General features: G+C 39.9%; 1 protein-coding gene across 4 annotated transcripts; it reads right to left on the reverse strand.

Annotated features, from left to right (window-relative positions):
- Positions 1-650: 650 nt before the first annotated feature.
- On the reverse strand, positions 651-37,117 carry LOC148867734 (peptidyl-prolyl cis-trans isomerase CYP21-4-like). 4 transcript variants are annotated; one of them, XM_088976942.1, is made up of 9 exons: positions 36,723-37,060; positions 35,546-35,600; positions 34,989-35,177; positions 34,780-34,819; positions 34,517-34,567; positions 22,014-22,099; positions 18,068-18,205; positions 17,829-17,979; positions 651-1,330 (listed from the first exon to the last, which is right to left on the reverse strand). In XM_088976942.1, the coding sequence occupies exons 3-9, from the start codon at positions 35,138-35,140 to the stop codon at positions 1,244-1,246; spliced, it is 705 nt and encodes a 234-aa protein (XP_088833068.1). In that variant the 5' UTR covers positions 35,141-35,177; positions 35,546-35,600; positions 36,723-37,060; the 3' UTR covers positions 651-1,243. The 4 variants fall into 4 exon arrangements, with proteins under 4 accessions (XP_088833068.1, XP_088833069.1, XP_088833070.1 ...); XM_088976943.1 differs by lacking the exon at positions 36,723-37,060 and adding an exon at positions 36,550-36,706; XM_088976944.1 differs by lacking the exon at positions 36,723-37,060 and adding an exon at positions 36,082-36,493.
- Between the last annotated feature and the right edge of the window lie 34,972 nt (positions 37,118-72,089).

Raw genomic sequence — 72,089 nt, forward strand, 5'->3', positions numbered from 1 at the left:
AAATAGAAAACTGTTGCAAGTGATGTAAAGTTAATTATTAATTATTTTAATTTTAATTAATTATGAAATATTTTAATAGTTTTGAATATATTAATTTTCTAATTATTAACTAATTTTTTAATTATTTCATAGACTTTATTACTATTATTATTATTTTAATTCTTACTAATTTACTTTTAATTTATAAATTTATACATACTTAACAATTTTATTCTTATTTTAATGAATTATTTTTTATTGTTGTATAATTTTTATTAATTATTAAATATTTTAATAGTTTTAAAATATTAATTTGCTAATTATTAAATATTTTTATAATTTATTCATATTTTTAATAATATTTTTGAATTTAATAATTTATTTTTTTTATAAAATAATGCAAATTGAACTCAAAATTATCCAACAGTTTGTTTTAGGGGTAAAATAATAAAACCAGAAAATTTCAGATCCCAAAGGTTAAATCCAATACAAACAACCTTATCTATTCAATGCCTCTACAAAGTAGAAAATCATTATGCCTCAGACACTTAAAATATCTTTTTAACTTTCAAGATTTCAGATTTCAGATTTACCAAAACGCCAACTTAACAAACATTATGTATGTTCTTTTAAAATAGTGCACAGCGGATCTAGCATACGGGCGACCCATGTTTGACTCCTTACAGCAAAATATAATTTATATAAGAAATTTGAATGGAAATTAATGAGTTAATAGAAGTTAAACAGGATTTAATACAGGAATTTAAATAAGTTCAACTGATAACAGACTAGTGTAAAGGCCTAACACTCATGCCACATGTCAACCCACTAAAAACCAATAATATATGCCCTGTATGTGATGTATATATAATATTGGTATTTCGAATCTTGATTGCAGTTGCCACATACTTCAAGGCAAACCCAGATTTAATTGCATCCAAAAAGTGGTTTTCTAGTTTACCTAAGTATCGCAAACACCTATACAGGAACTTCTTCGTCACCCACCACATGTTTCCCCAACCATTCCCAGAGATTCAGAGAAAAGAAAGCTTTCACAAGAGACTAATGGTCACCCATCATCCCAAACACATATAAATGTTCATAGCACGCACAAGCTCTCCCCCAAACAGACCATCTGATTTAAAGGCTTTAAAAGCCTGCTCTAACACCTGAAAAGGGTAAAATTGGAGGCACCATGACAAGATTAGTGGGAAAACGTTTCTCAAGCAGGCTCCGTAAAATGCAGAAGTACGTTACAATGCCTTCAGATCTCCCGTTTCAAAGTCACATTGATGATCCCTATAGGTGACTTGGGTCGGTAGTGCTCATCTGTATCCACCTCTTCAATTTCCTGCATAACATATGTAGACAACATTAAAGCATTATTCACTAACCCGAATATATGCACACGTTGCAGTTTTAAAGCTAATTCAGTTTTTTTAATCAAAACCATGTAACAAAATATAAGTAATCAAAGTATGGTGTACCGATGGAATAAAGAAGAAAGAGGGAATACACAAATAATGGAGAAAAAAGAAAAGAGGAATACACAAATAGGACAATAAGGCTCTATTTGGTTTGAAGGAAAAGGTAGGGAAAGGTAATCTTGTAATGGTTTCCTTAACCTTACCTTCCTTTCCCTACTTTTTCCTTCAAACCAAACACAGCCTATGTAAAAGAAAATCTTTTCAGAATTTTTCCTCCAACTGAAATTTGTGTGCACTAAGTACTCTTTTTTTTATCAGCAAAAGTAGAATTTATCAAGTATATAGTTAAACCAGAGGCTACATTGCTGTGAATAAACTACCCACTTCCAACTGATTATCCAAATACAATTAGAACGCAAAACCCTGAACAAGCATTTCAATTTAGCCCAAAAATATTGACTGCCTATTTGTCCCTTGTTTAGCTAAAACATCTACCATGCATTTGCAGATCTTCTCAAGCATTTAAAAGTAGCATTTAATTCCCTTGTTAAGCATTCAATTTCCTGGATCTTGTGCCTGTAAATCCAAGGCATTTGGCTGTGAAATTTTGTACAGGAAATAACCACCCGGGAGTCCCCTTCCACTTACAGCATCTGCAACCCAAACTGTTTTGCAAATTTCAGCCCTTGAAGCAAAAGCCAATAGTTCTGCTTCAATGAATCTCCTGGCTCTACAGGACCCGGAACTTACCTTCTGAATCTCGAAGAACACCCCCTAAACCACAGCCTTTCCTTCACTTCCATCAAAGTTTAGTTTCACAACATTGGTTGTTGGTGGTCTCCATCCCATAATCACTCTCTCCTCTTGAGCCAAAATTGCCACTTCCACAACCGTAAAATATCATTAAAGGAGAAATCATGGAAGGTTTCCAAGGTTTTTACCCAATGTGCAACTTTTATCTTAATGATATCTATGATCTCCAATTCAGACCTGCTCTTTTCATTGAAAGTCCTCCCATTTCTCTTCCCAATTAGTCCAAACCAGTGTTGCTCTCACTGCTTTCCATAAAATTCTTCCTCACTTCTTTAGTTGTCTCGGAAAGTTTGGATCAAAGAAGCCCACCACATCTTTGGGAGGAGTCCGTCTGCATCCAAAAAGAGAACAAAAATGCTCCCAAGCACAACACACAAAAGTACAATGAATAAACAAATGGGAAATACATTCACTAGTAGCTTTGCAAAGGCAACAAAATGAGGGGAAAGACATTTGTTTGGCCTTCTTTTCTACAAGTCACAGGTATTTAACTTTCCAAAAAAGATTTCCCAACAAAGACTTTACTTTTTGTTGGAATCGGCATGCTCCAAATTTCTTTCATTGGGAGGTTTAAACCCAAGGTTGTAGGCTGTATTAGGTTATTGAAGACTGAAGCTCAGGTGAACATACCATCATTAATATTGTCCAAACTAAAATCCCAATACAAACTTTCTGAGAATTGAATTTTTGTTGGAATCGGCATGCTCCAAATTTCTGTTCTTTGGTCCAAGAATACTGAATCTAACTTGGCCAAAAGAAGTATGAGAGTCTCACATTCCATCTCCCTTAGACCCCTTCTGAAACTAAAATCCCAGTTCCACCCAAAAAAATTTTTTTTGAAGAGTAAATAAAAGAAAAAAGGTTACAGAGTAGGAGGTGACAAGAAGGCACCTCAGCAGTACAAAACAACAAAACACCAATACAAACAAGCAGAATACTGAATACAAATCTGCAGAACAAACAAAATCCACCAAGGCTGCCCCAAAACTGGACATCAACTCTATTCAAACTCTGAGGACACTGGAATCCAATCGGAGATGCAATGCCCAACCAAAGCCACCAGAACCTCAAAGGATTTAAAACAACACCTCCTGAAAAACCTCCGGTTCCAACCACTCTTCACTACACCATCCTTGAAAGCTCATCCTTCAGGTACATGTTGAATTGTTTCTCATAAAGAAACTGCCTTTCCTCTCTCTCATAACTTTGTCTTCTGTCCTGGCTTTTCAAACTGTTCTAAAGCCCTCCTTGCAAAATCTTCTCCTCCCACCCACCCAAAAAAAAAACCAACGATTTACCCCGTCACCTCCTTCTCAACCAAAGTATTAATTTCTAGACCACTTTTGCACACCCCCTCCGAAGCCCCTTGTACTCCTCTTCCCCCTACTCCAAACAGAGTCTTTTCTGTACTCCTCTCCTCCCTTCTCTGCGGTACCTGTGTCAAAGCCCCCTGTTTTCCTTTTCCTAATATACACAGTTCCCTTCTCACCTCCCCTACCCGCCTCTTGTATAGCCTTCTTCTTCCTACTACCTCACCCCTCAACACTTCTCTGGCATCTGCAGAATTCCACTGAGGTTGATCTCCTAACCATAGGTCTTCCTAAAACAATACCTCGTTCCCACATCCCACATCAAGTTCAATATGGCTGAGGAAGGAAGGATACACCTCATGAATTGCTTTCTAGGGAGATGGTGGTGATGCATTAGGAGCTACTTTTGCATCCCAGCTATTGTCTGATCGCCTGTGTATTCAATCATCCTGTGCCAAAACCATTTCCTTGATTTTCTTGGAGAGCTGCATTTTTCCAAACTAAGTTTCCCATATCCCAAGCCCCCCTTGTCCTTTGGTTTACACGCTTGTGCACATTTCACCAAATGATCTTTCTTTACATCTTCTAGTTCCCATAAGAAGTCCTCCATCATCTTCTCCAACTTTCTTGCTTTGATTAAAGTCAAGGTTTGGCAATTCTTGGCTTCTTCTATCTACTTTAGAGAAAATACCTTTGAGGTGATCCACAAAAACTTTGATCATCTCCCTTTCACTCCTGATTTCCTGCCCATTCACCTCTACCAAAGTAATAAAGTTTTTCCTTCTCCCATTTGCAAGAGAATGGAAAAAACATCTATTCCCATCCTCTTCTTGAAGCCATTTACATCTTGATTTTTGCCTCAATGATATTTTCCTTCTTTCAAATTTCCTCCAACTCTACCTTCAGCCTCGACCTTCTTCTCTTTCCTCCTCATTCAAAATTATTAGGACTTTTCCCCCAACTCTACCTTCATTCTTTCTTGGGCTTCTTCTAACCTTCCAAAATGAGACTTGTTCCAATCCTTGATTCTTTCTTTTAGATCCTTTAACTTTGTTGTAGTCCATCTGTGCCGATCCTTGATTCTTTCCTAGGCCACTTCTAACCTTCCAAAGTGAGACTTGTTCCAATCCTTGATTCTTTCTTTTGATCTATCTTTGAAGGTAGCATCCCATAGCCACATATTCTCAAACCGGAAAGGTGAAGGGCCACCTATCAAGTTTTCTTGTCTTAAGAAAATGGGCAGTGGTCTAAAGTTACCATAGGCAAAGCCCTTGCAGAATTTTCTCACAACCCTTCCCGATCTACTGAAAAGAGGAACCCGTTGAGCTTGGAGCAGGTTAGGTTGCTTGGAAATTTGACCAAGTGAATTCAGCTTGTAGTGGAGGTGGGTCTTTCAACTCGAAGGCAAGGTTTTAAAAACTGACCCGGAAACGGAACCATTCTGGCCACCGGTTTCCGGGTTAGTGGTTCGACCGTCTGAATCAAACGGTTCGGACGGTTTGAATATTTTAATAGTGATATGTCATCTTACCCATTCGATTGGAATATTAGGGTAAGATGCATATAAATATAAGAGAAAATAAAGATGGAATGAGAGGTACTTGAGAAGTTGTCAGCTGAAATGAGAGGTATTTGAGGAGAAGAAGAAGAAGAAGAAGAAGAAGGAAGAGGAGGAGGGCTTGAAGGCTGCAGCGGCAAGTCGGCAACGGCAACAGCGATGATGAAAAACTGGAGTAGATCTGAGATTTCTAAGTCTCAGATCTCAGTCCCTCTCTCGCAGATCTATCATCTAGAGTCTAAACTTCTCTCCCAGATCTCTAAATGTGAGATCTCTCTCAGTAGATCTCAGATCTCAGATCTGAGAGATCTTCTTCCCTTTTCATTTTGCTATGACAAGTTAATAAACCGCAAACCATTCTTCAGGTTGAATGGTTCAACGGTCAAACTGTCTGGGTCAATGGTTCGTTGACTAATTCAACAATTTTGACCAGACCCCTTTTTGGGGTAAAACGGAACCGGTTGCCTGAACAGTTTCCGGTCCGAACGGTCCGACCGTCCAGGTCAATGACAGTTCGAAAAACATTGCTCGAAGGTATCCACTAGAATGTTAAACTTTCTCATGCTTTGGGTAATTCTTTGGTTTGGATTAATAGTTTCCCTCAAAAATCTTATGACATTGAAATCTCCCCCCAAACACCAAGGTCCCTCCCATAAACCTCTTACTACACTTAACTTCTCCCAAAAGTGGTCCCTCACTCTGTATGGATTAGGGCCATAGAGATTGGTCAGCACCCACTCCTTCCCATCAGCTACCCTTCTTCACTTATTGAAACTGAGTAATTTCCTATGAGTTCTAAAAATTCCAACTCTACATTCTTCCAAATTGTAAGTATACGCCTTGGAGCTCCCCGAGATGGTGCAAAATCCCAACTTAGTCCTCTAGTTTCGCAAATACTTCTAATCCACCTTCTATCTTGTGCAGTCAATTTTGTCTCTTGAATAAAGAATACGTCTGGTTTCATTGATGAAGTTAAATAAAGAGTACAATATCACCACCCAAAGGATGGTTGGAAAAGCCAAAACAATATTAGCCTTACAAACAAGCCCAAAACAAAGCCTCCACATTAACTCATTGCTTAGCTTAAGTTTTAGCAATTCCATTTGTTGACCTTCTTGCCCTTCTAAACTGCACCCGAGCTCCCTTGCTAAGCTCAAAATTTCTCTAAGTGGTTGTCTTAGTGACCACGCTCCCTTGTTTCTAGCTTGCATTCACCCTATTACCAGCTTGGAGTCTCCTTCCACTTCTAAGTGTTGCATTTCCCCATTGTTTTTTCCAATCTCAGGCCTTGGAGTAAGGCCTTGACTTCTGCCCTTAAAGAGTCTCCCACCCCAATCGGGCCTGAGTATAGGGCCAACACTCTTCCTTTCTCATCTCTGAAGACACCCCTACTCCCGAAAGACTTGAATTACTTACGAAGCTTCCATCGAAATTCAATTTAACCCTAAGTTGTAGCCGTGGGGGCCAACCCTCTTGAACGGAGAAGAGGAATGGGATACAACTATAGTGCTCCGACTTCTAATTAAATCAGTCGAGGAAAGTACTTAAAAAGTTGCAAAGCTTTCACAGCAAAAGAACGTTCTCCCGTGCTTCCAGACATGGTGAACTCCACATATTCTTGTACAGTCAAAGGGAGATCGATTCTGTGAAAGATGGGATCAGTAAATGGAAACTCACTGATATTTCATCTTTGTGAGATCGTCAATAGTGTACCGAGGGTGTCTTTAGAATATACCGAATCAGTATAGCTATCCTTCTTCTGACACAGCAACGCAATTTCAATCAGTATCGAAAAGAAGTGGTACATAATTCCTTTTTTCCCTTTTTGTTGCTTGTCGATGCAGAACCATGTGCCATTCAATAGAAAATTCTCAAATTTTGTAGTGTAGGGTTTATTTTATTACTGGCTTCGGGCTAGAAACTGAGGATCTGGTAAAGTTTGAGTCCGATAAGTTGGGTTCTAATAATTTATGAAAGAGATTAGATTATCAATTATCATATTTCCACAATTCAATTAGATGCGCAATTCAATTAGATGCGAAATATAGAAACCCGCTTTTAACTTTTAATGGTTATAGAAAAGGTTTTTTTGTTCGAATCCTTTCATTTCAAAGAATTGGTTGGTCGTACAGTAACAAGTAACAACAAGTAACAAACAAGTAACAGTAGTAGATAGTATTCAATGAAAGAAACAGAACAAATAATATAATAATTGGAACAATCAATATTCGTGATGCACCCATTGTTGCATTAGATCCAAAGGTCCCTTCTTAACCTAGCTAGAAGGGTGGGACTCCATAATATAGAAAGACAGAATGTAAAACTTAAAAAGCTAATAGGAATTAATAGTCTTAGAATCGAGTTGGACCGAAATAAAAGTTTTTTTCTTCGAGCGACCGTACGATATTTTACTTTTTTCTTCTCATTCGAGATCTTATGTGCAATTAATGAACCTACTACTGAATCTAATGAATTAAAGTAAAAGATGTTATAAGATAAGGTCGTTGTTCGTTCCAAAATCGAATTTCTAACAATGTAGAATCTTGATGGTAATGCCCTCAACAAAGAATGGCTGCTCTTGTTTTTCTCCTCATTTACCCTACCCATTTTCTTTGGTCGTTGGAAGAAACTAGAGTAAAAAAGGTTCAGCACATATGAGGAGGGATTCCACCTACAACCAAAGAGAGAGGAAAACCAATCCCATAGGTAAAAAACAAAAGGATAGGGCAGGTTCCAAGTAATGCCATGGAACCGAAGGTTCCACGAGTAGACCCTAGAACCAACCCCAGAACCACCAAGGCCAGAACTGACCTTCATAGGGTAGGTTCCTGTTCCAAAACCTAGAACCGACCCCCATAGGGTAGGTTCCAGGTTCTACCAAGGAACCGAACTGAACCACCCATTCTCACCCCTATTAGCTTGCAACATTGGCAATTTCCTCAATTAAAGGGAATCTACAAAAAAAAAAAAAAAACCTTCGTCATACTTAAAGTGACCCTATGGTTGGGGTTCTTTGTTTCATTAACAAACCTAATGACATTAAAGTCACCTCTCAAGCACCACAGACCCTTCCACAAGCCCCATATAGCAACTAACTCTTCCCATAGCTCCTCCCTTTCCATATACGAATTTGGCCCATAAACATTTGTTAAAGCCCATTCTAGTCCATCATCTCTTCATCTTAATTTAATTGTAAATGTAAAGTTACCAATTAATTCTTTTGTATAGCCCAACTCCGTGTTTTTCTAGATTGTAAGAATTTCCCTCGAGACTTTCCAAGAGTGCAAAAGCCCAACTCAGTCCATCATCCGGTTTCTCATTCCATAGCACACTCCTTATTAGCCTTCTCTTTCTTATACTTCCTAAACCCCTCACATTCCAACTAATAAACTTCATTCTAAAATCTAGATATTGTCCCTTGTAATCTCCTTTTATCTAAATCTCTTTCCTTTTACAAATCTCCTTCTCATAAGTTATTTCAATCACCAATCTCTCTACTTCACTCTTCTTTTTCCTTTTTTTCTACATTCCCCCTTCCTTATCCCTTCTTGAATAAACTTTTACTTCTAGAGAATCCTCCAAGATACTATTTTCCTTCAGGTTCTCATTTCCTTCTTCCAGTACAGGAGCTTCCCTTCCCATAGGGATCACGAACCTACCTCCATCACAACACTTCTTCCAATAAGGTAGATAAATTGTTTATCACTAGATTGAGAATTATACCCTCGTCCTTGACCACCTTACTTTCCTCTCCTAAGATCCCTACCACAATCTATTTAGCACTAAAGTTTTTAGTACACAAGGGCAGTTGTCCTGTAGTTGGATTTGCAAACATAGGAGATATAGAAAATAAGGACTCCAAGTTAGCACTGGTAGAAAAAGGAACTTAAGAAAGAAGAGAAGAAACAAAGGACGAGGACTAGAATGGTTAGATTAGGCCCTTCTTGGTTGCCTTCAAGGTTAGAAAGCACCTTGAGTGCATCTTGTAACTATCCCTCTTTTGCTACCGCACTTAGATCAATGGCCAAATCTATGACCCTCTATTGTAACACCTGCTTCCTAGCTTTGGTTGAGAAGCAACTCTTTGTCCTTCATGGATTCAAAATTCACAGCTTCACATTCCATGGTTAGGATCTTCAACCCCAACTCCCTTTAACTCCAGAGTGTTGTTAGTCGAAACATCTGCAAATAACAATTTTGTTCCCAGACCCTTAACTTCCCATTTCTTACAACTCTTCATTGAATCAACTCTCCCTATATTGGACGCAGTGTTTTAAAAGTGCATGGCGCAAAAAAAGGCACAGGGGCCAATTTGCGCCCAAGGCCCAAGGTGCAAAGTGAGGCACACGCCTTTTTGAAGCAAGGCGCAAAAATACAAAAAAAAAGCTAAAAAAGTCATAAATTTCAAAAAAAAAGCCAAAAAACCAAAAAATATTAAACATAATATTAATAAAAAGTATAAACTTAAATTTTAAAATATTTTTTTAAAAATACCTATTATCTAAAATTAAAATACATAAGCATAACATGTAAAGCATATTCAAATGAGAATTTAAAAATAAAATCGAACATATAAAACATTTTCAAGCATCTAAAACCCACAATCTCTTTTTTTCCCCAATTGTATTACCTCAAGTAGCTAATGTAATGTAAAACATATTCCATTATTCTACAAGACACATTTGTGCCATGCCCCTCAAGGAAAGCCCAGACAAATCCATGTTGGGGTCTTAAATTCTTAGTTATCACACAAAAAATAATGGTTTTATAATTTTATTTGCTTTTTGAGAAGATATTTTATTAGGATGAATGTATGAATGAACATTAGCAAATAGGGGGTTTTTGGAGCCTAGGCGAGCACCTAATGTGCCTTGCGCCTCAGCCCAGGCATGTGCCTTTGAAAATTTAACGCTCCACCCTTGGACCCTGTATCACACCCCTCAAGGCAAGCCCAAACAAGTCCATGTTAGGGTCTAAATTCTTAGTTCTCACACAAAAATGTGCCTTGCTTGTGTGCCTAGGCACGCCTCTTAAATCACTGGTTGGAGGGTTGATTAACTTCCTCTTCCTCTTCAAAGTCAAAATCTTGTAAATCTTCCCAGTCCTTGTCGTCTTCCTTATCTTCATGAATACTTCTACAATACCTCGAGTTTGGCCTATTTGGGGTTGTAGAGTTCTTTGATTGCATTGCCCTCCAAACTAAGGAACGTCTCCACATTTCTCCAAAGGGTTGTATCTCTCTTTGCCTGAGGGTCAAAGCTTGTTGGACCAAACTTCTTCGAGAGGTCTATCATGAGGGCTTCTCCATTGAGCAAAGGGGACACTGATAGACCCCTATTATCATCTTCTAAAGCACTTAAGTGGGGTACATGCTCTCTTAAGTTGTCATGTGCTTTACAAGGCTCGGTTTTATTAAGTTAACATGTCCTGGTTCATCTCCTAATACAAAGGGCTTGACCCGACTTGGTTCACCGACTCCTCAAACTTCTCTTACTTCTTTCATTTCCTTTCCCGATGCAATATGGACACTACCACTACCTCTTACGAAAGATTAGAATTGGACCTTGTGGTTACCAATCAATGGTTCTCCTTGCTATACAAGTATGGTAGTCTGTAGGTTGCCTTCTTTAGCATTCTTTGGCAACAAGCCATTTGTCTTATCCACCCAACACCAAAGCATCATGTGTTCTTCCTAGAGCCATGTCATCACCTTCTTCCTCTGCTTCCTCCCAAAGTTCTGCCTCCATAGCCAAAAGAATCCTGACTTTGTACACCATACCTTTTACCTGAACTTCCACCATTCGGGGAACATTCTTTGGTTTTACTCACAATAGTTTGAGGGAAGTTGCACAAGGTTTGCTAGTATTAAGCTCTTCAAGCACTCCACCACATACAACTATCTGATTTTATCGAATGTCAAGTTTGCCCAGAGATGGAAAGGAAGTCCCACAACTTTCACTTGAGGATTCTCCCAAAGAGCAACTAGGTTTGAGCCAAGGCTCCAATACTGGACATTAATACAACCTTCCGTCGTTTGAATCTGCATCACATGGAAGTCATATGAAGGGAGCAGGAGCTCTAAGATTACCTTGCAGTTTTGAAAGGGGGTTAAGGATACATGGCCCTTAACATTCAACTTTCTCCTGATTCTTCTGGCAACTTCTTCCCAATCCTTTTTTTTTTGGCATCCAAGATCAATCTTTTTGCCCCAGACTTCCTCACATTTGTCCCTAGTAGAAGAGTTGTAAGTCTTCACCCTCCTCTATATCCTGTGCATTTCTTTTACTCACAACCATTTTCCCTCTTCCTTCATTTATTCCTTAATTTGTTTCTTCATAATCAGCACCATTGCATTAATAGTATCCATTTTTTCCCTCTAGTGAAAGCCCTATATTACTTCTAGGATTTTGCACCACTCCAATCTCTGTTTTCCCATTGGAAAGCAGACTATCTGTTTTCTATCATTCCCAAACCATTCAGTCAAAGTATAAATCACCCTTTCTTTCTGTTTCTTGTTTCAGTAGAAATATGTTGAATTAAAAAATATAAAAGAAAAGTATTTTCTTGAAGAGAGAAGGAGAAGAAGAGAAATTGGAAAGAAAAGAGAGTAATAATCTGGCCGCCCCCTTCACTTATTATATATACTAAAATAATAGAACAGTACAAAGATAACTATGCTCTTATAGGGCGGCAAAACATAAAACATCATATATAACACTCAAAAACATAATAAAATTTGGACAAACATAACTACTATGGTCCCCACCTCCTATCTAACAACTAACATAAAACATCTACTCAGAAAAACATCATAAAACTAATTAATCTTCAACACTCCCCCTCAAGTTGGGAGTAAATGTCACACATTCCCAGCTTGCGTAGATCATGCTCAAGCTTGTCCTTTGCCACCCCTTTAGTGAGAACATCAGCCAGTTGCAGCTCTGAAGAGACATAAGAAAAACAAACTTCTCTGGTTGTAACCCCTTCTCTTATTAAGTGTCTATCAACTTCAATGTGTTTTGTCCTATTGGGCAATATTGATTGCAACATGACTGTCATAGTATAACATCAAAGGTTCCTCTGCTTTCACCTCAATCTCACTCAAAAGAGATTTAACCCAAAGAAGTTCTGAGACACCATGAGCCATGGATCTATACTCAGCCTCTGCACTTGACCTTGCCACAACCGCTTGCTTCTTACTCTTCTAGGAGATCAAGTTCCACCTACAAAGGTACATACTCCTAATGTAGACCTCCTCTCATCTAAGCATCATGCCCAGTCTGCATCTGTATAGGATTTTAGCTTCAGATTCTCATGATTTGAGAAAAGAATGCCTCTGCCAGGGTGCTTTTTTAGATATGCAAGTATTCTCTCAATAGCTTCCCAGTGTTGAACCCGAGGTGCATGCATGTACTGCTCACAACATTGACATCATAAGAAATATCTGGTCGTGTCATACACAAATACAGCAGTCGGTCCACCATTCTTTGATATCTCCCCACATCCTTTACCAATTCACCTTCCACACCATTAATTCTATGATTTGGATCAATAGGAGTGTTTGTTGGTTTGGTCTCCAACTTCCCAGTCTCTTGTAGTAGGTCGAGTACATACTTTCTCTGTGAAATGAAGATCACATGGTTGGATCTTGCAGCTTCAATCCCTAAAAAGTATTTGAGCTCACCAAGATCTTTGATCTCAAATTCTTGCTACAATGATTTTTTGAGATCATCAATCTCCTCCAGATCATTTCCTGTAACCACTATATCATCCACATACACAATCAAAATTGACACCAGAGCATCTCTCCTCTTCACAAAGAGGGTGTGATCAGACTGTCTATGTATCCAAAACGGATGAGTGCCCCTCTAAACCTATCAAACCAAGCCCTAAGTGATTGTTTCAATCCATACAAAGATTTTCTTAGTCTGCACACCTTTCCTTTACCAATATTTTCATAAAAGCCTATTGGAATGTCCATATATACCTCCTCCTGTAAATCACCATTAAAGAAAGCATTTTTTACATCAAGCTGGAACAAGGGCCATGAATAGGTGGCTGCTAGAGATAAAAGGTTACGAACTGAACTCATCTTAGCTATTGGTGCAAAGGTTTCCAGATAATCAACACCATAGGTTTGATTATACCCTTTTGCTACCAACCTTGCCTTGTACCTCTCTATCTTGCCATCGGCCATATACTTCACTGTGAATACCCATCTACATCCGACTGTCTCCTTGTCTGGGGGGAGATCAACTATTTCCCAAGTTTGGTTTTTGATCAAAGAATCCATTTCATCTTGCATGGTTGTTTTCCACTCAAGTTTGGAGAGAGCATCGGTAACATTCCTAGGTATAGACACAGAATCCAGAGAAGAAAGAAAAGCACGGTAGGAGGGTGATAAGGCACTATAGGAAAGATGGTGTGAAATGCATTGGGTTGTACACTTTCTCTTCCCCTTACGAAGTGCAATGGGAAGATCAAGGTCAATGGGATAGCTGCAACAATGGTGTTAGGGACAGAAACATTATCATTAGAAAACATAATAGGCTCAGGCTCAGAGGAATACCTGAAACTATATTTGCCGAATCCGGAGTTTCAAAAGGACTGACAGAGAGTGGTGTGGGTTGAGGATGTGTGGAGTCAACCATCATTTGTCGGCGCTGATATTTCTGTGAGGCTGCCTGTAGTGGCTCAGGTAATGAAACTGGAGGTGCAAGTGCGGGCTGAACTGATGGAAGCACCACAGAAACAGGAAGAGGAACAGATTGTGAGTTCTCCTCAAAACTCTCCCCCTAAGGAAACCATTCAAGATGAAGAATGTGGATTCAAAGAAGGTAACATCCATAGTGATAAATCTGCTCCTCGACACTGGATCATAACAGCAATACCTCTTTTGGTTCTGAGCATACCCAAGAAAAGCACATTTCTTGGCCTTAGGATCCAATTTCTTGCAATGAGGGCCAAGAATGTGAACAAAAGAAACACAACCAAAAACCCTCAAAGGTATTTGAAATATCTCTCCATCTGGAAAAAGAAGGTTAAATGGCACCTTAAACCCCAAAGTCCGTGAAGGAACACAGTTAATCAAATGCATGGCTGTAAGAACTGCATCTCCCCAGAACTGCACGGTTAATCAAACCCCAAAGCCCGTGAAGGAACACGGTTAATCAAATGCATGACTGTGTTTGTTTTTCCTCTCAATAACTCCATTCTGTTGCGGTGTATATGCACAACTGCTCTGATGAACTACACCATGTTCTAAGAGATACGTGGTCAGGTTCTTCTCAAAGTACTCTCTGGCATTATATGATCTAAAAGCCTTAGTTCTCACTCCAAATTGTGTGAGAACCATCTGGTGGAACTATCGTACCAAGTTAAGAACCTCATCACGTTATCTCATCAAATATATCCAAGAATATCATGTATAATCATCCACAAACACGAGAAAGTAATGGAATCCTCTCATGGAAGGGATAATGATATGGCCCTCATACATCAATGTGAATAATATTAAAAGCAGTACTTCTTTTATTACTTGGTTTAAAAGACTGTTTACAATGCTTTCCTAACTAACAATTCTCACACTCCAAAGTAGATAATTGAACAGATTCAAGCTTTGGGAAAAGACATTTCAAAGAACTAAAAGAAAGATGTCCCAAGCGATTGTGCCAAAGAATAATCTGGTTCACTGACTCAGACCCACTACTACTATTGTTGCTAACATGATGGCCCTGATGTCTCGAAAAATCATCTAGAAGGTAGACTCCATTCACCTCATGACCACTCCCAATCATCTTCTTTGACTCCATATCCTACAAAACACAATTACCAGGAAGAAAGGTCACGGAACAATTGAAATTTTTTGTCAAAGAACTAACAGACAGTAGGTTGGTATGAAGTCTAGGGACATGTAAAACAAAAGACAGAGTTATGTCATTAGTCACTCTAACTGTCCCCTTCCAAGCAATGGGCATATGTGAACCATCTGCTGTAGAGACTCTGTCTCGAGTCTCTACCAGAGCACAACTTATAGGAACTAAAAATGGTAGGGGCATTAGTCATATGCTCAGATGCTCCTGAGTCTATAATCCAGGGAGGTCCCTCCTTACCTGAAGTGGATGCAAGATTTGTTGTTGCATATAAACTATCTGTATGTGCAAAGGAAGTGGTGTGGTTGACTCCTGCATTCTACTGTCCATCTAGAAGGCTAGAGTTAGGTGAACCTTTCTTACTCATAAGCTGTCCAAACCTCTCCAATTTTGTTCTCACTGTTACTACTGCAATGGATTCCTAATTAGTTTGGGAGAGAGGGGCTGAAGAGTCTCCTGTAGTGGCCACATTTGCATTTTCCTTCTTGTTTTTTATCCGAGTAGGCATAAGATTTGGATTAAGCTTCCAACAAGTGTCCCTGGTATGCTTAGGCTTCTTGCAATAATCACACACCAAGTCCTTCTTATCTTCCCTTCTAGTCTCACTACTCCCCCTGTCTCCATTTGGCTTAAGTTTTGTTGTACCAACCATAGCCGGTTGGTCAATTCCAAGTTGTCTCAGCATTATATTCATCCTACTCTCCTCTCCAGAGACACATAGGCCTGAGAGAGTGTTACACCCTCCCTAGAAAGAACATACTGCCTAGCACTGTCAAATTCAGGGTTCAACCCTGTCAAGAACTCAAAAACTCTATTCCTCTTTACCAGTCTGTGATAAGTTGTTACATTATTTACACTTTCCCATACCACAGTTTCTAAGTGATCCATTTCCTGCCATAGGGTTTTCAGCATAGAGAAATACACAGCAAGAGGTTTTTCTCCCTGTTTCATACTTATCACATGATTTCTTAACTGATAGGCTCTGGCTTCATTTTGCTTCTGAGAGTAGGTTTCAATCAATCCATCCCAAATCTCCTTAGCAGTATTAGCTAATAGGAAATTTTTTACAATATGAGGTAACATAGAATTACATAGCTAGGACATTACCATGTAATTCTCCTGCACCCATCGGGAAGAATCTGTATTAAGTTTCTTCTCCTCCCCAGTGAGATACCCTAATTTTCAGCGGGCACCAATAGCCATCTTAGCTGATTGTGCCCATTCCAAATAATTTGTACCATCAAGTTTTAATGTAGTAATGATCTCAAACCCAAAAATATCACTACTACCTCCAACACCCAGTCCCACAGTACCAATAGATTTCATCTCGGTATTCCAACTCTCCATCTTACTTCAAACAATTCAACAGTAAGAAAAAAAAAAGATTGGAGACCTTCGAAAAATAATTTAATATCACACACAGAAACCAACCCTTCCGCAAGAAGAAAACCCTAGCTAGAGGGAAATCTCTCTCCTCCCCACGCCTACAACAGAGAAAAAAGTGAATCGATCACTCAGGGAGGCCCAGAAAATTCCAGAAACCAAACCGCCCTCTTCAAAAAATCAAACGAAAACTAACAATACCTGAGCGCCCAAGATCAGGTGAAAAACAAAGAGTCCAACTTTTCTAGGACTCTTCCTCGTACTCCAGTTCTTCCTGATTTTGATGCCGAATAATAGATCACCTTCCTAATGACTACATCCCACCAAAAACTCCAAGAACTGGGCAATCTATAGCAGATCGATCAGCCCTTTACTACTTCATGCAGTCGGTTTATCTAGGGCTGCATGAGAATGCTTCAAGAAACCCTAGCCGATGCTCTGATACCAAGTAGAAATCTGCTGAATTAAAAAATATAAAAGAAAAGTAGTTTCTTGAAGAGAGAAGGAGAAAAAGAGAAGAAGAGAAGTTGGAAAGAAAAGAGAGCAATAATCTGGCCGCCCCCTTCCCTTATTATTTATACTAAAATAATAGAACAGTACAAAGACAACTATGCCCTTATAGGGCAGCAAAACATAAAACAACATATATAACACTCAAAACTTTAATAAAATTTGGACTCACATAACTCCTGTGGTCTCCACCTCCTATCTAACAACTAACATAAAACATCTACTCAGAAAAACATGATAAAACTAATTAATCTTCAACATTTTCCACTTCAAAATATTTTCCATAACTCTTTAGACTCCTCCTCCACTCTTGTACTTCAACCAACTTGCAGCCCCTACCAAGAAACACTTGAACCACTATAGGTCTCCTTCTACCAAAAAAAAAAAAAAAACTGTAACCTTTTTCCCTTCTTGCAGCTTTAGTGCCTCCGAACCTCTTGGTCTTATTTCTTCAGCAATTATGTCCTCCGCTAGGTACTCTTTATATTCAACTTCTACCCAATTACTCCTAAAATGGCCTTTCAGACATGCAATAGAATTATTTTGATTGTTATTATTGTTTACGAGAAATTCACCAAAAGTTTAGTTCTTTCTGTTTTTATTTTCCTTCACATTTCTACTTTTTTATGAAAGCTAGAAATATCATTTCTTTTTTATATTTTTATTTAATTAACCATTTAGCTATTTTGGTTTTGGACAGCATATAATTATAAAAAGCAAAGCTTCATTACTAATAACAGGGAGAAAGAATATAAATAAGCATTCCTTTTATTTTTATTCATAATAAATAAAATTCCCAACATAAAAGATGGGATTTATGCTAGATTTAAGATTTGGTAGGCATCAGCTTCAGAAATATGGAAAATTAGTGCAAAGAGCTTGTTGCACTTTCTTTTGTTGGCATAGAAAATTGAAATTGTCATTTTTTAGGTAATTTTCACAAGGAAAAAACAGAGAAAGAGAAGTTACTTTGTACCTGAACAACATCTTCTCCCTTGATGACCCGTCCAAACACAATGAGCTTATCATTTAGATCTGTGATGGGTGCAGTTGTGATAAAAAGCTCAAACCCTTTGCCATCATATTTACCTTTTGAAGTTCCAAGCATAAATGCTTCATGCTTTAGACTGGATGTTTAAAAGTACAAAGTACACCTGTCAGAACTTTGAAAAATAAAAGTGACCTTCAGAAAAATATAAAGTGGTTCATAAAAACCTTGTAGCAAGTTGGCTACTAGATTTTCCTTTCATTGTCCAATCTTCTGCAGCCCCTAGTCTTTGGAAGTCTCCACCTTGAATCACATAGTTTTTTATCACACGATGAAAAGGCATGCCTTTGAAGTGCCCCTTTTGGCTGCAAAAAAAAAGTCAGTTTATCAAATTATATGCAAATATGAAAAGAGAGCCACATATAGAACAAAGAGTAGAATTTTCATCGATATGACAGAATTGATGGAAGAGATTAGGACCATTAGGTTATTCCCCCTTCCAACATTTCAGGACCACAAAGATAATGAAAACCTTTTGTTATTTCTACCATCTTGCTTTCAACTCTAGCATCCCAAATTATCACTAGTTCCTCAAAGATTTTAAATTCGCCCTTCCTTGTTAGTTCCCTGATCCTCCGCATCCCCCACGTTTACCCCTCTATTATGAGCCTCATTCTCCTCCCATTGATCTTTTGCAGTGGGTCTTATCCTATACTTCAACTGTACACTATATGATTAGAATTTTGAAACACAACTCCTATCTCCTTGGTTTCTATTTTGCTTTCTATATTTACAAGACTCACATTTGAGTACCTTGATTTTATAGCTCAGGAATCAGGAATCTCTTCATAAATTTTGAATCTCATCTTCCGACTCCTCAATTTCTTTGTCAATCTTTAAATTTACATGAAGCTCTGAATAGAGCACCTGCTGCACTGTGCTCTCTGCATCCTTCTCGAGCTGACTATGAGAAATAACCCCCACTCCTAGCTGATGATACTGAAGTTTCTTTGCTGTCAATATATTCTCTTTTCCTTTTACCATAACCAACCTTAGATTCTGGATGTCACATGATCACAGATCACCTCATCCCTGATAACAACCACCTTGGCAGCAACCATCGTTTGCTGGAACAAATGACCTATCTCCTAACACTTTTCTTTGACAGGTATTTGGTCACTACCCTCCCTAGTTATCTTTTTTTTTTTTTTTTGATCCATAACAGTAGATTTCATTAACAGATTAGAAGGAATTACATGCCAGACCAGCAATGTCTGGCCCCAAGAGTGTATGTGTTTTTTTATTAATAATTGCAACTTGCATTGATTAAAGAAGAGAAAGTACAAGTACAATTGGAGACAAAACCACTTATCTCCAAAACCAAAGAAAATTACAACTGATCCCAAAATGGTTTATTTCTCCTAACTACTTGTTTTGCCAAAACATCAGCCATGCTGTTAGCCATCCTTTGGACCCATTGATCATTGTCATTGAATCATCCTTTGGACCCATCTAGCTGAAGTCTCTAGAGCTATTTTCAGATTTCTCGGTGGATGACTTGTATAGGAAGTGGTTGGAAATGGCTAACTCATCTTCTTCAAAACTTTGGGTTTGTATGTCTTGGACACCACTAACTGGGAGGGGTACATAAAGCTAAACTTTGACGGCTATGTATACTAAAAACCACTTTGTGCCACAACTTTTCTATTTCCATTGGAAATATCCACAACCACTTCCACAGAAGTGCAGCATTCCTCAACTCAATGTTTCTCATACCCAAATCACCTTGAGATTTGATTTTGCATACCACCTTCCATTTAAGCAAATGATCCTTTTTCATCTCTCCTGGTTCCCATAGAAAGTCCCTTCACTCCCCCTCAAACTGGTACATCGGTGAGATTCTTCACACTCCCCCTCAAACTTGGGGTATATGATATATTTATAGAGTGCCTAATTCGGGTCCAGGAAGACCTCTCTTGCTGAAATCTCAGAACAGAAAGCAAGGATTAGGGTCGATCAGAACAGCCCTATCTTCAGACAAAGCACCCAGAAGAGTAGAAAGATGAGACAACATTCAACTTGTTGATGAGAATAATACTGATGATGATGATTGATTGATATATCTTGATAGATAGTAACTATAATTTTTTTAGGGTAACCAAATAAGATATTGGGTTGCCCCAAAGTTGCCTTTTTTGTTGAACCTTGGAAATGAAGACATAAACATGACGCCATGTAAAGCTCATATTTATATAATTATATGAACATATCAAATAGCAACAAAATCAAAGATATGGTTTTTTTATTGCTTAAAATTGAAGTTGAACTTGATCATACACATGCATCTGCTGAATTATGATTCAAGAAAGTGGTGTAATTGCCAAACTCACTACCCATCTACTACTTACCTATTTATATTATGGTTGTAGGCTGAAAATTAGTACAGTAATTTTTTCCAATTCTTGAGGGGTTAAGGTATTTTTATAGTTTTTTGACAATTTTCAAAAAAATCTGAAACTACTTTTTGATATGGTGCCAAAGAGCGTTGGTAATAAGAACTAACTCTGCTACATTAAAGAAGGGATAGTTTTTTATATGATGCCAAAGAACAATGAACAGAGTGCAGAATGTAGTGCTTCTAATGTGGATGAAAGTGGTTTCTAATGAACCGTGAATAGATGCCCAATGCATAGTATTTCCACATATAAAAATTGCACTCTAGTAGTTTTAAGTAGACAATGGATCCACAAGACTCAAGAAAAGCACAATTCCTGCAATACACCTATTATGTATGTTTGGACATGACCGTCCTACATGAAGGTTTCAGAGGAAGCATGTCCTTGTAAATTCCTCACTGTGAGATCTATTTGGTAATTCTCTAGCAACTCCTCATGAGTTAGATGCATAATTTAATCATAGTTTTCAAGGTGCAAGGGCAAGCCTAGGTGACATGGGGATGCCTTGTTGCCCAGTCACCTGGGCAGGCACCTAGGTATTTACTAGGCGATGGGCTTTTTAAAGTAAAAAATTATATATCCTAGGGTAGTTCCCTAGGTTTCGTAGCAACTAGCAACCATATTTCCTTAATAGTTATTCATAATTTTCATAAGCAAAAACTTCATGTTAAAGTATAGAAAACCAAAGTATTCGTGAGAGGAAAAAAAAGAAAGAAAAGTAAGTTCAGAAAATAAAGGGGCTGAACCCCTATTTTTGTTATAGAGAAACAAGAAAAGAAAAAGGTAGAAGAAGAAGAAAATGTGTTGATTAGACAAAATTTCAAGTTCTTCCTTACTTATTGGTTCAGGTTTTGAAGTCTTTAAGGATTCAAGAGAGCATTTAGCAATGTGTGTACATTAAACCCTAACATAAAAGAAAATAATAAAAAGAAACAAGTATATAAACACATAAAGTGAATATTTTAGTTTAATAATGTCTTTTATAATTATAATTTCAAAAAATTAAGAACATAAAACCATTTCATAACACCATGTTAAAATCTGCTTCTAAGTTTCTATAGTTTTCTCTGTTCTGTTAACTACCAAGAAAAGAGTTTGGTGTTCCTGCAGTGTCTCTATCAAAAATCATAATAATTATAGGTAATAAAAGATCCATGGCAAGTGTTAAAATCACCTCTTGGTGAAAATCACAAATCCATTTGTCTCAATGAAATAAAGCTGTGTTTGGGGGTGCTTCTATGGCTTATTGCATCCAGGAAGCTAAAAGCACTCAAAAAATGCATTTGATAAAAAAGCCACAAATGGACTTATTGGGTCTGAAAAAGCAATAGAAGCCTGTTTCAAAGAAGGGGAAAAAAATATGGCTTCTGCATTACTTGGAAGTGGGTTTTATAAAGACAAAGCTGATTGATAGAATGCAAAGTGATTCTCGAATCAGCACTTTTAGGAAGCACTTCTTGGAAAGCCCGTTTTAGGAGGTAAAGCAACCCTTACCCCCCCCCCCAAAAAAAAATAAATAAATAAATAATGCAGCCTAAATGCAATGGAATGTTTTACATGTGTTGTTTACTAGTTCAGCTAAACTCATATCAGTGCAAACTTTGGAATACTATCAAGGCATACCTACATTATCAAGGAGTAGTCAAAAGTTTTTGAAACCTGAAATAACTAGCAAGTGATGGATGCATAAGTATAGTGACAAATTCCAAATACTCACCATAAGTCAAGGAATTTATCCACAATCTCAGGAGAACCTTCATTGTTTAGCTCCACTGTTATCAAGCCTTTTGAGGTGTTTAGGATCTAATGCAAATAAGGCAGTCTGATAAAAAATGTAAACAACGAGGCATATAGGCATAATGATGTTGATAGATGTAGAAACAAACAAAAAATCAACATAAATAAAAAATTAAAACAAGGAACAAGAGCAAAAACTCACTAACTTTTGATATGATCAACATCTATCTTTTCAACAACCAAGTTAATGCTCTTTGTTGGGAAGTGTTCTATGGGAAGGTAAAACACCTTGGGACAATTTGATAAAGCAAAGATCCTCTCTGTGTTTATCCCCTTGTGCATTCTTTCCAAATCTAGTGGAGAGAATTTTTTTTATTTCTAAAATGTAATTAATAAGACTTGAACCCATGACCTCTTGTTTTTATATATTGCTTAATTACCACTATCCCACCTCTTTACTTGTATGGAGAGGATTGTTGTCACTTGTGTATTTCTTGTTCTTCTACTGCAAAATTGTGGGATTTGTTCTTCTCTTGTTTGGGTGCAGGTGGACTCTCCCTTCATAGATCTAGTTTTTATTTGGCCCATCCACCTTTGTTATCACTTACATATTTCTTTTCTTTGATTTGGTCCATTTGGGAAGAGAGAAATGCAAGAATTTCTCAGGAGAATGAGAGAAGTACACAAGAAATCAAGGTGTGTGATGACCAGGGTGATACACCGGTTAAAAACCGTGAACTGTTTTCACCAGTTTTCCTTTGACGAGGGTGGTGGACAATAGCAGTTCTCAGAAGGATAGAACAGACCTAGCTTGGACACCACCTCCAAAAGAGTACTTAAAGTTGAATTTTAATGGAAGTAGTCAAGGAAATCCAAGATGGTCTGGTGTAGGAGGGGTGGCAAGAGAGAAGGATGGGAATATTTTGGCACTTTACTCAGGCCTGATGGGGGAAGGAGACTCTATTAGGGCTGAACTGCTTGCTGCAAAACAAGGAATCCAGATTGCTCACAAGCTTAGTTTGGTAAATTTAATAATAGAAGGAGATTCTAAGGTAGTCATGCTGTCGTGGGATGGCTGTAAAATCCAGATTCTGTCCTTTGGTGTTATAGAGATGAAATCAAGAAATTTCAATGGTATACAAGGAGTATGAATGTAAGAGTACACTGAGTTAAGAGATCAGAAAATTCTTTGGCTGATTTTCTAGCCAAACAAGACAAATAGGGATACTTTACACTAGGCTCAGCTGTAACTTTCTTTTAATCTGTTATATTTGTTTTTGATTTGGGGGAGGACACAACTCATGCCTCTCCAAGGGATGCTTGTGCTGGTTTAAGCTCTTGATATTAATAAAGTAATCATTAATCATTTATCAAAAAACAACTAAAAAATACAACACAATTGGGAATTGGTCTTTATTCAAGGTAGACAGATCATTGACCAAATGTTAATCGCCAATGAATGTGTGGAGGACTTAAAAAGAAGGAAGAAAGGTTTTGTGTGTAAGTTGGTTGGATCTTGAAAAAGCTTGTGACCTGGTGGATTGGTCTTTCCTTCTTGGGACTTTGAGATGCTATGGGTCTGGGGAGAGATGGTGTGGATGGATTGAAGGCTGCTTGAAGACTTGTCATTACTCAGTAGTGGTTAACAGTGTGGTCAAGGATTTTTTTTCCCACTTTTAACTTTTTTTATTTACCTTGGTTGTAGATGTGTGTAGTAGGCTTCCAAGAAGAGTTGATAGGATGGGTTTCTTTAAAAGCCGGAGGATAGGAAGCTTTGGATTAGTAGTTACACATCTACAGGTTGTAGATGATTACTATCATTTTTTGTGAGGGTGGGGATCCTAGTTGGCAAGATACTTGAAGTGGGTGGTGAAGTTGTTTGAATCTCTCTCCAACTTGACCTTTGGAGTACTTAGGTTTGCCTCTAGGAGACAATCCAAGGGAAAGTAGGTTTTGGAGTCCAGTTATTGATAGTTGTGCTAAGAGGTTGGTTGTGTGGAAGAGAAACTATATCTCTTTAGGGGGATAAATTACATTAATCAAATCTACTCTAGCCAACCCCAACCTACCAGTTTACTACATGTCAACTGTAATCATTCATGGAGAGAGAGAGAGACGAGAGAGAGAAAAAGAAGAGAAGAGAGAAAAGAGGAGAAGAGGAAGATATGATTGAGAGACACGAACAAAAAAACTCTTCTGGCACTCCCTAGTAACAAACTAATAAAAAAGAAAGAAACTAACGGGCTGACAGCATCTTAGGCTAACAGCACACTAACAGCAACTATAAAATAACAATTAAATAATCCTCACAACACTCCCCCTCAAGTTGGGCTGAATATGTCTATCATGCCCACCTTGTCTCAACTCATTGTGTCGTGAGTATGGAAGTCCTTTTGTGAGGACATCAGCGAGTTGTTCCTTGGAGTTGACATAAGGGATGCAAATTTCTCTTTTTTCCAATTTTTCCCTTAAGAAGTGTTTGTCCACCTCAATGTGCTTGGTCCTCTCATGTAGGACAGGGTTGTTGGCGATGTTTCTGGCTGCTTTGTTGTCATAGCAAAGAGACATAGGATTATGAACAACAACTCCAAGCTCCCCTAGAAGATTTTTTAGCCAAAGTACTTCAGCCACCCCATGTGCCATAGCTCTATATTCAGCTTTAGCACTTGACCTTGCTACCACACTTTGTTTCTTGCTTTTCCAGGTCACTAGGTTTCCTCATACAAATGTGCAATAACCACTTGTGGACTTTCTATCATCCACAACACCTGCCCAATCAGCATCTGTAAAGACTTCCACCTTTAGGTGATTATGTTTACTGAATAGTAGACCTATTCCGGGATACTTTTTTAAGTATCTAAGAACTCTCTCTACTACCTCCATGTGTGGTTTCTTAGGAGAGTGCATGAATTGGCTTAGAACCCCAACTGAATAGGCAATGTCTGGACGGGTCATGGACAAACAAATCAACTTTACCACTAACCTTTGGAACTGTTTCACATCTTTCAAAGGTTCACCATCACAGTCACCCAACTTGTGATCAACATCCATGGGAGTATCTGCTGGCCTTGCGCCTAATTTGCCTGTGTCTTGTAATAGATCAATGGTGTATTTCCTTTGAGAAATGAAGATACCTCTTTCTGAGCGGGCGACTTCAATTCCAAGGAAATACTTTAAGGGACCTAAATCTTTCACTTCAAATTTAGATGCAAGGAATTGTTTCAATTTTTGTATTTTTGATCTCCAATTTCTTGTAATGATGATATCATCCACATACACTATCAATACAACAACATGTTCCTAACAGTGTCGGTTGCTCAATGTTTGGCTGCTCCACATCTCTATCATATTGCTGATATCTACAGCGTGTACATTGGAAGACACGAAAGGGAGCAAGGACCGAAATAAAAGGAAGAGAGACTTGGCGGACCTGAACCTACTTCTCTTCCACACTACTACTCTCCCCCTGAGGAGAAGCGGGGAAGAGCGGTTCAGACTCAAATAAAGACGCATCCATAGACACAAAAAACTTGTGACTAACGGGATCAAAGCACCGATACCCTTTTTGAGAGGAGGGATACCCCAGAAAGATACAAGGAATGGACCGAGGGTCTAACTTACCTTGAGACGGAGACAAATCATGGACAAAGGCACAACAACAAAAAAAACTCTCATGAGAATGGAAAATAAAGGGGACTGAGGGAACAACAACTGATGAGGGGCCATGTAGTTCAGCACTCTGAAGGGCATGCAATTGATGACATAAGCAGCTGCAAGTATAGCATCCATCCAAAAACTTTTTGGAACATTCATGTGTAACATCATCCCGCGAGCTACCTCAAAGAGGTGTCTGTTTTTTCTTTCTGCAACACCATTTTGTTGTGGTGTTCTTACGCATGAGCTCCTATGAATAGATTCGTGGGAGGCAAAGAACTCATTGAGCTCACATGGAAATATTCTTTTGCATTGTCTGATTGGAGGATCTGTATTTCAACATGGAATTGCGTAAATACCATCCTCTAGAAGTCTTTCACAATCTTTGGAACTTCGTCTCTACTACGCATAGGGAATACCCATGTATAGCGAGAGAAGTCATCGACCAATGTGATAAAGTACTTATATCCGCCCTCAGAGATTATAGTAGTAGGTCCCCATACATCAGAATACACAACATGAAAATGAACACTTGATCTTTTATTATTTGAGTGAAAAGTTTTTCTACATTGTTTGCTCAACTGACACGTTTGACACTGGAACTCCGGTACTAAACATGACTTAAATAAAACCAGAAACAAAGACTTTACTATTTCAAAAGAAGCATGACCTAACCGACTATGCCACAAAAAAAATTGACTCTTATTTGATTGACTATATGAATCCGAGGATGACACCGAGAGACCAACTTTGTTGTCAAGAATGTAGAGACCATCCACTAGGCTCCCTCTACCAATCGTCCTCCCAGAAGTTAGATCCAAAAAAACACATGAACCAGGAAAAAAAGTTACACTACAGTTTAAAGAGTTTGTGATACTACTGATTGAAAGAAAATTTATAGGAAGTTGAGGGACATGCAATACACGATTCAGGTTAAGGCCATGGGGAAGAGATATTGATCCTTGGCCTACAATGGAGGAGAATGATCCATCTGCAAGCTTCACTTTATCCCTTCCTGACAAAAGGCTATAAGTCTGAAACAAGTTCGGCTTACCGATCATGTGGTTAGAGGCCCCTGAGTCAATGATCCAAGGGGAACTAGTGGTAGTAGTGACATGAAATGCAGAAGCCGCATTACCTGATGTTGACGCAAATGATGTAGGAGTACCAGTGATTGAACTATCCATCTGTCGCAAAGCCCTACCATATGACTCCAAGCGGTCTCTGAAGGAATTCATGATATCTTCCTTGGGGTCAACAACCTAAGTATCTTGGGTTGCCACATGTGTTGCATTATGTGTTGTGTTCGTCTTCTTTTGACCTTGCCCTTTACCCTGTTCTTGGTTCTTAATTGCCCACTTGGGTTTCCCATTAATGTCCCAACATGTGTCGCGTGTATGTCGTGAGCGCCGACAGTGGGTACAAAACAACTTGTCTTTATCATCAGCCTTCTTGGTGTCACTTTTCTTCCCCATGTTGTTATTACTCATTGCAGTCAATGCAACTTGTTGCTCCCCCTCGATTGTAACCATCACACTCCGCCTACTTTCTTCAGATTGAACAAAGGCATATACCTCGTGAACCGACGACAACTCTTTACTTCCTAAGATTTGTACTCTCAAGAGTTCATAGACAGGGTTTTAGTCCCAACAAGAAGGCAAACACACGCTGCTGAGAAACCAGCTTCCTGTAGGTCTTAGCATCATCATCATGTTTCCACTCTATAGCCTGATAATGATTCAATTCTTTCCATACGGAAGTAAGGGCTAAATAATAGGTAGACAAACTACAATTTCCCTGTATACAGGTTGAGGATTCAGGTTGCAACTGGTAAACCTTGGCATAATGCCTTTGCTCAGAATAGGTGGTTTTGGCCTGTCCCCAAATCTCACTAGCGGTGTCTGCCCACATAAAGTTCTTCTTCACATCAGGTTCCATGGCTGCAAAGAGCCAAGACATCACCATATTGTTTTCTTGGTCCCACCTATCATGCTCAGCTGTCTCACTCTTGAGTTCTTTCACCCTTCCATTTATGTAACCAGCTTTTCCCCTTGCTGTTACATAAAGTTTTACACTTTTAGCCCACTCCATGTAATTTAGACCATTTAGAAGGGTAATGGGCATGGGAAACATCATGTTTTCACTACCCATACCAGTTGTGTTGCGGGTTGGTGTAACCCCCGATGAAGTTGAATCATAGTTTGCCATAGAGTACTGCTGAATCAGACCAAATCCCACACAACTACACAACAGCCACAATCAGAATACCAACCCCCAAGAAATTTACTTCTGGAATGTGGAAAAACAAAGAACTACTGAAATCAACTCAGTGATGGTTCAGCCATTAAAACAGCCCAGTAATCAATCTAGCACCAGCCATTAGAATAGTATACTAGTAGTAATTCGACTACAACACATGCAATCTAAAAGTCCAGCATCTAAACGAAGGTATAAAACCAAAAAAGTAAGGCCTTCACACTATTGGCCATAGAAAAACACAAGAACACATACCCTATCCAGCACCTGTATGAAGGTGCCAACCCAGAAATTAACCTCACAACATCGAACGGACAAGGAAGGGAGTCTTTACTGCATCACCCTTCTTCTGCTAGGGTCTCCTTGATGTTACGACCAAGGAAGAACCCAAAGGAAGAGCCGCAAGTGGCCTGCTAGGGTTTCTCTGTCTTCAACGTCCAAGAAATCAAAGAAGAAAGCGAATGAAGCATGTTCAGATGGGAGAATTAGGTTTTTATAGCCCAGAACCTTGCTCTGATACCATGTAATCATTCATGGAGAGAGAGAGACGAGAGAGAGAAAGAGAAGAGAAGAGAAGAGAAGAGAGAAAAGAGGAAAAGAGGAAGATATGATTGAGAGACACGAACAAAAAAACTCCTCTGTCTGCTGCCAATTTAGTTATTTATATTAACTTAATATAAAAGGAATGGGAGATTACACGTATGCCCCTGGTGGCACTCCCTAGTAACAAACTAACAAAAAAGAAAGAAACTAACTGGCTGACAGCATCTTATGCTGACAGCACACTAACAGCAACTGTAAAATAACAATTAAATAATCCTCACAACATCAACCTTTAAGGTGTCACAAAGGGAGGTTTTGAAGGTAGAAAAAAATCATGAGGGACTTCTTGTGGGAGCTTAAGGAGGATAGGAAGGATCACTTGGTTACATGGGAAATTGTTTGCAAGAGCAAGGAGCAAGAGGGGTTCAGGCTAGGGAACCTAGGGGAAAAAATAGCTTTGTTGGGCAAGTGGTTGTGGAGGTGGCCTTTGGAGGGGGAGAGACTCTAGCATGAGGTGATTGAAAGTATTCATGGATGTGTTGGCAATGGTTGGGATGTGGGTGTCTCTCAGTGGGAAACCATGGCTTCTCCCTAGAAAGCCATACATGGCATTCTTCCCCAATTCTTAAGCTTTATAAGGTATGGCGCATGTATTGGGGACAAAGTTTTGTTCTAGGAAGATCTCTGGGTTGGAAACTCTACTCTTAAGGACCTTTTTCCTTCCTTGTACTCTGTTTGTCCTCAAGAATGAACCTATACAACATTTTGCTTCCTTTTCTCCTTCAATTGGTGTCAATTGTAGTGTTTTTAAAATTCTACGATTTACGATCCATATCGAATTGTTAGCAGAACAATACATATCGTATACAATAATCGTATTTTGAAAAAATCGTGCGATTTGTAGTCAAATTGTTAGACTGAATCGTAAATCGTGATTTTTAAACAATTTGAGCAGTTAATCAATTAAAGTGCTTTTAGGAGGAAAGGACTGCAAAGTCCTATTTTAAAGTTTTACTTTTATAAATGAGGGGTAATATTGTCATTTTAATGATTAAGGGTTATTTGTCTCATCAAGCTACCGAACAAGACTTACCTCCAAATGAAAATGCCTGGGCGGGAGAGAAAAGAAACCATTCTCCATTTTGAAGACCACCAATGCTTCACTCTACCACCAAAAACCACCAAAGCCTCTTCTTCTTCTTTGGTAGACTCTTCTTGTTCTTTGACGCCAAAACAGGGGCTCTGCCCTTCTATTTTTTATTCTGTTTCAACACTAAAATAGGGCCTCCGCTCTTCATATTCTTCCTCTTATACAAATATTTTGCCCAAGGTTCAAAATATCGATACGCCTGATATGCCGGTAGGGCCGGTTTAGGGCTCCACCCCCTGAACCGGTCAGACCCCCGATACACCCACTATAGGGGCGTATCGGAGGGGTCCCGGAACGATACGTATCGGCCGATACGTGTCGATACTTTGAGCCTTGATTTTTCCCCTTCATCTTTAGATGCAAAAAAGGAGAACTTTCTTCCTTATTTTCTCACACAAAAACAAGGGCTCTGACCTCTTATTGGTTTCTCTTTTTTTATACAAAAGAGGGGCTACTCCCCATTTTTTCCAATTTTTATTTGACACAAAAGGGGCTATGCCTTGTTTTTACCTATTTTTGTAATGTGAAACAGGAGCTCTACTCTATCGTGTTTTCAGCTATTTTAACATAAAAAACAGGGGCTCAACCCTGTTATTTTCTTCTCTCCTTTCCTTATGCTAAACAGGGTCTGCTCCTCATTTTCTCCCATTTTTTAACACAAAACAGGGGTTCTGCCCTATTGTTTTTTCATCCTCTTTTGTATGCAAAATAGAATCTGTACTCCATGGTTGTTTCGATAAGGCATTTGGCTTATAATTCGTTAACTCCTAATGTGAGTCTTTATAAATGAGTTATTATGTTGAATTATCATGTTCTTAGATGTGTGTCCCCTCCTCTCTCTCTTTCTCTCTCTCGTATTTTTCACGAATTGCATGTTTGACTTAATTATAAAAACTTGAAGTTGAAATTATAGTGAATTAGGGATTAGAAAACATTATGATTCTTTTCCCTTAAAAACTTGGAGATACGATCACAAGATAGGCAAATATTCAATAGTAGATTAGTAAGATCATAGGCTCACTATTACTACCTACATATATTGTGTCTATAGGTTGAAAATTAGTAGTCACTTTTCTATTTTTTTAGAGGTTTGGGTATCTCTTATAGTTATTTTGACAACTTTTAGAAAAATCAGAAAAATTCTTACCACTCACAATACGACTCGATTCAAACCTCTTTACGATTTACGATACAATTATGATTTTCAGAACATTGGTCAGTTGGGACTTAGGTTTGACAAGAGGTCTAAGGGGCCATGAGTTTGATCAAGATGCCTTACTAATAACCACCTTTTTCCCATTTATTAACATAAGTTTATTATTTCATTTATACTGTGCATGTAGTAGTATAATGCTTGTCCTGGTGTGGATAATCAGGTTTTGCAGTTGTTGAGGATACAAAATCTAGAATTATGGGATGGTTTTCCCTCTTGAAAATCTACTTCATCTCTATGTTACAATTCTTGGCTATATATAACAAATAACTATTTATTCACTTAGAACAAGGTGCTTACCAGAAAAAAGAAATTTGTTCATTCAAAATAGCTAATTACCTTATACAATAAGCAACTAGTTGTGTCCTGGCTTCTCAAGGATGATTTTGCCCATCCAATTTATTAAATATAATTATTGATTTTCTCCAATATTTTTGCCCTTAATTGATACATTAAATACACACTATGTTTTAGTAACAATAACTGATTCTACTCATAAGTCTGGGTTACAAATTTGCCCTCAAAGTAAATGTCACATTTAATGGCTTAATGCTATTATTTATTATGTATTTCCATCTTTTTTCTCTTCAGATTCCGAAATCCATCCTTTTGCAGTTTTGCTCCACCTTTATAGTGGACACTTATAATTTGTATAAATTTTTAAAAAATTACAAAAGATTAAGAGGCCCTTCATGCGCTTACCCCTTATTCTATTATTTTTTTTGAAGATAAATAAAAAATGAAGTTTATTAGAGAAAAGGAAAAGGAGAGATTACAGCAGGGTGATAAGGAATCACCCAGCAAGGACAGACCCAAAATACAACAGACCCACCATAACAAAAGCCCCTAAAAACAGAGAATTAATCCTACAGACATACCAAAGCACCTTAAGAAACAAACCCATATACAATTACAAGTATCACAACAAAAATCACAGGGGTCCCTACCACCAACCCCTAAAACAAACAAGAGACTGAAACCCAGAACCTCCAAATCCTGCCAGAAAACACATGAAAAGAGCATCCTGAAACAATCCAACTGATGAAATGCTCGATTTAAACTTTATCCATTTCCTCATCATGTCCACTGCCTAATATAGTAATCTGTTTCTCATCTGGGTAACTTTCTTTATCTTTCTCCCTTTCTTTTTTAATCCTGCTCAATATACTCCCAGCTTCAGTCTGGCAAAAACATTTGAAACTTGTCTCTTTTGACTTGTTTTCTATCTTCTAAATTTTCTTACTGCATTAGGGCATTTCTCCCCCCTTGTAGATCCCTTCATTTGAGCATTAACTCTTCCAACTCAAATATGGCATTCTTCTCAAACAATTGATCTGCACTCAGGTCTCTTCTCTACCCTTCCCCTCCTCTACATCTCCAACTATCTTTAAACTTCCAAACTCCTTAGTTGTCCCTGAACCAGAAATCAGAATCAGCCGCCCCCTTAATCTTCTCTTTCGTCTGGACTCTAGTATTTTCACCTCCCTAAAAGCTTCCTTTGCAAAATCCTCTCCCCCCAAGAAGAATACACCCAACAATTTACTGACCCTCACCCCCGTGTTCAGCACCCTTCCCAGATCCACATATTTCTCAACTTCACGACTCTCATCTATGACTACTTGTTCCTCCTCTGTACCTGTTGCTCCATCCTCTTCACCTGATCCTACATTCTCTAGCAAAGGCCTGGTTCTGCATTTTTGTTTCCTTATGTAGACTCTTGACAAAGACTTTTTCTTTTCCTCATCTTCTTCATCAATGATCTCTACTTCTTCCCTAGAGACCTGGAGGCCACCATTTTCCATCTCAAGCCTGTTTGAACTTTGTCCCTCTCCCCCCCTCCTCCATGTTCATTCAACCCCAAACTGTTCTCCCTTCCACCCTCTTTTTTTTTTTCAAAATCCAGCTCTTCAAATATGTTTAAGTCATCTTCTCCCGCATTGTCATCTTCTTTCATGAAAATTTCTCCTAGCTGAATCCACTCCATGACCTTGGATTCTGATCTTCCAATGCAGAATTTCCTTTCTGATGCCTCCCTTGCATCTAGTTCAATCTCATCGGAGGAAGCCAAAATTCGTAAGCCTAAAAAATTGGAGCACTCACCTGATCTTTCGTTGTTACGAGGAGGTTTCTCAGATTCATCTTTTTCATTTTTATGAGGAGACTCACTGGGATTATTCGGCAAGTTGCTAAAAGACCCCTGAAACCTACCTAGTTCAGACCACTCGCCCCTATGACCTGAACCGCTCTCTTTTCCTGGTTCGAAGTCTAGCTTAATCGGGTCAGATAACAAAACCGACATTAAACTATCCACCCACTTTTGTTTCTCAAGCTCAACATCCCCTTTCTCAAAATCATTTAAACTTTGGAACCTCCCCGATGAGTGGAGATTGTTCAAAACTTCCTTCGTGGCTTCGCCCCTTTATCTTCCATGCCTATCACATTAGCGTCTCTCTTCCGATCTTTGTCTGCCATGTGGTCCACGCCCTACCTCGTCACCTCCGTCTCCAACCTCTCGCCCTTCCCCCCACAGCAACGCTTCGTGCTCAGACACAATCCAGACCGTCGTCCAAGCTCCATCTATGAAGACATCAATTGAACAAGGAATTTCATCTGGCTTCACTCCAGCAATTTTCATCGCCGCATAGCAGAGATTTGTGGTGTTACAAGATATGAATATCCCTCCTATCGCCATTGCTACCTTCTCCAGCACCGGTTTCTTCCACAGATTGAAAGGGAATCCAACCAATCTGATGGCAAAGGCTTCAGTATGAAACACCTTGCTGTTACAGGTGGCAGTCCATTTCTTCACAAGAACGATGCCCAACTCAGTTTCAAGCCTGTCAAAATCCACTGTTTTTTCTTCGAAATGCAATATTGCCCGTCTTCTATCAAATGGGAATATCTTAACTCCTGCCATTTGAATTTTCTTTTTCAGCTTATCCAGAATAACTCCCCAGTCTGTAATCTCCTTTCCTGCTTCCAAGGATCATTCTTCTTTCCCACCCTCTGTGTTTCCTTCCAATGTCAACCTTTGCACTTTGTTAACACAACTTACAATTACTTCTTGTTCTGCCACTATATTTTTGTTGCTTTGGTAGACTTCTCTGGTTAACATACCAACCTTCATCATCAGATATTCTTGCAACATCTGAGAGAACAACCTCCAACCCCTCCCCTGCTTTCCCTCCAGAAAACAAACCATTTGTTTTCTATTATCTCCAAAAAAAACTCTGTTACAGCCACAAACCAACCTTTCTGGTTGTATTTCAAAGCCACCTGATACCTTCTTCTTGAAACTTCCACAGAACCCATCCAACCATTTTTCTTCACCGTGTAGCTTCTCCTGTTAGGAAGATAGTTGCCCTTCCTTTTTCTCTTAATTTCAGCACTGAAAGGTTTTTGCTCTTTCCTTCTTCGAAGACCAATTTCTTCGTTTCAATCAAGGTCTCGAATCTCCAACTTCTCTCTAGATTCCCCATACTCTCCAACTTAGGCACCATACCGTTGTTGGATAATTCACTCATTCACTACACCTTTATGGTGGATAGCTATGATATAGTGTACAAATTTTTCAAAATAATAAAGGATTGTTACATCTAGTCATATTCAGGTTCAGAAAACCAGGGCAGAAACATGTTATTGCCAAACAATACTAGAAAAAACTTACAGCATAACTAGGAAGATCAAACTTATTCAGATCTCCAACTGCATCAGCATCCTATAGAACAAAACAAATAAAATCAGAATGTATAAGGTTTCACTTAAAGGAAAAAACATCAACTTAATGACTTAACCACGTACAACAAAAACGGGAACCAACCTGATCATTAAAAGACACAATAAAAACAGCACACCAAGGAGATACCAACATGTGAAGAAAAAGACAGGAACACAATGAAAAAATAAAGAAGAAGAAAGAAGTAAATGTACCACAAGATTTGGCAAGTCATTCTCTAGTTGGTATCTTGACCTATAAAGTGGTTATGAATTACTTCAGTTACAGAATGTAATTATGATAATAATAACCAATAAAATTATCAACTAAGATCTTCCACTGTAAATTCCATTCAGACATTGTTAATTGATACATTTCAGAACAGGAAAAAAGAACAATAGAAAAGAAAAGAAAACATCACAACCTCTGAGACCAATGCCTGTATGTAGCAACTAAGCACAAAACAATCAAGACAATAATTAGGTTGCAAGTGATAATTGTAGTGGCACTAATTCGAGTTGGACCCTTCTTCTTTTTGCTCTGGAGCAGCAGCGCTTGAGGTTTGATCCTTGCCATCAGGTACAACCTTCACCTGTGAATTTCTGTGAAGTCCCTGCATGTGAATAAAACCTGAGTTAGGAAATAGGAATTTCACCAAGCACTCATGCCAAAATTTGTCACCAGATAAAAACAACACGGAGTTTTAACTAAAAGTCCAGAAGAAATGAAGAGTGTCCAATTCTATATCCATTTCCATTCTAGTTGAAGTTTGATAACTTTGTTGTCAGTGAAATACCCAAATATGATCTTACAGAACACAGACCAACAAACTCGAAAAACAAGGAGAAGAAAGTACAGAGCCTGAAGAATAGCCTGTAGTAATTTAGATTAGAAATACCTAGCTTTTTTCTTTATATTCAAAACTTAACTACTTAGCTGAAAAGAAAATGAAACAAAAGCAGTAGGAATCCTGCAAATAACCTGCTCAATAGCAAATAAACAGGCTCACGCTACTCAAGATGCCAAAAAAATGCACCTATCAAAAAAAGGATACCAAATAAATACATTTTACGGATACAGTTAACAGTATAAAAAGCTTTAATTCTCGTTTTTACTCATAAAATTGCACCAGAAATGAATAAAATAATATTAAGGGCAAAAACCATACAATAGCGTCGCATCATTCAATAAAAAGCGTAGCCCTTAAAAAAGAGAAAGAAGAATGAAAAGAGAGCAGAGCTTCCTTGAAAAAACGAAGAAACTCGGAAATGCTCAAAATGTTCAAAGAAAAAAAAAAAAAAAAAAACGAGAGAGAAGGGGGGGGGGGGGGAGAGAGAGAGAGAGAGAGAGAGATCTGTATATATGATTTCCAGCTTCATTTTCTATTTCAAAACTTTGCAGTTTGCACTGCCTTCACCAACAAATTTACTACTATTACTTAAAAGATAAGCGTTAATAGTTCGAGTCTTTTTTTCAACAAAATGTTTCCTCGAATCCAAAATATTCCCGTGGCAAACCTCGAAAACTCCAAAGGAAATCGTAGACCAATAGAAGTCCATTCCTAAATTTCATCTGATTAGCGACAAAACATGTCTGATAATCAGGAATGCCAATTCGATCAAAATCCAAACAAATCAGACAGATCCTGAGATAATCTCCAATGGTACATCCTTGAATCCAAACTTGCACGAAATAACAAATTTTACAAAAGACTAATATGCAGAATTTCTCCCATTTAAATCCTCATACAGGCATAAAGACACACTAATCGCAGGAGGGAAGGGGGAAAAAAAGAACTCGAAAAGCAAAATAGCTCAAATTCACTGCTCCAAAGCCGGGAAGGATAGTGAGAAAATACGAATCTATCAGACAAATGAAAAAACAGAAAGACTTCCAAGGCTCCAGGTTCAGATCCAAAATAAATGTCCATAAAAGCATTCGGACAATCTAACAAGAAAGCAGGGAAAGAGAGATGGTAAAAAAACCTGGCAATTTATGCAGGAAAAGAATAACGCCGAATTTCAAATAAAAAACGGAACCCTAAAAACAATAAACCAAAATCGAGAGAGAGAGAGAGAGAGAGAGAGAGCGAGAATAAATCTCCACCAAAACAAACAACATTATAAAAATTGATTATACCATAGAGAGAGAAGAGCACCTGAGGTCTGAGGACTGAGGCTGAAAATGGAACGAATCTAGTAGAAGGTAGAAGAGAGAGAAAGGTGATTAAGGCTTTTAGATGCTTTGACAGAGAGACTAGATTATTAGTAGATGACTAATCAAATTCTGTTGTTTTCTTTTCTTTGTTCCTGACTCTTCTCTCTTCCGACCTCCCGATATAGTGGTGAAGAAGAGCGAATGAATTATTGGCAGAGAAGGGTGGCGGAGATACAATACTCTTCAGTCCTTCAGATAAGTTCAAAAATCAGCTACTCCAGCTGGAGCAGCGCTGGGCTACAGCAATGCATCGAAGGCCGTGATTTCACGGTTTTAGCCCCTCGGCGTCCGATTCCTATATTTCGTAGACTTAAGAAAAGATTCCGATACAAGTATGAGATAATTTTGTAGAAAATTGATAATATATAAAAAACAGAAAATAAAGGGCAGGTTGGGAAATTGCAAGAAATAGATTTTTTTTGAAAAATAAACAAATAAAAAAGGAAAATATAGAAAAAACATAAAAATATAAAACTAAAAATTGCAAAAAGAAAATACAACAAGAGATATTGTGTTTTAACATTTCTATTTTATCTTTATGTTTTCTTCTTGTAGCCATCAAGCTCTGAATAAGCATTTTATTAATTTTATTTTTACCATTAAGTACGATGATGAGACTAGCAAAGTGTTGGAATCTAACTGTTGGATTTTTGCGACAAATGGAAGTTTGGCCAAAGCATAGGGTGGCAATTTGTAATTTAACTAGAAAAAACCTTTGCTCGTTTAAAAGAAGGTAATTGCTGAATCCTTGAATTTTAGTAATTGTAATCATCTCTTTTGAATTTTTTAATACATTTGCAAGTAGATTATCTTTCGTAGAATCATCTAGAAAAATGCATGAAAATGTCTAAAAAATCTATGCAATTACTATTAAGGTCGTTTTTTAATGGAGAAAAAACAATACAGACTTTATAAACAACAAAAACAAAGAGAATTCAGAATCCATTTGGTTTGCGAGAATAGGGTCTACAATCAGAATCATAATGGGTTATTTCGATTTCAACTGTTTGGTTGGGTGGAATTAGAATTTTGTTCCCATTCCTGTTGGAATGGCATTCCCCCATTTGAGGGAATGGCCATTCCCTACCCCTCCCTTAGGAATGAAATCTCATTCCTGTTGATTTTAATTTTCATTTTCATTCCTGTCTAAACCAAACAGACTATGAAAATGGACCATTCCGATTCCAATTCCGGATGATATCGATTCCGATTCTAACTATAAACCAAACAGACCCTTAAAGTTTTAGCTTTACCTTTGAGTGATTGATGTGAAGGGAAATTTTGGAAAATAAATCAATTTTAGAAAAGAGATTGGAAGAATTAAGTGTAGTGATTCATATGAAGAGAAAATTTGGAAAACAAAAGTTTTGTTAAAAGTAATTGCATGGGTATTTTGGACAATTTCATGCCTTTTTTAGAAAATTCTACCAAAAGGGGTCTATTTGCAATTATTTCATAAAGTTTAGTGAGGTTATTGCAATTACCAAACTTCAAGGGAAGTTCAGCAACAACCAAAACTTTAGGGGAGGCCTTAGCAAGCTACCCAAAAACAAAGAGGAAATAGTCCTAGTCATGATGGACAATATAGGCCACCACACACCTGCTTGTTCATAAAAATTTCCATACTTTATAGGGAAATTGTCTAAAACTCACCATGAGTTTTCAGTATTTCTCTTAAACTCACCACAACCTTTAAAAATGTCTAAAACTCACCATGTCACTAACTTGACGTTAAACAGACTAACGGGTGTTAATATATTACCATTTTAACCTTCATAGAAAAATATATAATATGTACAAAATAAATTAATGTGTGTTAATATATTACCATTTTAATATTTAGACATGAAAAAAAGGAAAAGTTCAAAAGATATTTTCAAATATAAAATACATAAAAACATAGAAATTGCAAAAAAATATAAAAAATTATTTTCAAATTATAGATGCTATAGAAATTCAAAAAACAAAATAAAAAAATAAAAAATTGTAGAAAAAACACCAAAATTTAGAAAAACACAGAAATTATAAATAATTAACAAAAAATACAGGAAAATCTATAGATTGTAGAAAATAGAAAATGTAAAAAAACATAAATTATTAAAAACATTGGAAATTATAACAAAACACTAAAAATGCAAAAAACAAGAAAATTGAAAACCGAAAAGATCATTTTTCCTCTAACTCACCATTCAAGGGTAATTTGGTCATGAAAACTATTATTTATGCTAACATGGGCACCTCTATTAAGAAGCATTAATGGTGCACTAACAGAATGTGGGTTTTGGAAAATAAAAACTTACTGACATGGTGAGTTTTAGACATTTTGAAAAGTTGTGGTGAGATTAAGGGAAATGTTGAAAAGGCAAATCAATATTCTTAGTTTCACAAATGTCATAGATAAAAGTTACCTTTTAGAGAAAACTACCCCTGATTCTTTAAGGGTAAATTACAAAAACCTTTCCTATAATTTTTGACCATTTTTTAAAACCTCCTTTGAAGTTTGGTGATTGCAATTACATACCCTGAGCTTTATGACACAATTATAAATAGACCCCCTTGTTAGAATCATCTAACAAGAGGCACAAAAATGTCCAAAATACCCATGCAATTACTATTGGGGCCGGTTTCTACAAAAAAAAATAAAAAAAAAATAATACAAACTTTATAAGCAACAAAAAGGAGAATTTAAAGTAGCAGCTTTACCTTTGAAATATTGATATGAAGGGCAAACTTAGCAAATAAATCAATTTCAGAAAGAAAGAAAAAAAGATTGGAAGGGGTTGGACTAACAATTCAAAGGTTATGGGTATTTTGGACATTTTCATACATCTTTTTAGAGAATTCTAACAAAGGGGCACTTACAACTATGTCAAAAAGTTCAGGGGATGTTTCAGAGATTTACCCATTTTTTTAAAGGAACTATAATTTTGTAGAGTTGAATTGGTGAATGATATGTATCGTCACATCACACATAAGAGTTACTTCAATTTGATGTTTTTGCAAACAACCCTCACACATGCATTTTCTAAGGTATGCACATTTCACCATATAATGGCCTTGAATAACAACCTTATGCCAATTTATATTGATCAATCCAAAATGTTTCATGTAGAAACAACAAAGGTAATTGATGGTGCGCAATCTGGCCGGTCCTATCTGTCAACAATTTCATGCACTCACTCCTAAGCTTCTGTCAGGTCGGGTATGATTACCTGCGCTTCTGCCAGTTCGGGTGTCCTCACCTCTGCTGGGGCAGAACTGCCACTGCTCTCTTTGTCGGAGCCGTCTCTGTAACTGGAGATGGCGGTGGCAAGTGGCGGTGGTAGGTGGTCGTTGGAATGCGGCTGTCAAGCGTCAGGACCCAAGTCAATCAGGTGCGCCACCTCTAGATACAGACTCCTTCGTTGTCAGGTATGGTGCGGTTGTTCAGTTCATCGTCCCGGAGGCAAAGTGCTAGAGTGGTGTGCGAGGTGAAGTCTTGAGTTCGGATAGAGATGTGGCCCGAACTGCCATGGGGCGGGTCAGTTCGGGTTGTTGCCTTTTGTGCTTGTAAGGCTTGGGGTCCAAGGGAGAGCTCGGGTTCCTTGTGGGGAGTTCGGACCGCGGGTTCCTCTTTTCGGAGCTCGTGTCTTGGGCGTACTGTTGTGTCGAGCAGCTGTCTTCCCACGTGTTGAGTGGTTACGAGGTCGGGCCAAATCTTCCTTCATCAATTGCCCCCCACTCCTCGCACACGGGGACTTGCCCTGGCGCGGGGAGTTCACGAGGTGGCGGGTGGATTTGACCCATACTTCGGACTGGTTTGACTGATGGTGTGGAGTAAGCGTTCGTCAGGGTTCAAGGTTTCTCGAGCGCCAAAAAGTCGGGAAATGCGCCGATCCATCTATAAATGCTGACAGACGTGACAATGCGCGCTTATTTCAAAATTTAAAAAATACGTCGCTGGGAGACATGATAGCGGGCGTTATTTCAAAATTTTAAAAAATGTGTCGCTGCTCTCTTTAATGCAGGGAGACGTGTGTCGGTGCTCTTTCAGTTTCGAGTGATGTACGGTCAGTCACGTCTCGGTCTCAGGAGACGTGCGGTCAGCGCGACTGCGGTCCATTGGATTGGCCTTGATCAGAGCCGTTGGTTCTCGGCTACTGTGGGTATAAATAGTGGGGGACCACATTTGCTTTTCTTTGCCATTCTCTCGCATTTTGCTTCTTGAGCTCACATCCAAGTTTTTTAGCTCACGTCCAAGTTTCCGTAGTTCGTTTGCCTTTTCTGGGTGAGTCTTCTTTCTTCCTGGTATCCTTTTCCTCCTGATGTCTAGCTCAGACAGCTCAGACAATTCTTCGAGGGGTTCAGATGCAGGTTCTACGAATCGAGTCGCATCCCTCGACAGCCTTAGTGAACCCGAGGTAGAGCTCAAGGAGGAGCTTGAACCTGTAGGCCGAGTCGCCTCTGCTAGTTTGGCGTCCTCCTCCCGTCGAGGTCAGAAGTTAGACAAGTTTGAGCCCTCGACCATGATGCCTAAGGGGCTTCAGTCCCTTATTACCTAGTTCAACTTGCCTAGGGAGTACACCTACTTCATACCCTCGGGCTATTTTCCTTGGGAACATGGTCCTAATGAGATCGTTATATTCCGAGAGCAGCTTGTGGCTGGGTTGCGCCTGCCTTTCCACCCCCTTGTTGTCGAGGTTATGAACCACTTCGGCGTTACTATCGGCCAGCTTCACCCGAATTCTATCCGTAACTTGGTGGGAACAATCTCCCTATTTTGCGAGCAGGTCTTGCCTTTAGACCTGGAGATCTTTTCTTCAATTTTAATGCTTAAGAAGCAAGCGGGTCCCCTTCCCGGGTGAAGGTGGGCGTATTACTTGTCTCCTCGCCTGGGGTTTAAGCTTTTACATGATCTTGCCAATAAGGTCCCGACGTGGAAACGAGACTACTTCGGGGTGTGAAGTGCATTGGGGTGGCCGTTCCAAACTGGGTGGGGGATGACTGCCCCTGATGCATGTGTTACGCTTGATAAGGAGACGACGAAGGGCCTCTGGGAATGGGCACGGCTTGGGCTAAAATGCCACCATTATCTGACGGAGGCCAAGCTCATCGAGGCCGGTCTTAGTTCGGGTAAGTTCCTTACTTAGAGGCTTGCCTTTTGTTTTGTTTTGTTCTTTCGTTTTTCTAATGCCGAGCTCTTTTTTGCAGGTGTGATGGACTCAGAGAAGACTTGTGGTGGGAACCTGTTTCACGCCATGAAGAGGAGGAAGCAAGTCGCCAACCAAACTCGCGCCGAACTGCCCCGAGATGCGGAGCCCGAGGTACCAGACTACCCGTTAGTGGATCCACCCAAGGAGCCCGAGATGGCCCCTCCAATGCAAGAAGCAACAGGGGCCCCTTATGCCGAGGCTACTTACACGGGGGCTCCTGCTTACTCTGAGTCTGCTTATACGCGAGCTAGGCCTTTAGGCTCGGGAGCCCAAGGCGAGTTCAGGAGCGTATTGTCACCGAACCACGCTCTTCAGAAGAGTAGGGAGGCCATTTATCCTAAGGAGGTCGTGGCATGGACCGAGCTCCCTTTGAACCAGGTAGTTTGTCGTGCTGCTACTCACGCCATGGTGGTAAGTCAATGATTTTTTGTCGAGCTCTTTGCTTTTATCTTTCTTGCTATCGTTCTTTTGATCATTTATTTTTCCTTTTGGTAGGTGAATTCTTCTATCCATGCCTTAGCGGCTTAAGTGGAAAGGAGCTCAAGGCAGGCGTGAGCTGCCGAAGAGGCTTCCCATGCTGCCGATGCAGCTTCCCGAGCTGCTGAGGCGGCCTCTCGCGCTGCACAGGCCAGGCTGGCGAGGTCTCGGAGAGATACCGAGGCCATGGGAGTTGTGGTGAAGCACATGGCGGACCTGAGGCTGGACTTGCAGCATCAGGTTGAATACCTTCAAGAGGATATTAGGGAGAGGATGGAGATCTTTTCTTAGGGCATCAATGATGCCAAGAAGAAGGCCGTCGATTAATATATCGCCTCGCCGCGTTTTGACGACATGATGGTGGGCTTGTACAAAAGGGGCCTTAAATTGAGCCGGTGGATGATATGGAATACATACCCCAATCTCGATATTAGCGCCATAACCACTTCGCGCATTACTCAGGAGATGGCCAATGCTGCTGACGATGAGCCGGATTCTGAAGACGAGGAAGGACCTTCGGGCGTCGTTGAAGTGCCTTTTGATGGTGAAGAAGCACCTCTGGGCCTGTGAGCTCACTTTTCTATTTTTTTTTAATGTAAACAAAGTATCTTGCAATGGAATGTCTTCTTTTGGTTAAGTGTTGTTGTCACTCTTTTTTCCGAACTGACCATATGTCGATGCCTCTATTAGTCCGTTGTTGGCACTTTGCTTGAGTTTTTAGTTGGCATTTTTTGCCAATGGAATGTTCATCTTTTGGTTAAGTGTTATTGTCACTCTTTCTTCCGAACTAACCATATTGCCGAACTAACCATATGCCGATGCCCCTATTAGTTCGTTGTTGCCACTTTGCCTGAGTTTTTAGTTGGCATTTTTTGCTTTTGCTTGCCCGTGCTGAGGTCCTTGTTAGCTCGACATCCTAACCCTTTGGCTCTGGTAGCGATTTGGTCCACTTCGCTTGGTGATCTATAGGTAGTATCTTCTTAAGTTAACGACGTTCCAAGCTCGGGGTACTTGTTTGCCCTCTAAGGTTTCGAGCTCGTATGCCCCCCAGAGCGCTCTCTTTACACGGTAGGGCCCTTCCCAATTCGGTCCAAGTTTGCCCATGCCGGATTCGGGTGCAATCTTACGGAGGACCAGGTCGTCGACGAAGAAGTTCTGCTTTTTTACTATGGTGTTGTAGTACCGAATTACTCTTTGCTGGTAAGTTGCGGTCCGGATGTATGCGAGGTCTCTTACCTCGTCCAGTAGATCGAGGTTGGTGCGCAACTCATCTCCGTTTGACTGATCGTCGTATGCTTCTAGTCATAGTGTAGGTATTTCAATCTCCGTCGGGATTACCGCTTCGGTGCCATAGGTGAGGTTAAAGGGGGTTTCTCCCGTGGCGGTTTTTTCCGTAGTTCGGTGAGCCCATAGAACACTTGGTAGCTCGTCCACCCACAACCCTTTAGCTCGGTCTAGTCGCGCTTTCAGTCCGCGGAGGATAGCTCTGTTCATTACTTTTGTTTGACTATTTGCCTACAGGTGCGTGACCGATGTGAAGTTCTATTGAATCCTCATATCTTGGCACCATTCCTGAAACTTGATATCTTCGAACTGCTTGCCATTGTCGGAGATCAGTACCCAAGGTAACCCGAAGCGACATACTATGTTCTTCCAAAAGAAGTTTTATATGTTTTGAGTTGTAACTGTTGTGAGAGTTTCAGCTTCTACCCACTTTGTGAAGTAATCTACTGCCACCACTAGGAACTTCCTCCCACCTATTGCTGGCGGGAATGACCCCAGGAGGTCGATGCCCCATTGCGCAAAGGGCCATGGACTGGTGAGGTACTTGAGGTCGGCGGCAGGCTGATGGTGGATATTGGCATGCTTCTGACACTTACAGCATTTTCTGATGAGCTCAACGGCCTCTGCCTTCATCGTTGGCCAGTAGTATCCTTGTTGAAGTGCCTTTTGGGTGAGGGCCCTGCCTCCCAAGTGTCCGCCGCACAAACCTTCATGAGTGTCACAGAGTACGAGCTCGACCTTGGCAGGTCGCATGCAATGCAGGCAGGGGAGCGTGTAGGACCGTCAATACAACCATTCGTCTATTATGACATATTTGGCTACCTAGCGCTGCACCCTCCTGGCTGCATTGCGATCTGCAGGGAGGGTCCCGTCAAGCAAGAAGCTCGCGAGTGGGTCGATCCAGCTCGGCTCTGCTTCAAGGACGGGAGAGACCTCCTTTGCCCCCCCCCCCCGAGAATGCTATGCCAAGGTAAGTCCTCTATGTACACGGTTCTCATGACGTTGTAACTCATGCTGGCTAACCGGGACAGGGCGTCGGCCTCAGTGTTCTCTGACCTTGGGATTTGCCTGATGAAGTGTGATTGGAAGTTGAGCAGAGCCTCCTTTACTTTTGCCAGGTAGGCGATCATATTTAGCTCACGTTCTTTGTATTCGCTTGTAACATGGTTGACCACAAGCTGAGAATCACTGCAAATGACTATGCGTATTCCAATTTCGTGCCACCCGAGCCATGCAACACTATTCCAGCCCCGCTACCCCGCTGGTTCGAGGAGCCATCTACGTGAAGGATCCAGAGCTCCTCATCCCAGTTCGCGTTTGGCCTAACCAGGAGAGATGCCACCCTGGCTGCTACTTCACAGGGTTCAGACTCTATTGGCTTGGGAGCTCCGGGCTCACCCGAACTGGGGATCTCGGGCTTAACCGGCCTACAGGCTTCGAGGCTAAATGTGCACTCGACAACGAAATCTGCCAAGGCTTGGGCCTTAATAGCAGTTCGTGGCTTATACTGGATGTCGTACTCGCTGAGCTCGATGGCCCACTTTGTCAGTCGATCGGAAACCTCAGGCTTGAGTAAGACTTGCCTCAGAGGTTTGTCTGTCAAGACGATGACAGTGTGAGCCTGGAAATATGGGTGGAGTTTCCGAGCTACAATTTTCAATGCGTATGCCAGCTTTTCTATTTGCGGGTATCTCACCTCTGCTCCCTGCAGAATTTTACTAACATAATAGATGGGTTGTTGGACCCAATCTACTTCTTTTATTAGTACAGAACTGACCACCTCGTCGCTTGCCGAGAGGTACAGTTCTAAGACCTCGCCCTCCTTGGGCCTGATTAAGATTGGCACACCAGCGAGGTAGTTTTTTAGTTTGTCGAATGTGAACTGGCAGTCTCGGGTCCATTCGAATCCTTTGCCTTTGATTGCTTTAAAGAAAGGCAGACAGTGGTCTGCCGATTTGGACATGAAGCGGCTCAGAGCAGCTATGCGGCCGTTTAGCCTTTGAACCTCTTTTACTTTTCGGGGTGGTCTCATATCAAGGATGGCCTTTATCTTGTCCGGGTTGGCCTCAATGCCGCGCCGGTTGACAATGTACCCTCGGAACTTACCTGAGGTGACATCGAAGACACACTTGTTTGGGTTCAGTTTCATGCTAAATTGACGCAGAATTTGGAAGACAGAATCTAAGTCTTGTATTAATTCCTGTGAAAACTGTGTCTTGACGACCATGTCGTCTACATAACATTCTATTTTCGTGCCAATTAAGGGCCGAAAACAGCTTATTCACAAGTCTTTGGAAAGTTGCCCTAGCATTCTTCAGTCTGAAGGGCATGACCTTGTAACAGTACAGGCTGAACTCGGTTATGAAGGTGGTTTTTTCCTCATCGGACTGGTCCATCCTGATTTGGTTGTAACCTGAGTAGGCGTCCAAGAAGCTTAGCGACTCATGTCCCGAGGTCGCATCCACTAGGCGGTCAATTCTAGGGAGGGGGAAGCAATCTTTCGGGTAGGCTCGGTTCAGGTTGGTGTAGTCGACGCACATGCGCCGCTTGCCGTTTGCCTTTTTTACCAGCATTGGGTTGGATACCCAGCTCGGGTAGTGAACTTCCCTTATGAAGTCTGTTGCGAGGAGCTTTTTGACCTCCTCGCCGATCGCCCTCCAGCACTCTAGGGCTAAGTTGCGTTTCTTTTGTCTAATGAGTCTGACTACAGGGTTAGTATTAAGTTTGTGAGTTATAAGGCTGGGGTCAATGCCGGGCATATCAGAAGCATACCATGCAAAAATATCTAAATTTTGAAGTAAGAAACTCACCAGTTCAGTTCGTAGAGGTTCCTGGATGGAAGCACTGATTTGTAGCGTCCGAGCTGGGTCGCTCCAGTTCGAGGTCGTCGACCACCTTGGTTTTTCCTTTCAGGGCGGCAACATAGGACTTGCAAGACTCAAGCTGGTTGCCCCGCGCTACCCCCACACTGAAGTCTATAGGAAACTTCATTGCCAAGTAATAGGTGGAAACCACTGCCCGTAGGACATTGGTGATTGGCCGCCCTATTATAGCATTGTATGGGGAGGGGGTCGTAACCACCAGGAAATGGTGGTTGAGTCTGATCACACAGGGCCATGTGCTGACTTCCACTAGTACTGTTATTTTCCAAGGGGCCTGACTTCCTCTCCGCTGAAGCCTACTAGAGGAGTGTTTGCGGGTTTCAGCTCACTTCTCTACAACTAAAGCTGATCAAATGCTGATTTGAAGAGAATGTCCATCGAGTTGCCTGAATCAACAAGCACGCGCCTGACTTCGAAGTTGCTAATCCTTAGTTTGATGACAAGGGCATCATCATGGGGGTAGTGAACCCCTCACGCATCGCCTTCCATGAAGAAAATTGGTTCCTTAGTCTTCGGCCTCTTTGGAGGGATCCGCTCTTCTCGGGCAGCTTCGTGAACTGATGTCCGGACTGCTACTGAAGTGCAACTCGCGACTATTGAACCTCCCACTCTTACGTGGATGGTTCCCCGAATTGGCCTCTCCTCCGAAGGCTTTTTTTGCAGCGGTTCGGCCGGCCTACCGTTGGACTCAGGAGCATCCTTACCGTGCTCCCCTTGCCGACCTGTCTTATTATTATTATTATTATTGCTCGGCTGTACAAAATTTCTCAAGTACCTGCGATGGATGAGTCCCTCTATCTCGTCCCAGAGATTATTACACTGTTCGGTACTATGACCGTGATCTCTATGGAAACTGCAGTACAAGTTTTTATTTCTCTCGTTTGGGTTCCCTTTTAGGCGAGGTGCCCATTTCACGTATGGGGCGTCTTTGATCGCCATCAAGACCTCGGTCCGCCTCGCGTTCAAGGGTGTGTAGTCCATCCGAGCTGCTAAGGGAGCTCGAAACTATTGGCTCGACTTCGTCTCTCGGGCCGGGTTTTTTCTTCTGTCAACTGGGTTGGAGGGCTCGCCTTCCCTCTTCCTTTTCTCGATCCTCCTTTCGGTCCTTTGGTTGATCTCTTCCTCTGTTCTCATGAACTTATCCGCGAGCTTGAGGAATTCGGCTACGGTCGCGGGCTGGCTAGCTACCATGTGCCATTTGAATTCCTTGTGTGTAACTCCTCTCTTGGCCACCGCGAGCTGCACCGCGGGTCCAGTCGTGGTATTTACAAACATGTGTCATTGAACCACTTGATGTAGCCCCGGATGGATTCTCCTTCCCTCTAGACTACTCCGAAGATGCTTTCCTCGGTTCTGGGGCACCGCTTGCTGGTAACGAAGTGTGCGGTGAAGACCTGCACGAACTGGGTCCAACTTCTTATCGACCCGGGGGCCAGGTTCCTATACCAAGTGCGGGCCACCCCTGAAGGTGGTGGTGAAGGCCACGCACATGCACGATTCACTGGCCCTTGCTAGGTGCATCTGGGACTGGAAGGCATCGACATGGTTGTTGGGGTCGAAGGACCCATCATACTTGTCTAACGGGAGGAGTTTGAAGTCTCTGGGCATGGGGACTGCAAGGAGTTCTGATGAGAGTGGGGAAGGAACTGAGAGAATAGGGGCAACTTTTACCTCGTCCGAGCTTGTCTCTTCTTTACCTCTGAGCTCGGGTAGGACATGGGTGGCAGTTTGGCGACTTCACTGACGTCTTCGTTGCTGAGTGGGCCTGGTACTGACGCTAGTGGCCTCTGTGTTGTCGAGCTCGATGGGCCCGGAATGTTGGTAGTCCACCGCTAGGACGTTGAATCGGTTCTCCGTGGGCGGGAGCTCAGGCTTGGAGTGCTGAGGTGCTAACTTGGCAGGCGAGGTTCCCGATCCGCCGGCGAGCTGCGAGGCGGGGGAGATCCTTCTTTCCCTTCGGTCCGGGGATGAGGCATGGCTCTTGGAGGGGTTCTGAAGTTGGGAGGCTTCTCCTTGGTGAAGGCGCCCACCTTGAGGGGAGGGCTTAACCGGCTTTGGAGCAGGGTGCCGAGGTGGAAGCTGGGGTTGGTTCAGAGGCAGTTGGGGGAACTGCTATTGATAGTGATATTGAGAGAGGTGATGCAGTACTTGGTGCTGCTAGAACTGCTACATTTGGGCTTGCATTGGCCGCATGCATTGTATTAGGTCGTCAAACTGGCTCTGGCTAGTTGCCAGGGGGACAACAGTTGGTTCGGTAGAGGTTGTCTCGAACGGGAGAGGAAGGGGGACGTTCACGGCGGGTAGGTTCACCGGTGCCACTATTCGTGGTGCATTCAGGCTGGGGATTCCATCCACCGGGAGGGGGATGGTGAATTGTCTGATGCACACCACGGGGACTTGAAGTTGTTCCCAGGGGCGCTCATCTCTGTGCTACATCTGGCATTGTTGGAAGAAGCCATGAGTGTTGGGGTTTCTTGGAAAAAGGAGATTATAAGGGTTTTAGAGGGAGGCTTTTAGAAGCTTTCCCACAGACGACGCCAATTGATGGTGCGCAATCCAGCCGGTCCTAGCTGTCAACGATCTCGCCTCTGGCTAGAGCAGAAGGTGCCTGAAACGGGGAAGAAAGCGAGTATCTCCAGGGAGGGACCCGGTGAGAGTGCTCCGAAACTCAAGCTAGTATCCTCAAACGCGAGATGATAAACCAGATGGCGCAAAGTTCACATACCTCGTTCTTGGGGGGTAGAGAGCTTTTTATAACCACTTCGCGCACTCACTCCTAAGTTTCTGTCAGGTCGGGTATGATTACCTGCGCTTCTGCCAGTTCGGGTGTCCTCACCTTTGCTGGGGCAGAACCGCCACTGCTCTCTTTGTTGGAGCCGTCTCTTTAACTGGAGATGGCGGTGGCAGGTGGCGGTGGTAGGTGGCCGTTGGAATGCGGCTATCAAGCGTCAAGCCCCAAGTCAGTCAGGTGCACCGCCTCTAGATACAGACTCCTTCGATGTCAGGTACGGTGCGGTTGTTCAATTCATCGTCTCGAAGGCAAAGTGCTGGAGTGGTGTGCGAGGTGAAGTCTTGAGTTCGGATAGAGATGTGGCCCAAACTGCCATGGGGCGGGCCAGTTCGGGTTGTTGCCTTTTGTGCTTGTAAGGCTCGGGGTCCAAGGGAGAGCTTGGGTTCCTTGTGGAGAGTTCGGACTGCGGGTTCCTCTTTTCGGAGCTCGCGCCTTGGGCATATTGTTGTGCCGAGCTGCTGCCTTTCCACGTATTGAGTGGTTACGAGGTCGGGCCAAATCTTCCTTAAATTCTATTGTTTAACAAAGGATAATGATTGTGATGTGAATTGAAGGGCATATCGACATTTGTAGGAAAAATGCCATACTTGATAATTATAATAAACATGAGAGTTTAGAATGATACCATGGTTTTAAATTGGTTGTAGGTAGCTGTGTTCTTTTTTTCAAAAAATAAACATGGATAAAATGCAAAAACAATATCAATAACACTAAATATGAATAAGGTTTACAAACATAAAAAAACACATGCTTTGATGATTTATATGAAGTGTGAACTATTAATGGAACAATTAATATTCGAATTTGATCAACGGATATTGAAAATTAATATTCGAATTCGATTAAATATTTGAATATTCAATTCGATTCGAATTTGACCAATTAATTATTTTAGGTAATTAATAAATATATAAAAATAAATATTTTATTTATATAATTTAATTTATATATATATATATATTATATAAACCATTTAAATATTTTATATATTATATATAAGAATTAAATAATCGGTCGAATTCAGATATTTATCGAATCGAATAAGATCATTTTTGAATTTGAATCCAATATGAATAGGGTATCCGAATTCGACCGATTAGATATTCAAACTATCCAAAGTCGACTCGATTATGTTGAATCTTGAATTCGAAATACACCCCTAATTACACGAGGTTGCAAATTTTTGCTCTCATTTGAATGCAAACATGTCTATGAATCCATGTAACTATTATTATCAATACACAAGTGAACTCTTACCAAACACTTGCAAAACTGAACCACAATACATATATGCACTGAACCAGCATTTACATTCTTCCCAAACACAGCTCAAGAAATGATAAAGGAACTAAAAATATGAAGATATGTTTTAATTACTAGGAAATCAATACAATTCTTATTAATATCTACAAGTATTGAAATTTAGGCTGTGTTTGGAAACAATGCAAATAAGTGTGAATACAAATATGTAGAGTGTAAAATGGTCCATATAAATTGCAAAGTTATATTAGTTTTGCACTAACAAATTTACCTTCTTACCAAACGGACTTTTAGTTGTAATGGATGCAAACATGAATTCTAATAAAGCATATGCTTTATTTATTTTTTAATCAAAAGCCCACTTGAATGCAAATTTACTTCTTTTTTATTGGTGTGCTTTTACATCTTATTGTCATTGTAAATATGCATTGGAAAATGTGTTTTCTATCATTTGTCAATACATGAATGTAATGTTGTCAAACATAGGCAAAAATTAACCAAAGTGCAAATTTACCCTGAACCAGGATTTACACTTCATTTGCATTGTTTTCAAATACATGAATGAAAGAGCTTTTACCAATCAACCCCCGCCCTCGGTAAATACCATGAAATTGGTTACCACTTTTATGATATGAGTGCATTGATTATAAGTTTTTTCATACGCATTATCTAAAAGAACATGGTCTGTTGGAGGGGGATTGTTTTCTGTTATAGAGGACATTATCCTTGAAGAGAAGAGAGCTAAGGATGTATTGTGAGAGCTGCTTTCTAGAGAGAGAGAGAGAATGGTTTAATCTAGGGAACCAATGATATATGAAGCATGGTTTTTTTTTACTAGCAATTTTTCGACCATAAAAACTATACACAGTCGGGTTTATTATGATACCACTCTTTTTTTTTTTGTGCCAAAAAAAAAAAAACAGAATCAGTGGATGCCACTCCTTTTTTTTTTTTTTCCAAAAAATAAATAAATAACAGAATCAGTGGATCGAATTCAGTGGCATGACATACGATAAGAGGGAGGATATTATGATACTTCTAAGGATGCATTTGATTTGATGGAAATTAGGAGAGAAACTTATGGATGAGGAAAAAATTCTTAACAAATTTCAAGGTGATACTGCTCTGCTCCCACCTCTTTAACGACATAACCTTGTTCTATTCCACTAACAGATGACGACTCAGAGAACCAAGTTGAGGCTGATAAAATAACCCCGGCAGGCTTTCTGCCTTATTGTAGAGCAAGAACCCCACCATTGATATATGGGTCTCACCATGGATATAAATAGATTGATGGGAAGTCAGCTTGGAGCATGATAGCAAATGTGTCTTTGTTTGCAATCATAAAAAAAAAAGTGGAGAAAATAAAGCATAAGACCCACTCCATATCTCCCACCCACAAATTCTTCCCACATCCCTACTAACCACAACACTACATGAGAGATATTCTCAATGCACACACTTGGTTGTAGTGTCCCATGGGCAGGGATATATGACAAGTCATGGTTCTAAGATGCTGCATTTTATTGATTGTACTAAAGGAGTAGAGATGGCAATTTGACCTGTCCCTGTGGGGTCCTGCCCCGGTTAAGGTGGGTTTTTTACTACTGATCGGGGTTCAGGAAAACCCAAAATTCTAGGGATTGAAGATTGGGCAGGGATGGTATTTGTTCACCCGTCCCAACTATACTATATAACATAATATATAAAACTGTTAAAATATGTTATATTATATTACAATATTATATATATTATGTTACATAATAAAAAAAATTCTAGGTAGATTTAAAAAAATAAAAAAAGTTGTAAATATACAAGTAGGAATGGTCAAGGCAGGGTGGGGCAAATTCGGGGATCCATGTTCCCCACGTGGACAAGAATGGGGTTAGGATTTCTAACCCAGTCGAGGTTCAGGGTAGGAGTGGGGCGAGGCATTTAAGTTTGGGGTCAGGGATGGGGCAGGAAAAATCCGATCCTACTCCACCCCATTGCCATTATCTAGTAGGGAGTTCAGATCAAATAGGCACACAGGATGAACAAATTGAATAAGAATTTAGGAACTTTTATGACACCTGTCCAATAAATACCTTCGGCCTACCATTGAAACTGCATGGATATTTATTGAATGCTTACTGAATGTACTCAATGCTGAGGTAGTGCAGTCCAATCCAAGCTTGCCACATGACCTTGAACGGATGGACATTTTGAGAAACTTGTTGATGATGCGTGCTAGACCTGGAATTGAGACTAGTCGGACATCCACTCGGGTTAACCTTAGCCCCATGTCCCTTGTAGGTCGGGGGGGGGGGGGGGAACAGGGTGAGGATGTCCTGCGCGAATTCCTAAGTCTGGTTAAGGAAACTATCTCTATGAATACAAATACACTTTGAAAATGTATAGATATGAAAATACTTGGATATGTTTGAAAAATGCATATAAATCACATAAATACATTAATAACACTAAATCTAGAACTGAATTATCTATGAATAAGGTTTAAACATATGGGAAATGCACACTTATATAAATAATAGCTATTTTTTAAATAATAAATATGACTTCATTTTTAACATATAATTTATATGTAAAATAAAACATACAAATCATTAAGAATAGATAAACATAAATTATTTTTATCATTTTCATTTTTATTAATTTGTTGGAGAAAATTAAATGCTAAATTATTTATTTCAATTTTTATAATTATTCCTCTATTAAAATTTTAATAATTATAGTTTTCATTTTTTTTATTAATGTTAAAAAATAATCCAAATGTGGTCAATATATAAATTCATCAAACCAGACACCGATACGAAAGATATTAGACCATATCCTGATATAACAAGATATGATCAATAGGAAGGTATATTGTGCTGATACGCACGACTCATGAGATATACACCCAATTATTACGTATCCATGGATATGGGTATGATGTACCACGTATCAAGGATATCGATACTTTAATCCGTGACCACTACGGATAACCCCTCTTTTTGCTCCCATGCCTTCAACTTGTCCTTTGCTCCCCTGTGCTTACTTTGGTGACTTAGCAACCTTAGCTTGGCTTGGCATTGGCTTGGCATCACCTCATCTTATTACTGATTTGAGTGTTTGAAGGTTCTCTCTCGGGAACATGCCTCGAAGACTCTGACATCTGTTCGCCTGACTCCCAATCCATCTCTTATAGAAAATTCTAATAGCAAATTGCCATGCTTATGCACCCTATCTCTTATTCAACACACATAGACAAGACAACATACTAAGAATCTACCATTTCACAAATTCTAGGATGCATGCATGCATGCCTCACATACGTTAAACATTTCTCTATGCGTTTCACAAAGAGGGATTTAGGCAAAGTCATCATGCCAAATAAACTATGTGATCCCTAGAATTTGCTTACTTTTCACATGTTTTTTAATTAAGTGTTATTTTGTAAGTATTTTTAAGAAGATCTTTCAAAGGAGATGGCCAAAAAATATAATGAGCTTTTGGGGTTTTGTCTTCAAAGATGTAAGCCGTTTGGTAAGTATCTTAGTCTAACATGATCTAAGAATTGTTAAATGAATGATTTTAGGTGTAGAAAGATAGGAAGCTTCATTTTAAAGCTTCACATTTTTAGCCATTGTAGGCTTCCACGAATTTTTTACGGCATAGGTCTTTCTCTTCCTTCCTGTCTTTTATTGTAAAATGGAGGAAATAAAAAATTGGTCTTCCAAACTTTGAAAAGCCTTGAATACCACACAAAAAGATTTGCCAAACACCCCCTTAATCAGTAATATTCACTTCGCTGGATCATTTCATTACTTAAATTGTCTATTTTGAAACCTAGACAATAGGAGTTTTGATAATGATGAATACATACATGGCTAAATATAAATTGAGGTTCTTTTAGGAAATGGATCATCTTAGGATGAATTAGTTGTAATGTACAATCTATGGTGAAAACTTAGGCTTACAAAGCGTGTTTTTTTTTTTTTTTTAATATTTGAAAATTCCAAATTGTGCTACACAAGATGGGGAGTAACACATCCCCAATAGTCTGTCATACAAACAGAAAGGAGATTAGGAGGGAGTGATGGAATACTCAAGTTTAGTTTATCATTTGGAGAGAGAAGATCTTCATGCGCCAACCAATCCGTCGCCTGATTTGCTTCATGAAACGCGTGCTTGTAAGAGATGTCAAGCTAGAACTCATCCTTCAACTGGAAACATGCAGTGATGATATGCTTCATCTTCCATGGTGGTTCACCAAGTTGGAGTCTACTTCAAGGTTGTTCCCTGAATATGGGCTTCCCATGCCACCCATGTTTCCGCTACATTTATTGTGGCGAGGCCCATTTTAAAAGCTTTGATGTCTAAGACTTTTCCTATATGATCTCTTGCTAAACTAGCCATTGAACACCATCCCTCGCTATTATGGGAGGCGTTGAAATTGATTTTCATGTGCCCAATGTTTGGGGATTTCCAAATAATAGGAAACCACTCTTTGATATTTTGGTCATTTTTATTCTCCAAATAGATTTCATTGTCTTCCCTGAAAGAATTGAGAGCTTTGTCAATTACAAATTGTGGTGGAACAATTATCTTCCTTATTTGTTACAAATATGGGTTTGATTCTTTGCCATATTTTGTTTTGGTATCAATGTAGAATTAATCTTCTATTCATTAAAATACTTTCTTTCTTGGTCTATCACATCCGACACAAGGCTTTTATCATTTTCAATATCATTTCCATTTAGAAGTTCAGTGAGTGGTTTTTCTTCTACCCAAGTATTGTGCCAAAAGCTCACTGACTTACCATTCCATACACACCACTTGGCACCTTATGGAGAAGATCCGTAGCATGGAGTACTCCTCTCCATGCCCATGACATTTCTTTTTTGGGCTTTGCAATCCAAAAAAACTTCATTTTTTAGGAATTTCTCTTTCATCATTCTAACCCAAAGGTTCTTGTCATCCTTTAAAATTTTCCAACCTAATTTTGCCAGATAAGCCTCATTAATCTATTGAAGATTTCCTAAACCTAGACCATCCCATCTCTTTGGGATACAAACTTTCTTCCAGTTCATTAGGGGCATGGGTTATGTATTGCTTGATTTGGACCATAGAAAATCTCTTTGAATTTTATTTAATTTATTTATGGTATTGCCTGGTATTTTGAAAGAACTCATTAGGAATTGAGCCATCATATTTGTCGTAGAATTCAATAAAGTTAGTCTACCAGCCAGTGAGAGAGAGTTTTGTTTCCAGCTCGATAGTTTTTGTATAATTCTTAGGGTTAGCATCCATTGGGATTTTGAGAAATTTGACCAGCATTTTTTGTAATATATTGGATATGCATTCCGAGAACAGTGCAGAGGGTTTCTTAAAATTTGGGCACTGGACAGAGGCGTTATCAAATTATTTAGGATTTCTTTGATTTTTGCACAATCTAGGAATGTGGTTTTTGAAAAAAAAAATCATGTAATATTGGGATTTTGGCTCCCCCTTTAGAGTCTCTAAAACCAATATGGTTTTCGTTGAAGTCCGATTTCCTCTCAAAATTTTAGGCTAGAGCTTCAACATAGAGTACAAAAATGTAAGGAGAAAGAGGGTCTCCTTGTTTTAATCTTCTTTTAGGCTTGAATTCATCAATCGGGCATCCACTGATTAAAACCCTATATGGGGCTGATTTGATACATTCCATAACCTATGCAATCCATTTTTCATGGAAGCCGAACTTTTTTAATACTTTTTCTATAAATATCCACTCAAGTTTGTCATAGGCCTTTTTCATGTCTATTTTATAGGTCATGTAGCTGGAATAACCTTTCTTTTTCTTCATGGTATGGATCATTTCATAGGTAATTAGAATATTATCATTGATTTACCTATTTGGGAATAAAGGCACTTTGATAATGAGAGATGATATTATCCAAAATATGTTTGATACTGTTTACTGGATATTGGATATAATTTTGTAGGTCACATTACATAGGCTAATTGGCTGAAAATCATACATAATTTTCAAGTTCTTATTCTTTGGAATGAGTGTAATAAAAGTTTGGTTTGAAATGGTATACATAAATCCATTATGGAATAATGCTTTTACCACATTGCAAATCGTGTCTCCAATTATATGCCAGAATTAAAAAAAAAAAATAGAGCATTCAGCCCATCCGATCCTAGAGCTTTAAGGTCCATTATTGTCTCAAGAGTCTCCTTTATTTCAGCATTAGTTACTAGTTTGATTAATTGTGCATTTTGCTCTTGAGTGATACAATTGTCAATCCCATCAATGAATTCATCTATCCCACTTGTTTGATTCGATAGATATCTTTCCTTAAAATTAACCGTGAAATGATTTGCAATTTCAGTGGCCTCATTGATCCATACTCCTAAATCATCTTTTAATTTCACAATTTTATTTCTGCATTTTCTAATAGTGACCATTGTGTGAAAGAATGAATTATTTTTGTCTCCGGATTTAATCCAATCTAACCTTGCACTTTGTTTCCAAAAAATCTCTTCCTTTTCCAAGATTTTGTCAAGTTGTATCTGTAGATGCATTATTTGAAGGTTCCAGCAGATGTTTTTCCGGACTTCTTCTAATCTTGCTAATAGTTCTCGCATTTTCTTTTGAAAATGTCTCTATAATGTTTTCTATTCCATTCCTTGATGTTCTTTACTAGATTGTTTCTTTTTTTGATGAATTGGATTGCCTTAGATCCGGTAACATCTATATTCCAGCCCTTGTTCACAACATCCATCACACTTGGATCTAAGCACCACATTACCTCGAATCAAAAGGGCTTTGGACCTCGTCATTGTAGGAAGTATTAAGTGTTAGAGTCATTCCGTGTTTCACGTAATGTGACTCATGCAATGGCTATCTCAGCCATGTACCTTAGGAACCATGTATGGTAAGGATTATCCTCAAATTGTATTGTGCATTTAGAACTCTATCTAACTCTATCTCAAATGATAGAGTCTTATGATCTCTATCCTAATTAACAGTCTTGTATACAAATCCTCTTTAACCCAAGATAATTGATTAAGGAATTTTGTATTACCCTGAACTCAATCTTCTCTCTCTCCCTGTTCTATCTTGGTATCAGAACCATGGCCGGAAACTCTTCCTCTATCTCCTCTCATTTCCCTTCACCCTTTGGTAACCTCGCCAACCTTATCTCAGTCAAACTCGACAAACACAACTATCTCCTATGGAAAGCTCAGTACCAACCCATGCTCGAAGGGCTTGGACTGTTCAGCTATCTTGATGGCTCCAACCCTTGTCCAACATAGTACCTTGATGATTCCATCTCCGGCATCAAAACTATGAACCCTGAGTTCTCTTCTTGGCAAGTCCAGGACAAGCTGCTGCTCAGTTGGGTTCTTGTGACTATAACTGAAAATGTGTTGGCTCAGGTCGTCGATTGTCGCACCTCCCATGAAGCTAGGACAACACTAACTCGAGTATATGCCTCTCCTTCTCGAGCCTGAATCATGTAGCTGAAGAATGACCTTCACCACCTACATAAAGGATCAAAGACCATGATTGAATATCTCCAGCGGATCAAAAGCCTCACCGATGCTCGTGAAGCTGTTGGACACGGCCTTTGCTCTGATGACATCATTCTCCACACCACTGGAGGCTTGGGCCTAGACTATGATCCCCTAGTAACAGATATTACAGCCCGCCATGATCCTCTCTCCATTGAATAACTCCACAGTCTCTTACTCCAGCACGAACGCAGGCTAGATCACCAACATTCAGCTCTTTCGGACTTACCTCTCTCCGCCACCTCAGCAGTACACAAACCAGGAACTTGACCACCAAACTCCTCTTGTGGTGAGCATGGCAGTACTCCACCTTCACGTGGCTGAGGTAAGGGTCGTAGCTATGGCAACACCCAGTCACAACCCAAAGTTACTTGCCAAGTCTACTGCAAAGACGACCATTCTGCCCTTTCTTGTTTCCATCGTTTTGATCTCAATTTTCAAGCTACTGGCACTACCAATCACTCCAAGGCCCTTGTTGAGTCTAACACCACCGACTCCTTAGATGGTGATTGGTATCCAGACAATGGTGCCATGAATCACCTAATAGCAGATCTGGGCAACCTCTCTCTCCGCTCTGACTACACCGACATTGACAAGATTGTTGTGGGTAACAGGGCAGGTTTGGATATTAAACATATCGGTCACACCTCTCTTCATACTCCCTCGCATACTTTGCATTTAAATAATATTCTACATGTGCTTGCCATCACAAGAATTTGTTGTAAGTTCGCCAATTTTGTTGTGATAATAGCGTTATCTTTGAATTTGATGATTCTGGTTTCATTGTGAAGGACAAAAACCAGGGGACTCCTCTTCTTTCAGGATCGACTAAGGATGGTCTTTATCAGCTCTCTGTCTCTTCATCTAGCAGCTCCAATAAGGAACTTGTGTTTCTCTTGGGAGTTCGTACTACAATTGATGGCTGGCACAAGCGTCTTGGTCACCCTCAGCAGTGCGTTGTCCAGCACATTCTCTAGCAGCACAATTTGCCAGTTACCACCAAGTCTAGTTCAGTCTTCTATACTTCATGTGCCCACGACAAATCTCACCGTCTGCGTCACCCTCCTTCATCAACCAGTGTGTCTTCTCCCCTAGATGTTGTTTACTCTGATTTATGGGGGCCTTCTCCAATACCCTCCACTAGTGGACATCGCTATTATATCAAATTTATTGATGCTTTTGGTCGTTTTACATGGAATTTTCCATTGTTCAAAAAGTCCGAAGCCTTACCTACTTTTATTCATTTTCGTACCATGATTGAAAAACAATTGAATCGACCTATTAATATTTTACACACTGATGAAGGAGGTGAACACCGCAAGTTAAAATCATATTTGCAGACCCATGGCATTCTACATCGTTTCAGCTGCCCTCATACACATGCCCAAAATGGGGCTGCTGAATGCAAGCATCACCATATTGTCGATACAAGCTTGACACTTCTTGATAATGCTCGTCTCCCCTACAACTTCTGGCATGAGGCTTTTGCTACTTCTGTGTTTTTGATTAATTGCCTTCCAGCCACCAACCTTGGCCACAGGTCTCCCTATGAGCTTCTATTTGGACGTCCCCCAGATTATAACCAACTTCGTGTTTTTGGTTGTGACTGCTATCCCAACCTATGCCCTTACAACAAGCAAAAGTTTGATTATCGTAGCCTATGTTGCACTTTTCTCGGCTACGGTCCTTGCCATAAGGGGTATCCCTGCCTGCACAAGCCCACTGGCCACCTCTACATTTCAAATGATGTAATCTTTGATGAAGGTTCCTTCTCCTACAGTGTTGGTTCTTTTCAGAGCTCTCATCATACAGATACTCCATCAACATCTTCTCCCTCCATATTGGGCCCATTGCCGGTACTAAACCTGTGTTTTCAACCCACCAACAGTTCTTCAACTTTAGACATTGCTGCACATTCACAGGCCCATCTACCCGCTACACATTCACATTCGGCCCATCAGCCCACCATCTAGACCGCAGATCTACCCGCACCCATTGCAACTCCGCAAGCCCTTCTACCTTTTCTAGTGGCCCAGCCCACTACACAACACACCACTATTATCAGCGTTGCGCCTTTGGTCCCCACTTCAGCCTCTTCCCACAGCATGCAGACCAAATCCAAATCTAGGGTCTTCAGGCCAAACCCTAGATACACATTAACCTCCACCTCCATTGAGATTGAACCCACTTGCTACACACAAGCTACCCGTGATCCCACTTGGCACCATGCTATGAACAGTGAGTTCATTGCCCTTGTCTAGAACAAAACTTGCTCCCTTGTACCACCACCCCCTAAAAAAACATTGTGGGTTGTCGCTGGGTTTACAAGATCAAGTGCCGTGCTGATGGCACCATCGAACAGTACAAAGCCCGTTTAATTGCCAAGGGGTATCACCAATAGGAAGGTATTGACTTTATTGACACATTTAGCCCTATTGTTAAGCCTTCAACAATTCGATTGGTCCTCTCCATTGCCACGTCCAAATCTTGGTCCACTCGCCAGTTGGATGTTGACAATGCATTCCTCGATGGCTACTTGAATAAAGAAGTTTACATGAGCCAACCACCTGGTTTCCAACACCCCTCATTTCTTAACCACATGTGCAAGCTACACCGGTCTCTCTATGGTTTACAGCAGGCTCCATGGGCTTGGTTCACCAGGATACACAATTTCTTAACTGCTCACGGTTTCATTGAGTCCAAAGTAGATGCATCTCTATTTATCCATTACACACCTCACGACATCACTTTGATACTCATTTATGTCGATGACATCATTGTCACTGGGTCCAACCCAATATGCATCGACTCTTTCATCCAAGCTCTCTCCTCTGAATTCTCCATATGGGACCTTGGGCCAATTCATTTCTTCCTTGGACTAGAGTCCAAGCCCACATCTGATGGCATTCTTTTAACTCAGTCGAAGTATGATCTTGACCTTCTTCAGCACACCAAAATGGCGAATGCAAAGCCTTGCACCACTCCCATGGCAGCCAATATTAAGCTCTCTATCGAGGACTCGAAAGTGTTTGATGACCCTACTCTCTACCGTAGTACTGTTGGGGCTTTGCAGTACCTTGACTGTAACCCGTCCAAACGGCCTTCTCGGTCAACAGAGTTGCATAAAACATATCTAAATCCATAGTTAATCATTGGGCCACTGTGAAGCGCATTCTTCGGTATATCAAGCACACTCACACTCTATACCTTCACATTCGTCGCTCTCAGTCCACTCAACTTCACGACTATAGTGACTCCAACTGGGCCAGGTGTTTAGATGACCACCCTTCTCAGGGAGGCTATTGCATCTACTATGGACCCAACTTCACTTCTTGGTCCTCCAAGAAGCAGTCCACTGTGTCCAGATCGAGTACGAAAGTAGAGTATCGGTCCCTCACCATCCTTGTAGTTGAGCTCACTTGGCTTCAGATGCTCCTTCATGAAATGGGCCTACCTCCAGTCTCCTCTCCAGTGTTGTGGTTTGACAACATAGGTGCTACGTACCTGGCCTCTAATCATGTTCATCACTCATGTAGCAAACACGTTGAGCTGGACTTCCATTTTGCTAAGGACAAGGTTCAATGTTGCATGCTTGAAGTCCGTTTTCTCACCACCATTGATCAAACAATTGACATCTTCACCAAACCTCTACATGTTCGGCGCTTCACATTCTTACGTGACAAGCTCTCCTTAACGAGTATGGCATCACTTGAGGGGGCGTGCCATGCAAACTCATGCAATGGCTATCTCAACCATGCACATTAGGAACCATGTATGATAAGGATTCTCCTCAAATTGGATTGTACATCTAGAACTCTATTTAACTCTATCTCAAACGGTAGAGTCTTATAATCTCTATCTAACAGTCTTGTATATAAATCCTTTTTAACCCAAGATAATTAAGGCATTTTGTATAACCCTGAACTCAATTTCTCTCTCTCCCTGTTCTATCTTTAAGAAGCAATGGGGGAATGCTCAAAGGTTAAGAATGGAAGGTTTGTCAGTATAGCTTCGGGGCGTAATTCTCTCTATTAATCATTAACAAACACCCAGTTGAGTCTTTCTAGGATTCTTTTATTTCTCCAAGTAAATTAATTACCATTAGACTACAATCATTTATAAAATTATTAAGGAGGGGCCTCTACCACCGATTTTATTTTCAGTGAATGTGTAATTGTTGAAGTCCCCCATAAGGCACCAAGGACCATTAATATTGGCCGCTATATCTTTAATCCATTACCACACAATATTTTGTTCATTTTTATTAGGTGGAGAATATACAAAGGTGCACCACCAGCTTTTAGTTGAGTTTATTTCATTAACTAAGAAGTATGCAAATCTATCATTTGAAAAGGATAATTGAAGGTTGCATTGGCTTTGCCCTAGAGGATCGAAACACCCCTGAAAATTTTCTGGTAATACATTACGGTCCATTTGGTTTGCAGGAATAGGGGTTTGGAATCGGAATAGATTATTCCGTTTCCAACTGTTTGGTTGGGCGGAATTAGAATCACATTCCCATTCCTACTGGAATGGCATTCCCCCATTTGAGGGAATGGCCATTCACTGTTCTCCCTTGGGAATGAAATTCCATTCCTATTGATTTTAATTCTTATTCCCATTCCTGTTTGAACCAAACAGACTATGGGAATGGACCATTCCGATTCTGATTCCAATTCCTACTATGAACCAAATGGACCCTTAGATCTTTTAGGTTTGACTCTTGTCTCCATAAAAAAACACACAACAGGGAGATGCTCCCTAACTAGGTTTGCCACATTGTCACGGGGATAATTGTTGGCGCCCCGTGCGGCACTCGAAAGGGGTGAGTAAGTCTACACAACAAAGCAAACACACACAAAAAGGCAACAATATGGAACGGGAGTTAGCAAAAGGCTACTTGTATTGCAATAATCAGTGGCAAGCACAAGCACACAATATAGTGTCGAGGGGATCTCATGCTTAACCTTTACACACTTATGAACTCACTCGACTACCTACCTCCCCTCAAAGAGTACGTTAAGCTTTTGGGGGAGTGACAATAAGAAACATAAAAAATGTGGAAAAGAATACTACAATATTACAATAGTGCCATTGGCAATCCCCCATACAAAAGTACATGCATAGTCCACCCATGGCACACACTTGGACGCTGGAGTGGCGGCTATAGGCATGGTGGTTGGCACTTGAAGGCGCGGCGAAGAGAACACTTGTTATAGTCTCCCCCACTCAATTCAGTCTTCGTCCTCGAAGACTATCTTCTTTTTAAGGCTTGAACTTGTTGTTGGTGAAAGAAGGTTCTTCGGCTGCTCCACGAACCAGGTTTCTTCCAAGGCCCAGATAGTAGGTTGGGTAGGTTGCTAGTGGATGTTCTTGATGGTGGGAAAACCTATGGCTAGTCCCTAAGTTAAGTCCCTGCTTGGCTGCTTCAAGGTAGGATTTTGACTTGTTTCTGATGGTGGTAGGAAAGTTAGTGGCCAAGACTGGGTCAAAATGGTATTTTGGATTGTTAGGGTATTGGTTCCCATGCATTTTTCCCCAAGGGTGACTCACAAGGCTACTACAGAATTTATCTTGAGGGATGATGTGAATGTGGTCCCTAGATGGCTCGGGTGGCAATCGCTCTCCCCGATGGTTGTGGTAGTAGGCGTGGGCAAAGTTTGATACGGCCTTGGATCTTCTGTTGGGCCCACCAATTGTGGGTGTGTGCGACTTCTGCTGCAACGGTGACTTCCACTACTGTTGTTGTGGCAGCACTGGCACTGACGCTGACTTCTTCCCAGAGTTGCTGCGATCACTTCCTGTTGCAATGGTGGTAGTTGTAGATCTCTCTGCCAACAATGGTGGAGGGTGGTGCTGGAGTTGTAAGGCAGAGACGTGCTTCTTCTTGGTACTGGCGGTGCCAATCATGTTAATCATGCAAGGTGACTGCTCGTCCAAGATCATCAGGGTGTCGAGGCGAGGTGCTGGTGCAACTTTGGCCTGTATCATGAAGTCCATCTCAAGGACAATATTGAAATCATCTATGTGGACGACAGAGAGGTCAATCTCTCCATCCCAGGTACCGAGTTGTAGTCTTACTCGGCGGGCCATGCCTTCAATAGGTTTGGCACCTGTGTTAACTGTTTTGAGCTAGCCAGGCTCTTTGGAAATGGCCAAGTTTAGTCTCTTGGCCTCTGCAATGGATATGAAGTTGTGAGTGGCCCCTGTGTCAACTAGGGCCCTGGTTGGCCTCCCGCCAATGGTTACATCAACATACCTCAGTCCTCTTTTGACTGAGGAGGGCTATTTAGAGGTAGCCCATTTCTTCTTCATGGCATTGAAAAGTTGGAGGGCGCCCACTCTTGGCGCCTGGGTACTCCGTTTGGACGTTGGAGTGGCGGCTGTAGGCATGGTGGTTGGCACTTGAAGGCACGGCGAAGAGAACACTTGTTACAACATGGCGTTAAAGTCGAGGTCTACCCGTCCCTCTGACATTCTATTTAAGGATTTTCATCGGTGCCTATCTTGCTTTCAGGACCGATGTTGTCCATGTTTTCCATATCTTCTTCATTGTTGTTTTCCTGAGTTTGATTTGGTTTGAGATTCTTATTTAATTTGTCATCATGCTCTTTGGTTTACCTAGTCCTCGTCTAGTTCAGATGCGGTGCGTTTGGACTCGAAGGGATTTTCCCTTCGATTCCAACCATTTCATGACACATCAAAAGTAAGAGAAGGGGAACCGGTTGGCACGGTGAATTCCTTCTTCCATAACTCTATACCATTAAACAAAAAAAAAAAACAAAATCGAAGAGGGATTAAATAAGAAAGAAGCGAAAATTCTTCTTCTTTCACTCCGGCGGGCAATATTTGTTGAAAGGAGAAAGGTTTCTCTCCTTTTTGATAAGCAGAAGCGTAAGATCGTGCAAAACCCTCCCTCGATTAATTAATACTCTTCCACTCAATAAACTGGAGAAATCATTCACCAGAGAGAGAGACTTCTCTTCGTTCTCTTCTTTGGGGGGCGGGGGAGAGGCATAAACCTTGTACCTAGGCTCCCTAACTGTAACTGGTCGTGATGGAAGGGGATTAAACCCTAATCCGCAGAGGAAGGAAGAGAAGAGGGGAAGAAGCCTAACTTGGAAGAGGAGTGCCGTAGAGAGGGAGATGGGGAAGAAGAAGAAGCTAACTCTGGAGTGCTTCTCGCAGAATCGTAGTCATAGAGGATTCCGTTCAACAAAAAACATCTTAGAAGTCCTCAATGTCAAGGGTAACGACGACAAGATCTCCGTCCTCGCCTACGCCTTTGACACCGATCAATCAGCTTGGCAGTGCATACTACCCTACTTTTCTCAACACTACCGCATCATCCTCTATGACCTCATATGTACCGGCAATGTTAATCCTGATTACTTCGCCTACATCGGTCACTCTATTTTCCGCCATGATAGGCATCTTAACCTCTGTTTCCGTCTGAAAACGAGGGCATTGGAATTTTCTCTCAGCATTACCTTAACTTATCAATTTTAATTTAAAAATATTTTTATTAGTAATAAGTTTTCAATCGATTGTAAGTGATGGTCAATTAAACGCTGAATGACGTATCAAAATATTGATGGACTCGAAGAAAAAACCCTTCGAATCCAAACGCAATGAATCCGAATTGGTACTCGTCCATCGGATCATCATCTTCCAATTCTTTTTCCCTCATTCTCACCTCCATAGTCTTCTTCATCATTTGCTCCACCGTATATAGCTTCATTTTCAGCATCATTTTCCTCCTCCTCCTCATCAGCTCCACCGTACAAAGGTCTAATCTTGATATATTCATTAAAGATGGGAATAAATTTAATTTAGTAATTGTGAAGAGTATGGTATCACAATAAAATGACTTTGATGGATTTCAATCTCCACTTGAGACGATTTGGTTTGGCATGATGGGCGTCAAGTAAGATGTGCTTGATATAGTTCTATAGGGGTGATCATGGGCCGGGCTTAGTACCTTTGTTAAAGGCTATAGCTAGGGCCTAGATTGGCTTTGGGCCTATGCCACAAATTAAATAAATTTTATAAAAATATATAATATCTATTTATATAAATATATTAAGCTGAAATGTGTACGTAAAAAGACATGAAAAGGAGGGAAATGAAATCTAATAGTGTTTTTGCTTTTTTCATAGAAATTACAAGAATACCATTCTCTACCAATTCTTTTTGTTTTTTTTTTCTTTCAAATTACAATAATGTCACTCTCTCCTACCAATTCTCTCTTTCTCTCTCTCTTGCTTTTTTTTTTCTTTCAAATTATAAGAACACAACTCTCTTTCCTTCCAACTCTCTCTCTCCCTTTTTCTTACAAATTACAAGAATGCCATCTCTCTCCTTATAAATTATAAGAATGCCACTATCTCTCCAACCGAGAGAAACCTCAGCTCGGCATCTTGGTTGCCAAGGGACCTTCATTCAAAGGTAGTCGAGTTTAAGCTGAGCTGAGCTCAAATTTCTAAGCTCGAGCTCGAACTAGACGACACCTTGACCACTAAGGGAGACCTCGGCTCGACACCTCGGTCACTGAAGGAGATCTCGGCTAAGCACCTCGACAACTGAGGGAGACCTCAGCTTGACATCTTGTCAACTAAGGGAGACCTTAGCTTAACACCTTACCATCTAGGGAAACCTCAGCTCAACACTTCAGCAGTTGAGGGAGACCTCAATTTGGCACCTCGACAATTAAGGGAGACCTCGGCTGGCTTGACACCTCGGCTGCTTGAGAGACCTACAATCAAAGGTAGCCGAGCTCAAACTTCCGAGCTTTTGACTCGAGCCGAGCTCAAGTCTCTAATTCGAATCAAGCTCGAGCCTGATAGTTTATGAGCGAGCCCCTACAACGCAGGGCCCCCTCCGCCAGTTTTATATTATACGAAAGAAGTGATACAATTTATACATTATTTATATACATAATATAGTATATTTTAAAAATAAAACATTAAACATATAAACAATATATTGAAGTCTAGGTCAAGCCAGAACACAAAAAACCTAGGCCTATGTCCAAAAATTTCTAGGCTGGGCTAGGCTGAGTTGAAAATGATCACTCCTAATTTATATATTAATTTATGTCTTTAAGGCTCAGTTTGGAAAGAGTACAAATGCAAATATGTATAGCGTAAATACATACAAAATATAAGGTTTTGCACTCTACATATTTGCATTTGTACTCCTTCGAAACCTAGCTGTAGACATGTGAATTTTTAAGCCAAATAAATGGGCTTATTTTACATGACAACCTCTGAATAAATATGGGCCTCCATGGGCTCAAGACCCAAGACTACATAAATATGTCTTGATGGCCTAAGGATCCAAGTGTATCAAGTCCAATCTAGCCCATCTCCTATTGTAATAGGGTGGTCCCATTGGCAAGACCACTAACTCCTACATAATGGTGCATGTATAGGAATTAGCTCTAACTCACCATCACACTCACATAGGATTGGTTAGCAAAGTGGGCTGAGGTGGCAGCCTTAACCCTTGGCTATAAATAACCTTGCCTAGGAAGAAAGAGGGTATTTTTTCTTCCTTTTGAGAGAATCACACTCAAGAAGCTCTTAGACACCAACATTGAAGATTGCAAGCAACCACAAGCTCCTGCAACTTCCAGCAACTGCAAGATCAATAAAGGAGAAAGAAGGGAAAAGTTTCTTCGTTCTCTACAACACTTGGATTCAAGCTCTCCAAAGAAGATCAAGCCACCACAAAAGGGCCCTTCTTAGAGAAGCATCCTTCACAGCCGATCAAGTGCGAAGCCCAGAGTGAAGAAATATACACCAAATCTCCCAAAGCACCAAAATCAAGGAAATCTACATCAACATTTCAAGAAGTACGAAAAACATGCCAACGGCCCTTGTTTTCACCAAATTCGACCGTTAGTCAAAGGTTGCTCACGTCATTGAGCGGAAATCAAAAAGAGTTTATTCTCTCATTTGTTTTCTTTATTACAAATTTATTTTGTATTTTATTTCCATTTTTATGTTAATTGAAACACACAGAATTTGTGTCGACACCAACCTTACCTATTAGACTATGTTTGGATCGATAGAATATCAAAGGGAAATAGGAAGTTGAGAGAAAGTTCTTAAACCAAACATAACCTTAAGGGTTGGATTTATGTTGTGAGTTGTCAACCCATAACAAGTTTTAGCTATGGTATGTATTTTTCTTAGATTTCTATATCATGAATATTTCAATTGTTTTTTTTTTTGGTTGATTTATTTCTATATTTTTATTCTTATGTTTGCATTTGTTCTTTTTTTAAATACTTTCATATTTTATCTCACCTTATCTTGCGCAATTTTATACCCTAAAGAAAACTTTGGCTGTTTAAATTCGACAGCATAATCTGTCAACAAGACTCTCCCTGTGTGATACGTTAATTCACCCACTAAGTGCATTCAGTATCATGATTTAAAATATCGATACAGGCTGATGCGTTGATGGGTGTATCAACCTGTATCAAAAGCTGCCTTTATTTATTTATTTTTCATTTCTTTTCAAACCAGTTCAAGGGGTCAATTTAAGGCCTGTCCCAAAAACACTAAGTATAGGGGCATATTGGAGGGTAAGTTTCATGATTCATGTTTTTAAAGCCCATTTGGATTTATGCTTTTTTTTTTTTTTTTAATTTTAAGTGCTTTTTTTTTTTCGCTTCATATTGTTATGCTTGCAAAAGCAACTCATACTAAGGCCCTGTTTGATGATTAAGTGGTTGTTAAAAGAAGTACTTGTTGCATAAGTACTTATTTTAACAATCACTTAAAGCTGTTTGGTGACCCATTTGTCAAATCACTTATTGTATTTTTAAGCACTTATTAGAGTGGGCATGTTTGGTAAGCTACTTTTCCCACATGTGCTTATTTGACACAAATGACAATTTTAGCCTTCACTTCACTCATACATATATACAATGCTTTTCACATATTATACTATACATTTCAATGAAAAAACACCACATCATGACACTTGAAAACCCACATGGACCCACACGTGAAGCACCATATGGACCCAATTAATAATAATAATAATAATAATAATAATAATAATAATAATAATAATAATAATAATAATAATAATAATAATAATAAAAATAATAATACTAATAATAATAATGTAGAAATCATCCCAAAAAACTAGATTTGGTAAAGAGGGTTTCAGGTGTTTAAAATCTCAAAACAACCCAAAATATTCAAGAATATATGTAGAAAACAAGTCCAAACATGAGTTCTACCTGGTTCCGATGTGCTTGTAGCTCGTTCGATGGTTGTTGGTCGCTCCAAAGGAAGGTGCAGCCGCTGGTATGTTTGCCTTTGTTCGAGTGAGGAAGAAGGGGGTTTAAGGAGAGATGGGAGCACCCTGGGTATTTAAAAAAATAAGCAGGGACTTTTTAGTCTCAAAATTTTCGCAGGTCCACTTATTAACAAGTACTTAAAAAAAGTAACTCTCAAGTGGTTTTTTTAATAAGTACTTCTTTATCAAATAAGTATTTTTCAGTACTTTTTTTTACCAAACACCCACAATTACTTATTTTTCACTTAATGTGTGTTCCCAACACTTTTATTAAGTACTTATAAAAAAAGTACTTGTTTGAAGTGAAATCAAATAGGCATTAAATGTTGGAAATACCTATGGGCTCAATTTTGTTTTCCACAGCCCAAAAGGAAACAAATTTCTCCAAATGGAGTCTTACTTTCTTGCTTTTTGGCCAAATTCTTTCTTTGAATCATACTTCTATAGATACACCACATTCTTTTTATATATGTAGAAAGCTTTTGCTTGACAACTCATCATTTGTATTCCTCCAGACCATGCATTAGAAATCAGGAAAGTGTGGTATGAAGAAATGTCAAATTCAATGTTTTCTCGGAAAACAGCCTGTTGCTTGACAACTCATCATCTTGGGCATTGGATAATGTAGACCAATGCCAAAAACGGTTATACAGCACTGGTACCAAACAAAACCAATGTTGTTTTCCTAGAAAACAGCCGATATAACAACATTGATGCCAAACAAAAAAAAAGGAACCGTTTTCTGAGAAAATGGTACAACAAACCCTCATGAATACAACACTGTTTTCTCAGAAAACATCTCTGAAGCAGCTGCGTCAATGTCAAACACCTACAAATCAAAATAGATTCTCCTGTTTTAGTGAGAATCCAGATTAGCTGCACTTGATAGGCTATGTTGGAGCCTATTTAACCAATAATAATAGTAATGCCCCACATCAGCGATCTAAGTGTATATACACACATGACACAACCACTCCTAACCGGAACTCCATTATTGATGGTGAATCTACCAAATTGACAGCATGGCATTTACCAACAACAATTTTCATAGTTTCATTGTAAATTTTGCCCTAAATACTAACCTGTTATATAGATCATTAATTAATTTCTTTCCTAAATTTTACACTTAAAAACTGTAAATTTTGTCCATTTACGAAGAAATGTTTCAGCATTTGTACCTAGCAATAAGTTGAATACTTAGGTTATGTTTGGTTTGAAGGAAAAGGTAGGGAAAGGAAGGAAACATAGATAAGCCTATGCAAAGTTTATACAAATTTTCTTACATTTCTCTTCCTTTCCCTACTTTTTCCTTCAAACCAAACACATCCTTAAGTAAAAAATCTTTCTACAGAATATTTTATGACTAGTAAGACCTTTCCATAATGATGCAATTTGGGTGTACCAGGTCAAGCCAGACAATTAACAGTCCTAGTTTTACTTACATCTACTCATATAGTACTAATTCTTTTAGGGATGGATAGTGTCGTTGAAATAAGTATCAAATTGATTTTTCTACTGGACCAATGACAAGATTGGGCCCCCAGATGAGATCACTGACTGCTTTTGAGGCCATACCTTGCCCCTGTCCCAACCCATATCATCCATTTACGAATTATCCAAATTAAACAAATGGAACCATACCAATTCTTACATGAATTACAAGCATTACAAGCTGTACCTCTCTTTGTTGTGTCTGAAAAGTTTCACATAACATCCTTTTTTTTCTGGGACCAGAAATGATCATGATCAAATTCTGCTGCATCATTTTCTTTCTGGGGTGGGGGTGGGGGACTGGGGGACTGGGGGTCTACACTACAGAGAGGTAAACAAATATTTAGGTTGGCTTTGATTTTTCTATATATATATATATACACATTTCTTTAAATTCTTTGTGTAAAAGACTTAGGACCAAACCCATCAACCCACAGGCCACAGGCCACATCTTAACTATTGTGTTGCTGTTGATGTGGATAAACTGAACTGCCCATCAAGCAGGGATTCTGGGGTTAGTCATCACGCTGACAACTGGTAGAATGTATCATGCTCTTTGATTGCTGACACAGAGTCTCAGACTGTCATATATGGACCTCTAAATCACAAAATGACGGACAAAATGTAAGCAGGCCGAGAGCTTTATTAATTTCTGCAAAACAGATGGATTCATGGGGTGTTTTCTTGATTAAGGCCTTTGTCAGTTTAATTTGTGATGCCCATGCCAAGTAAGGATATATGTAGAATTAATGGGTCATGTTGATCTATGCATGGTAGCTATAGGTTTAGAACCCATATCACCTACCCACAATTTTTTCTCATATCCTACTCACAGGACATTACAGGCGTGCATTAGAAATATCTTCCTTAAGATTCTAGGGGAGATGTTCACAATATATCTAATGGGTAGATAGGGATGTGGGAAGAGTTTGTGGCATGGTTTTTAAAAATGACCGGTGACTGAACCGATCAAGGGTCCGGTTATCGGTTTGAACAGTCTGACTGTTCGACCCGAATGGCTGGCTCATTCTGACAAAAAATAAAAAGATTGGAAAACGGTCAAA

Source organism: Nelumbo lutea, chromosome 3 (assembly GCF_056320005.1).
Source record: "Nelumbo lutea isolate HS-2025 chromosome 3, American lotus-T2T, whole genome shotgun sequence".
Lineage (NCBI taxonomy): Eukaryota > Viridiplantae > Streptophyta > Magnoliopsida > Proteales > Nelumbonaceae > Nelumbo > Nelumbo lutea.

Bases quoted from the DNA above. Each gene is read 5' to 3' on its own strand.
- LOC148867734 (XM_088976941.1), bottom strand. From the start codon at position 35,140: ATGGCAAGGATCAAACCTCAAGCGCTGCTGCTCCAGAGCAAAAAGAAG. The intron at 34,820-34,988 runs GTTGTGATGTTT...ACCACTTTATAG, and splicing joins TACAGGCATTGGTCTCAGAG to GTCAAGATACCAACTAGAGA. The intron at 34,568-34,779 runs GTACATTTACTT...TTTGTTCTATAG, and splicing joins ATGACTTGCCAAATCTTGTG to GATGCTGATGCAGTTGGAGA.